At 36.3% G+C, this 72089-nt stretch overlaps 3 protein-coding genes across 5 annotated transcripts; 2 read left to right on the top strand and 1 right to left on the bottom strand.

Moving 5' to 3' along the window:
- The first annotated feature begins 432 nt into the window (after positions 1-432).
- Positions 433-37618, top strand: gramd1a (GRAM domain containing 1A). 3 transcript variants are annotated; one of them, XM_067448140.1, is made up of 21 exons: positions 433-605; positions 888-1021; positions 4398-5398; positions 13423-13621; positions 18107-18127; positions 18230-18314; positions 18428-18531; positions 20038-20133; positions 20254-20334; positions 21087-21205; positions 22338-22608; positions 23283-23445; positions 24657-24800; positions 29101-29222; positions 30724-30866; positions 30953-31056; positions 31134-31358; positions 32493-32574; positions 33545-33652; positions 33872-33992; positions 35797-37618. In XM_067448140.1, the coding sequence occupies exons 3-21, from the start codon at positions 4962-4964 to the stop codon at positions 35890-35892; spliced, it is 2721 nt and encodes a 906-aa protein (XP_067304241.1). In that variant the 5' UTR covers positions 433-605; positions 888-1021; positions 4398-4961; the 3' UTR covers positions 35893-37618. The 3 variants fall into 3 exon arrangements, with proteins under 3 accessions (XP_067304241.1, XP_067304242.1, XP_067304243.1); XM_067448141.1 differs by lacking the exons at positions 433-605; positions 888-1021; positions 4398-5398 and adding an exon at positions 1768-2329 and having other exon boundaries at positions 35797-37617; XM_067448142.1 differs by lacking the exons at positions 433-605; positions 888-1021; positions 4398-5398 and adding an exon at positions 10780-11137 and having other exon boundaries at positions 35797-37616.
- Positions 37619-38914: 1296 nt separating this feature from the next.
- On the bottom strand, positions 38915-58210 carry scn1ba (sodium channel, voltage-gated, type I, beta a). Its single transcript, XM_067448143.1, has 6 exons — positions 56401-58210; positions 48894-49060; positions 45793-46030; positions 44662-44803; positions 43061-43132; positions 38915-42971 (listed from the first exon to the last, which is right to left on the bottom strand). Exons 1-5 carry the CDS (start codon positions 56450-56452, stop codon positions 43066-43068), a joined length of 666 nt encoding a protein of 221 aa, XP_067304244.1. The 5' UTR covers positions 56453-58210; the 3' UTR covers positions 38915-42971; positions 43061-43065.
- A 3930-nt stretch (positions 58211-62140) lies between these two features.
- On the top strand, positions 62141-70890 carry psmc4 (proteasome 26S subunit, ATPase 4). The gene is made up of 11 exons (XM_067448144.1): positions 62141-62240; positions 63141-63239; positions 63374-63560; positions 65843-65989; positions 66088-66197; positions 66281-66374; positions 66744-66911; positions 67785-67861; positions 67991-68159; positions 68692-68747; positions 68877-70890. Exons 1-11 carry the CDS (start codon positions 62205-62207, stop codon positions 68988-68990), a joined length of 1257 nt encoding a protein of 418 aa, XP_067304245.1. The 5' UTR covers positions 62141-62204; the 3' UTR covers positions 68991-70890.
- The last annotated feature ends 1199 nt before the right edge of the window (positions 70891-72089 follow it).

Here is a 72089-nt window from a genome sequence, read left to right on the forward strand (position 1 = left end):
GCACAAGGACATTTCATTGGAGAGCAAGGTTAAAAAAATCTTCCCTAATTGTAAATGATAATTCCAAATATCTCAACAGTTATTATTAGAAACGCTACTTTTTGTTCTGGCATCATATGTTTAATAAATAGGCTACGTCACAAAGATAATGAATTCAGTTTTTTTTTCCTTTCTCAAAGCATTATCCTTCAGATCTGGCACGTGTGTTAAGGTAAAATATTTACACTGACATGTCATGTCATGTCAGATTGCGTCAGAGGTTTACTGAGTAACTGACAAACTACTCTGGAGTGAAGGTTGTGTTGGTCCCCCGAGCGTCAAGCGCACCCTCCCCAAACAAAACAACCACAGCACGCAAAGCGTCCCACTTAATTTCCTTACAGACTCCCACGAGCTGGTGAACTTTTATATTTAGCACCGCTCGAGTTTCCAGATGCCCATTCACTGCCAGCAGACGTACAGCAACACAACCCTATGGAATCTCTCCACTATCCAACACAACTCATAAAACGACTCACAGGCACGAGTCACGATCATAGACTGTAAAAAGGTCACGACACACAGAGTGAGCAAGTGTTGAAACCCTGCCACATTCGAATTAAGAGGTGAGTCAAGGTTATTTCATATTTTATAAACGAGACGTCCCCGCGGAAACCAAACTGACAGGAAAAGTTGTTATTGGACATCTGTAGTATATTTTCTACATACATAAAAAAATCTATACGGAAGCATTTGTAGCCAATATAATGACTTAAATCTGAGGAAGATGGTTTTGCTTTTATACGTTTTTTTTAACTATATAGTCTGTAGCTATAGCCTTTATTCAGATAAGATTGGCTATACTATGGGATGAACGGTCTGTGTAAAGTGCCTGTGTTTTTCTTCAGCCCTTTAAAGAAAGGTGAACTTATTCTTGGCAAGAAACGGACTGAAAGAACAAGAGTCTAGCCTATATCAATTCCAGTCATCTCAGTGATCGAGTCCATTATGATTAATAAAAGCTGTGAAACAAGCATTCATGGTAAGTGGATATATCATTCTTCACTCTTAGAATTCTATATTGTTACCTCTGAATGTTTGAACCATCATTGTTGGACTCCCATATTATTAAGGTATTCCTCCTCTTTTTAAGTTGATGTTAAACGCGCTACACTTAATTTACTGGAGAGGGCGCAGTAAGCACAAAAAAATCAGATCAGCCTTGAAAATATTTAGCTTGAACATAAGTGACAGATACTCATTTTATTAACGAACTACAGTATAGGAATACTTAATATTTGATCTTCATTAGCTTAGGCTATATATCAATTAAAGCCTATACGTTTTATTGGATATTTGATGAATTTGTTATTTTTATTTCTCTTTGGTAATGTGAACCGTATTATTCCATATTAATTTATGTAGACTAAAACATTTTTAAGCTGTTTAAAATGAAATATTTGTGTACAGGCCTGTTAATACACAACGCCAAAACACCCGTTACTTTTTGCCTGCGCACGCTGAAGAGCCTTTTGATGGATTCTCTCTGGACTGTACCATTAACTAAACTGGGAGGGGGTGTTTGTAATTAAGAATCATTTCATTTATTAATTGTCTTCTGCTTTGAGCCATGTTTTAATATTGACGATGTTTATATTTATTGTATTCACCATGTGAGTTCAAACTTTAACTTACTTAAGTCACAAAGCGTCATTGTACTTGTCTTCATGTCTGAATCTACCCCTGTCAACGTTTTGCCCGTCGCATTGGAAACTGTTCTCTATCTTACTATCTCTTCGCGTAGCATTTAAACTTGGGGAAAGTTCGTATACTTAACATGTTATAGATACATAATTTAAAGAGGCATTAGACCAAACTATGAGATCATCACTTAGTCCTGTGAGTAGGATTTTGGAATGGCGGAAAGGCGATTTAACGGATAAGAAAAAGTAAACAGAGGACCGTTTTCTCTCCCACCGGTATCATTAGCATGCTAGCCAGCTAGCAACTAGTATTCTCCCCAACTGTCTGAATAGTACAGCTGACCGGTTCGTTAGCACTGCTAACGCCTATCATGGTTTGTTCACTGCAGTATGATTTGACATTTACGCATTTCAGCGTATGTTATGTTGTCCTGAAATAATTCAGCAGAAATACATAATTAGAAAACAGCGGCTTAATTTAAAAACTGGCGACGAAAGCTATTTTTTGTTAGCTTGCCGGCTAAATTAGGGGTGCTGATGTGTTCTTGCGAAAAAGTGGATTTTAACATCACCCCTCGTACTGTCGCCCGTCTGGTGTATGAGGCCGAACAGGAAAAAAACAATGGGGGTAATTCGTCCAATGGAAGGTAGGAATTATTATTTTTATTAAGTTAGACTTGTTTGCCTTTTATTAGGTTAATAAAGTGTCTGTCATTAATGTCCTTCATTTGACTGTAAAATCACTTTTATTCATTGCACTGTGGTGGTTTTTACACTTCTGTGTAAGTGAAAGTGTTAATGGCTCTAGTTTGATTTGTTCAAACAAAACCTGGACATGATTTAGCTTGTTCAAACAGGAAAGTAAATAAAGTGGTAGATCTTGTCCCTGCCGTTGATAAATGGCTGTCAGTCTTGTTCTGAAGCCTGTGACGAAACTCTTCAGTAAAAGGATTTCCGAGGAATTTGTATTAATCTGCAAACAACCAGTAAGTTTTACACAATTTCTTAACAATCATTATAAAGGTCAAGTTTGATAACTGTTGTCATTTTGTCTATCCCTTGGTGTGATAGAATATGGTGCTACTATTTTATTTTGCTCTTTTATTTTAAAAGTTTTTTCTTTTGCCAATTGCTTGATTCTTGTGGTAATTTCTGTGAGTTCAGGAAGGCATCTTTGCTCTGAAAGAAAGTGAACAATAAAGAGGACACACTGTGTAGCTCTTGTATTGTTGTGGTTGATTTGTCTCAGCATGGCTCACTAGTTTGTGGTACCACTGACAGGAAAAAAAGAAGAAAAAAAACCTAGGCCCATGCTTAAAAAAACAGTCCTTCGTTGTGGGAACCTTTTCTTCTGTACCCACAGTAAACACTATATATGTGCACAAATGTTACAAGGTAAACCGTAAAAAAGCTGATACTAGTCAGGTGAGGAAAGAAAACAGCTCTTCTAGTTACATGTGCCTTGCCATCGCATGAACAAAATGTGTTGTGTTCCGCAACATGATAAAATCAAATAATAATATGTTTATAGGCACTTAGCAGCTGTTCAAAATTCACTAGGTAATTTCATTGTTTTCTATTGGATTAAGCTGCTAACGTTTTACACTAAAGTTTAATAAAAGGCAGTAGCTTAAAAAAGAAAACTAAACCATAAAAAGTTTTGGTTCTACTTTTTTTTTAATTGAGTGTGCAACCTTCATGTTCACAGCCTGGTTAAATAGAGGTGTTTTTCAAAGCATTAAGTTGAAAAATGACAAACAATCACAGAGTGATGATGACTACATTCCTTTTACTGTAAACAGCCAACGGTTACTCCACCCGTACATTGATAACAGCGTACATGTATTAAACACCACTTAGCCGGGTATACAGGTTGCTGTTGTTGTTTTATTTTATAAATAAAATAAAAATCTGCTCCGTCAATCTCATTCTCATTTAGAGGAGTTATACCTTAAGAATATGGGAGAATATAGTCCAACAAAACCATTGACACTGCTAAATAACATGGTATTTATTTATTTATAATAAAAAAAGGTTTTATAATTATGTGGAAATATATTAGGAATGCAATACAATGACAGTTTCAAGGACACTACTGTTAACAGTTTGGGGTCAGTAAGTTTTTTTTTTTTTTTTTTTTTTTTAGTTTAAAAAAAAGTTTATAAACATTAAGCAGCACTTCTGTTTTCAATGTTGAATGATACGAGTTGATTTTTAGCACCAAGTTAGCATATTATAATGCTTTTTAAAGGACATTGTGACACTTAAAACTTATCACAGAAATTAATCAGATTTTAAAATAGAAAACAGTCCTTTTATATTACTGTTTTATTGTATATCTTTTATTAAATAAATGCAGCTTTGATGAGCACCAGAGACTTCTTTCAAAAACATTTTAAATATCTTACAGACGCCAAACTTTTAAAATGGTAGTATACAGACACAATATCATTTAGGATTTCTTATGCATGTAGTTTTGAGTCTTTGAATCTCTTCAACATTTGGCCAAACTGTTAAAATAAAATAATGACTCACAAATGCATTAAAAGTGTTATGATAATACTGTATGTGCATCCCTAATATAGGAAACAGCATATTATACAACTGATCTGTAAAGATAAGTTTTGTGTAAAATATAAAGTAGCTCAAATAAAATTTTGTTTTCAGTTTGTAGCTTGAAGGAGTTAAAGACAAATATAGTTTTCCCCTTTTCAGCAACTTGATCTTATCATACTGATGTGCAAATCGCAATGACGAGGCAGAATGCAAAACTGCACTTTTTGAGAACTGCATGCGGCTGTGGAAGAAAAAGGGCAGAGACCTTTTTTGAAGTCTTTAATAGCAGCAGAGAATCCGGAACAAGATGGATTTGACATCAAGCAGTCACATTCAACTTCTCAGATGCTGAAAAATGACATGCACAAGAGATGGCTGCACTCAGTCTGTGCATATTAGAATTCAGTGATGGCTCCACCCTAATTTTCAGTTCCTGCTGCAGGATTTTATGTCGTATATGCTGTACATCTGTGAAGGAAGCTGAACTGCAGACTACTTTCTTCAGGACAGTGAGTTGAAATGGATGCAGACCTTTCCAACTGTCATCAGATTGTATTTCTGTAATGGAATATTTAGTTTAGGCTTTAGTGGAATTTCCAGACCACATGTAGAAGACGAAGAGGCTAGAGAAATATCTGGCACTTTTCAACAAATAATTGTGCGTGATGAAACTTGTACTCAGTGAAACTGTGCAGACTATCCTGATGCAGAAAGTTCTAGGTGATGTATGAAAGTCTATTGATGATGGCTGTTACACCACCACCTGAAGTCACGATGGCTGAGCCCATTCCCATTCCAACCCTGAACATTCTTCCCCCTTCTTCCGATACGGAGTCGTGGTCCTGCTCTCCAAGCCCACGGCCACACCGGTTCCGAAGCCGAAACCAAAAGAAGAAGAGAGCCAAGGAAGTACAGCAAGCAGGCGCATCAGTGAACCACTGGGATAAGGGAAAAGAGAAGAGGGATAGAAATCAAAACCCATCACATGCATCTCTGTTGCCTCCAATGGTTTCGAATGTAGAAGAGGAAGAGCAGGGCAGCCCTTCTGTGCTTCTTCTACCCCCATCTCGCTCATGGTCACGAAGCTCTTCCCTAAGCAGGCGCTCTCGCTGGTCTATCCGTAGCCTTCTCAGCAAGGATTCGGATTGTGACAGCAGCAGGTCAGTGTTTTCCCCTCCCACTTGCGCAGTCAGCAGCATTCCCTTACACTGCATTAAAAAAGCGTGCAGCCATGCTAGATGCTAAGAGGGATATCCCTGCAGAAGCAATAAGAAGAGTAGAAACTGACAGAAACTGATCTTGTTAGGGAGATGTTTTTAGTTTTATTATCTGTGATTATTAACATGATCTTCCATAGATAGTTTGATTTCTTTCATTTGTGGGTATGTATGATTTTTATAATGTTTTTTTTTTTTTTAAGATATTTTGTTTCTTGATTTAAAGAAATGTTTGTTCGACTTCTGGTCTGTAATCTGTGTTTGTGGCATAATGCCATTTACCACAGGAAATATTTGACTTGTTCCTTGTATTTAGCAAGCAAGCAAGAAATATGGTTACAATAAGACACACATTATGCAAGTAATTGGTTATGCATTTTAGGCATTTAAAAATGTGAAGCTCATTTTTTAAAAGGATAGTTCACTCACAAATTTAAACTATCCCATAATTTACTCACCCTCAATCCATCCTAGGTGTTCTTTTTATACAAACACAGTCAGTTATATTAAAAAATATCTTCTGTATTCAGTTTACAAAGAAAGTTTAATGTCTCTTGTAATTTGAAATGCTTACGTCATCGTCGCACCAGTTACAATATTTTTGCAAGTTGAATACGGAGGGTGGTCCTCCACACTGTAAAACCCAACAAGTTACGGTAACTCAAACCATTTGAGGAAACCGATTGCTTCAAACCAATTACGTTTTAAAACCATTAAGTATGAGTACTGAAAACTCATATACATGGAGTTAAATTAACTTACATTCTAGTGTTAAAATTTATATTTTAGAGTTGTGTTGTTCAATTATTAAGAGTAAACTGAACTTAAAGATTTTAAGTTAATTTTATTAATTCAGTTTGAATTCAGGTAACAAATCTAACTAAGTCTTAACAACTACATGGTTACTTAAATGGTTTTAGGAAACCGATTGCGGCAAATGGTTTAAGTTCATAAAACTCAAAGCGATTAAGTTACATAAGACTAAGCACAACCTAACATTGGTACAAAATGATGACAGAACAGGAGGGTATTCTTAAGTAATTTATTGAAATATAACATTTACATCATGAATACAGTATGCCGTATGTTCAAAAATATAACATTAAAAGGATCTTTTTAGACTTTTTCACCGAATAAAACTGCACAAACATGTTTTAAAAAAAGTCATACATTTAAATAACAAAACATAAAATAAAAATAATGTTTTTATGTAAAAAGGTACGTTTCCTCAAAAAGCAAAAGCACTGTATGATCTTTAATGTACTCTTAAGTGTATTGCAAAATCCCATTGATTTCAATGTTAATTCTAACTTACTTACTCATAGTTTTGTAGCCATGTTGCTGCCATTTCACCTTTGTCTTTGCTCTGAAAAGATTTAAATCTTTTTCATGGCAACAATGTGTTAGTGTGAGTTTCAAACAATACATTTAAAACGGTTGTAATATAAGGAATGCGTGAGTTTGCATTAACGTTACCTTTTGCTTTAACGTAGTTAACGTTACTGTGGTGCGAGAGACGTGGAAAGATGGCCAGCTGTCTCAAAAGCCAGCCTTTATCTGTCCGACTGTGAGAAAGCACAAACATATATTTTTTTAATTCCCCACTGACAAACTGGATATTTGACTCCAAACGTTTACATTACCGTTGATAACTGATGCAATAGCGCGTTTGCTCCTAATGTTAGATTGTTTGCTGGCTAACTTTGCACACAGCATTACTGAGCTGAATAAAGGGATAGTTCACTTTAAAATGAAAATTCTGTCATCCTTTACTCACCCTCAAGTTGTTTTAAACTTGTATGAATTTCTTTCTTCAGATGAACACAAGGGAAGATATTTTGAACAATGTCAGTAACCAAACAGTTAACTGGAATTGACTTCCATAGTAGGAAAAAAAAATACTATGGAAGTCAGTGGCTCCAGCTAGCTGTTAGCTCTAAACCATTAGAGGCAAACAGGTTTGCTTACAATAATACGTTTTTGAGTTAACATCACACATATTTGTTAAGTTGAAATAACTTTTTTGGTAACATTAAGTAAAATGAACTTTTACATACTAAATGAACATTTAGTGAATTTCACTGTTAGGTTTTACAGTGCAGAAGCTAGATATTTTACTATATACTGTGTTAAATATAGATATTTTTCCTACAAAAACCTATATATATCAATGCTTCTATCTGGATATATTTTAAAATATAATTTATTCCTGTGATGCAAAGGTGAATTTTCTCAGTCTGCAGTGTCACATGATTTTTCAGAGATCATTCTAATATGCTGATTTGCTGTTCAAGAAACATTTATTATTATTATTATTAGTCAAAAACAGATTTTGTAGATATTTTATGTGAAAAGTCTGGAAACCTGCTTGATACACTACTACTGTTTGTTTTCTTTTTTACATTTAAAGTAATTTATTATTACAATTTCATTATTTGGATTAATACCTTTATTCAGCAAGGATGCCATAAATTGATCTAAAGGGACAGTAAAGACATTTATAATGTTACAAAATATTTATATTTCAAATAGAATGCTATTCTTTTAAACTTTTGAAACTATAAATTAATAATTGAACAGCGATTAATAATTGTCTGCTGAAAGTTTAGCTTTGCCCACATGAATACATTACATTTTAAAATATACTAATAGAGAACAGTTATTTTAAATTGTGATAATTTCACAATATTACTGTTTATAGTGTGGATATATACTCTAGAATTACAGTTCCATTCATGCATGTGTATTAACACCATACTTGCTTTGCTAGTTATAATTATGGTGAATTTGTCCTGTTAAAACAGTAGTATTTCCAGGGACTAAATTAAAAAGAGTCCCAAAACACTGTCATTAAGGGAGGTTTGAGTCCTTTCCATGAATAACAGGAAGATTATAGAGTGACAGAAAAAGAGAGGAGGAGTGCTTTGGCAGTGGAGAGATGGAGGTGGGGCTGTATCTGAGCCTTCTGACTCTCCTACACATGACATCACTGTTACCCAGTAGGAGTGTTACGCTTTTCTGGTGATGTCACTGCTGCCCAATCAGAAGCCAGTGTTTTGATGCCGCAGTGAAGACTGTCAGCCAGTGAAAAGACGAGCTTAGTGAGCGAAAGGTGTTTTATGCATGCCACATGAACAGCTGTGCCCTTGTCCTTCTCATCTACCAACCGGTTTCACTGACCTAGTTCTTTTTGTTGTGTTGCTCAGCCATTTTGAAGACTCGCTCTGAATTGGAGCCTATTGTGATGTTTTACAAGGATCCGGATATTGTTTAGCAAGTGTTTATTTATTTATTAGCTTAGAACCTTAAACCATACAATTAGCCAGCAACTCTGAACACAACTAGTCTAAAAACAACACAAAATACCTTATTATATGTGTCATGTATAACCCTTGTAATGATTCAGATATACATGAATGAGTATTGCAGTATGAATCATTTACATGTGATGAAACTAAAAAGGGTTTTGGAAAACACACTTCCTTTATTTGTAGACAGATCTGTGCTAATCTGCAGTTCAAGAGGTAAAGCTTGTATATTGCATGAATCGTTTTCGCTGACTGTAGAATTGGATTGTTTAGCAGTTGTAGGTTTTTTCTCTGTCTAAAATCAATGCAGATTCCTGACATGCACGTTTGCTCAACATCAGGCATTAAAGTTCTAGGGTTGCACCAATATCAGCTCCAAATAATTGTAAATAACATTGTTTATGTTTAAAAAAAAATGTGTATTGCTTCCTAATGTGGCATAAAATCTCAGGTTTATAGTTTAAGCCTACACACACTGCATCCATGCATTTTGATTTCTCCTTCCTTGCCTGCAGTTAACTGTTTACATCGGCTGCTTCTTAGGCTGAAGATTTCATTTGTCTAAGCCTATTTGGAGTGCTTTGGCCTTTTTGGCCATGATGTTCTTGTTGTCCTGTGTGCCATATGTTCCTATAAACTTGTTGAGATCCTTTTAGGAGTTGACACTTTATCAGATCACACACATTCAAAGCTCTGTGTCCTATACAGATACATGTGGTTGCAGAAATAGATTAACTTGCTTTGAGCTTCATACTCTCAATCCTAGTGGATTATTGCACAGACAGAGCATTGTCTGCGTTTGATCAATGCCACTAAAGTCTCAGAAGTGACATTGATCACCCTTGTTTCATGAGGTTGACGGAACACTTGTCGTACATTGTTGACTTGCATCTGCAATCTGTCATATTTTTCAAGAAAGTAAGTCTCACCTGCCTGTAAGTCATGCATAGTCAAATTTGCGCCATTAAAAAAAAAACACAGATGAGTCACGTCAGTGCATAAAGGCCCGTTCACATAAAGCTATAGTAAAAAGATTGACAGCCAATCAGAATCTAACCCGCTTTAAAAAGCTTGAGCATCTAAAGTGGCAGGCAAAATTGCTCCGTGCTTACAATAAACAAAACAATATCGTCCGCTGGTGAGGACGGACGCTTAAATATGTTAACAATAATATGTTCTCACTCTTTGTGTAAACAGGCCTTAAGTCACATTTTATTATTGTATTCATACATTTAAAATACTGGTAAATAAAGCGACATGTGTTACAAGCATTAGCTTACTATATGTTTGAGTTTCCCTCACTCCATAACATACAAAATATTAAACTATTTTGTAGGAAATGCACTATGCTAATAAATTAGTTAAATAAATAAGTTTTGCATTCTTGGGGTTAACTGCATATATTTAAGTCACTGTGCAATTTAAGTCACAGTACATTTCAGATATGAAATATGGGATAATGTATTTAGTGAAACCCCACGGTCAAAGTACCCCCCCCCCCCCCACACACACACTTTTAAAATATATTAGTGAAGATGCTTAGATTCAATATTTATTAATTGAGCACATATTTAATCCATACCAAATAGTAATTCAAGTAAAATGCTACTTAATGCTACATGATTTAGGATCATAAGTTGTAGTTTTTGGACATGGAAATCTGTGTTAGTCTATCTATATGTCTTGGCTACCCTTAACCCTTCTTACTGAGATTATGGTAGCCTCTCCCAGGAAGAGAGATTATAGAGATGGCCAGAGCGCTGAGGATTATTATGCAATTTTATAATCATTATTTATCTCTATACAGCACACTATACTGAGTGCAGTTTGGGTTAACCAACTTCCCAGTTTTTGATGATCAGAATAATTCCTTTAATTTCAATGTCTTTGTGTCCTTGCCGACTCCTGGTGTCCAGGCCATCATTTCGTTCCAGTTTTATTTACTCAAGTGCTTCTGCATAAACTCTAAGCATAATCCCCTATGTGTTGGCCCTGGTGTGAGAGAGGGCCACTGCCTCAAACGGCGTTGATTCCCTCCTCCACAGAACATCCTCTTTTCTCCTCCCCCTCCCCCTCTTACTCAGTGTGTAGGTTGCTTTAGGATAACCGGAGCGCTCATGGTGGAGACCGCTGTGGTCGCCGCGTTTTAGATGGGGTCTGGTACCTCGTTTGGGATGGGGATGATGAACGATCGCGTTCTGTTGGACTAGAACGGGCTGCGGATGAACAGAGGACGCGGTGTTTTCAATGCATTCGGCTAGTTAATCGGAATGTACCGTCTGTTATGTCGGCGCAGTGCCATATTGAGAGGCTACTGTAAAATGAACGTGGGCATCACGCATTGATTTGAGAAAACACCCAATGACATGTTCGAGTAAGTAGCAAATGGGTTATTTTATGCAATGCATGCGAATGTTGTATTTCTGCAAACCCGTATGCTAATGCTTATTCAGTTATCAGTCGTTCTTTCATCACAGTGCAGTAGTAGGTTAAGGCGTTAACACGCATGCAACTGCGATTGCATCCCCAAACCGCTCTGATGACATCGACATTCTGTGTCTGATAGTCCCGGGGTGCCCAAATGCACGTTCAGCACAGGATTACAGTGTAGTTTTAGGCTACTTTGTGCACGAAAATTGCGTTTTCTTCTTAAGTTTATGTAAATTGCATCGGTTTACACAGTGTCGATGTCAGTAACTGAAGCTCGATTGATTTAAGCTTCAAAATTACAGCTTCCATTCTTTCTCTTGACATTTGCTGAAGCGTTTCGTTGACAAGTCTTTCATTTGAGACGGTTCTTTTCAACCGGTTCATCAGTTCGACTGAATCGATCCGAGCCGTTCAACAAATTGGTTCATTCAACTGAGGATTGAGCTACAGAAAGACCATTTGGATTTGAACACGATTTAACCAATGTACTAAAGCAGTACTTTAAGACCCATATATCAGAAATATCAACAAATTTAACATACTGCTAATCAACTTTTTATTACTTATTTGTAGGACACTTTGCAGAGAACCGGAACATATAAAATAATAAGCAGCACAATATCAACCACGACAAAAATGAACGAATCAACAGCAAAAAAGATTACATCCCATTACATGAAGAGATCAAAGTCAGTATGACAGTTTTGTCAACACGCGTAGTTTGCGTGTCAGTGACATTTGTAATTGTCATGATGAAATAGAATCTGATTGAATCATTTTTAAATGGTTTGTTAAAATGAATTTCCAGTTCACTCAAATTAGTCTTCCTGTAAGCAATTTGCTTTGAAATGTGCCTTGCTGTTAAAAAAAAATGTTAATGGTGAAAGAGTTTACAAAAGGGTTTTAATTTTTCGGGCTTATTCTGGCTTTTGTTAAAATCTTATTTAACTTGCATACAGTTTTACTTCTCTGTTGTTGTGGAATCTACTAGGTCCCACGTGAGACTGGGATTCAAGCAGACAAAGTATCAATAAGGCCCTATTATATGGTCTTTGGTTTGATAAAGATACTAAAAGAGAAGGCAAATTAAACGGTTATTATTTATTTGCTTATCAACAGGCATATTGTTATATTTTCTGTGACATTGTTCAGATTAGTGGTTGATGAATCTTTTTAAATTTGTGAATATTACATTTGGTCTTTACCAAACTTATTTGGTTACATCCTTGCAAAATGCCACAGTGCTTTTCTTGTAAGGGTCTGTTGTTACGCCATTGTCTTCTGTGACTCGTCATCTTCTCATCTTGCAGCAGGCGTGTCTAATCGATGTCCTGAAGTGCGACTGTTATGGATTTCTATGGTGTTTTCTAAGGTGGTTTCAAAACTTTTCTCGCACTGAACATTCAGCTCGAATTAATAACTGAACACCACTCAAATGCAATGCGTACAGGAAAAGTTGTGGTCAAGGTTGCTAGAATATATATTTCAAATGTCTTTAAATTAGTTTATTTTCATAAGTGCTATCAAGCATCAAAATCAAACAAAATTGTGAATATCACACAGCCACCCACCCACATATATATTTATATATTCAATATTATTATATATGTAATAAAATCTTTTACTTATTTTGCTGCATCATCCAACCTTAGTAAAAACAACTGGTATTAAAGCTTGATTTCACATGCCTTAAAGCCACTATCAGCACTCCTTTGACTAAACAGCTCTCATATGTCTGCCATTTAAATGTCTCATCAGACTGATGAAATGCTGGTGAACAGATTAGGCTTTGTGTTTGTGTACAGAAGCCTCTATCTGTGTTGTTATACCTTTATTTTACTGGAACAGGGATGGAATTTGTTCTATGGAAACTTTGTTATTAATATAAATACATTCTTTATTCCTGGGCTTTAACCTAAACTCATAATATTAGGACCCATCCAGGATGCTTCTGTAGAGTGTGATGGTTCAAATTCTTCGTAATGACAGCTTGATAGTATTTTATGACGTATAGAGAGAGTCGTACCTTAACTTGCATGCTGTATGTTGTAAACCAGAATCAGTTAGTTGAAATCTATACAAGCTGTTTGGTAAATAGTGGATAAACCTCGTCCTATTTGTTTCCTTGTGCATGACCCGGTTGCTCTTAAGAGCGGTTGAAGCTGAGTGCTGAAATGCCAGATGACTGTCTGTATTTCCTTTCTGACCTTACTTTTCCTCCGTCTGCAGTACAGCCAGCAACTCTCCACGCAGCACTCCCGGCAGCTCTCCCTCCTTGCGCCGGCGTGTTCTGGGAGGCAGAGTCAGCGAAGGGGAGACCATTGGGGACAGAAGTGCTGGAGGTTCAGACAGTCCCCTGCCTCCTACTCCCTCCTCATCAACCTCATCCTACCCGATCACGGCCCGACACTTCACTCGCAATGCCAAGGTAAGCCAGCCACATTCTCGGCCAGTGAGATTGTTGGTCGTCTCTCATGTCTGGTATGATGAGGGCTTGCTCTTCCACCCACATGCTGAGTGCTGTATCATGCCCTGTTTGGAGTGAATAAGGCAGGAAGAATGCTATTGTTATTTAGAAATTGTTCTTAAAGATAATGTTTATCAAGGAAATTGATTATAGTGTGAAAAAATGAAATTTATGTCATTAATGACTCACCCTAATGTCGTTCCACACCCGTAAGTAAAAATAACTTTTACACACCCGTAAGTAAAAACATCCTCCCTCACATCTCCCCCTCCCCTCTATTGACAGAAATGAGAGAGGGAGGGGGAGATGTGAGGGAGGATTTTTCAGCCGAGTCGAAGTGCTCTCAGAAGTGCTATTCCGCCATACATTATAGTTCTCCTTTTTAATCCGCTTAGAAAAACGTCACGTTTTATTTTATGTCACCATACTAGGTCGTTCAACTATTCGTGTAACTTTATTTAAATAGGAAAACGTGGAGGTGTTTGGTCGCTTCTAACTTGATTTCTGTTTGGTACCTAATGAATGAACTGAGCTTATTGGGCTAAGCTAAATGCTATCAGATCATCACCGCGCATCAGAGAGATTAAGTGCACGCACTGAGACGAGAGAGGTATGTATCAACTCGTTTTAGTTAAGGGAATAACATAGTTTAATATGAAAAAGCGGTGAAGTATCCCTCTAAACTGTTCCGAAGATGAATGGAGGTCTTACGGGTGTGGAACGACATTAGGGTCATTAATGACTTCAATTTCATTTATGGGTGAACTATTAACCCTTTAACATGCACATAAAACATTCAAAACTCATTTTGCTTCTGTAATACGGCATTTCTGAGTGAAGCACTGGGGAGAGTTCGATATTATCCACTACGAGTCAAAAGTTTGAAAAAAATAATATTTTTGAATGTTTTTGAAAGAAGTCTTTTATGCCTGCCAAGGCTGCATTTATTTGATTAAAAATGCAGTAAAACAGTAATATTGTGAAATATTTTTAGAGGGTACGTAACACACACTCTCTTTGGGAGTGACGAGGATGGATAGGATCAGGAATGAGTAGCCTACATCAGAGGGACAGCACATGTGAGATGTTTTGGAGACAAAGTTAGAGAGGCGAGGTTGAGATTGTTTGGACATGTTCAGAGGAGGGAGAGTGAATATATCGGTAAAAGGATGCGGAGGTTAGAGCTGCCAGGCAGGAGGTCAAGAGGAAGACCAAAGAGGAGGTTTATGGATGTAGTGAAGGAGGACATTAAGGTTGTCGGTCTGAGAGAAGAGGATACAGAGGATAGGACCTGATATAGGTGATGATTCGCTGTGGTGACCCCTGAAGGGAACAGCCGAAGGAAGAGGAAGAAGCTACATAACACATGCACAGTTCCTGCCCATCTCATGTAAATATTGAGTACCTTTAGAATAGTATTGTATCCTTCATATCTCCAAAGATTCTTTAGTTTTATTATATTTATAAAAGGTAGAAGGTGTGCAGTGGGCGAGCTAAAGAGTAATGAACACACACACACACACACACACACACACACACACACACACACACACACACAAACACACACAATACATCATGGCATTATCCTTGGATAACTTTCAAGTTACCATTGTGTTGTTGGTATTATATGCTCTTACTCATATTATATGCTCTTCACTTATCGCCTGCGGTTTCGACTCAGGACCGGGAAGAAACAAACACACTTGCAGAACTCTGTTGCTGCGCCGGAAAAAGAAACTGCATCCACTGTTTCGTTTAAGCTGGGTTATTTGGGAAGCTGAACAAGTTCTCTTTCCCTCACGACCAGAAACACACTTCTTTAGTGACGTTGATTTCGTAGTCTAAAAACAAAAACTTTTGAAACCCAAACGAAGCTCGTTGATGGACTTGCTCTTGCTCTCACTCTGGTTGATGTACGCACACGCTCATCTGGGTAAAGTGCCCATACAACGAGTTCATTGCTTTATGAAGTCATATTCGGCCATACTCTGAAAAACGAGTATTTTTGCACAGAAATACTCTGTTATACATCCAGCTTGTTTTTCTTTATTAATTTAATTTTAATTAATAAAGCCTTAATTTTGGCCATGTTTAGCATGAGAATCCAACACTTAAACAGTAAAAATAAGCCAGAATGCATTAAATGGCATTATTTATATTAAAATAAATAGCGGTTTCAGAAATCATTCTAATATGCTGATTTGGTGCTCAACACTTCTTATTATCAATGTTGGAAAAAGTTTTTGCTGCTCAATATTTGGAGGAAGCTGTGATAAACTAACATTGAAAAGTGTTTTGGAACAAAAAAAAATGCTGCTTTGTTTGATATTTTGGTAACACTTAAAAATAAGGTTTAATTTGGCAACACTAGTTAACTACATTAGTTAATATAATAATAATGAACAATGCTTTTACATCATTTGTTAATCTTAGTTAATTTTAATCTCGTCATTCACTAATGCATCAAGATCAAAAATTGCATCTGTTAACATTTGTTAATGTGCTGTGAACTAACATGAACATTTTTATTAACTAGCATTAAAATAAGGTCAATAAATGCTGTAAAATATATAGCTTAATGTAGTTAGTTTGTTAGTTAATACATTAATTAATGTTAACAAATTAAACCTTATTGTAAAGTGTTACCAAACTTTCTATTATTAAAATAAATATCTCACGGTTCCCACTGTTTTCAACATTGTTAATAAAAAAAAAAACATTATTGATATTTGAGTGCCTATAATAATAAAATTGGTAATAACAGAGTTATGATGCTGAAAATTCAGCTTTGCATCACAGCAACAAATTATATTTTAAAATATATTAAAATAGAAAAGTTATTTTAAATTGCAATATAATTTCAGAATATTGACCAAGTAATTGCAGCCTTGGTGAGCATAAGAGACTTCTTAAAAAAGTTGTATTTTTCCAAACTTTTGACCGGTAGTATCTACTAAAAATATTGACTGAATGTGAAGAATCTGCATTACATATTCACGTTTGCATCAATATCCTGATACACATCACTCACTGAATAAAACATCTGTGAATTTCTTTTAATTGATTTACTTATTTTTGGAATAATGTGCACAATTAGCACCAAAACTAGGGCTGGGACAACGCGTCGATTCATCAGACACAAAATAAAGATGGTGGCGCCGGAGAGTAGTAGCAACCATAGATATACATAATAAAGTATATTATGTAATTAAGTATATTATTTATTATGTATATCTATGGTAGCAACACGAGTGGCTCCTCAGACTTTCAGAAGTGCAAGGCTTGCGGGTTGGCGCGCGGCGCGCACGGAGCAAGCGCTCTTAACACAGGCGCGCATGCACGTGTTTTGTTGTCACGGCTACATAAACATATTTCTGCACACAGGAAGACAGATGTTTTGGTAATATTTTATGTATTTTAATCACAAAAACAAACGTTTGCATCAAGTGAAAGCATTGGCTACCTACATAATAAGCTGTTTTAAATTTAAAATGTTCAATGTCTAATCGCGCTGATGTGACCGAGGGTATCCATCCTCTAAGTGAGCACAGTTTCATCCCAGGACTATTCCGGTCTTAAACGGAATATTGGCGCCCGTAATGCACTCTACATGTAACTGTTTTCACTGTCATGCCGCGGTTGCGCGTGGCGTTTCTGTTGCGTGTCATCCACGGGGCTGTGTGGCGTTTTCTCTGCCTCTGCACACTAGAAGCGTGTCTGACGCGGCACTGCTGCTGCTATTGATGCGGAGGGAAGCCCTATTCTTAATGTTAAACATAAATAGCCTATTGATACAGCAAAGACAACGTCGGCAGTAGCCTATTGACCATATATGTATGATATTGACGGCACAGGCAGTGTGCAAACTCCAACCTGTTTACGTGGGAGCCGAAACAAAAACGGACACGCCACGCAGCCGAGACACTCACGGCACGCTTCAGTGTCCCCGGATTTGATTAACCAACTTGTTGATATTTAATCGATGGGCATAGCCTGTAGGCTGAGTTGCATACATAGAAAAAATCGTATATTGTGTTTCGTTGTTGTTGGTGTGTGTGTGTGTGTGCACTTTATGATTTTATTGAATGCATTGTTCTTGTATAGTCTTTTACTTTGGAATTTTAAAAGCAATAAACATATATTGTAATGTTAAGGAATTAGTTTTTTTTCATTCAGATAATTAAATCAACATGTATAAATTGCTATTTGGCAATTAATGGGGAGATAACCGATAATCTAATTGAATTGTAACCGAATCAGACAGGGAAAATTAATCGTTAGATTAATCGATGCATCGAAAAAATAATCGCTAGATTAATCGTTTAAAAAATAATCGTTTATCCCAGCCCTAACCAAAACATTTATAAAGTAAGTACATTTTGATTGTTTTGTTGAGAAAAAGAATGGAAATCCGGACTCTTATTCATCTGTTCCTCTTTGTTTCAGAAAATGCAGAGCTGGTATAATGTAAGTATCCTGGGGTCTTCGGAAGTTCATGCCTCAGTGTTTTGCACTTTAGCTGACAGTGCTGGTTCCCTCTACTCACATCTCTCTCTCTCTGATGTGTAGGTGCTCAGTCCCACGTACAAACAGAGGAATGAAGACTTCCGTAAACTCTTTAAAAAGCTGCCTGATACAGAGCGTCTCATAGTGGGTGAGTTTCACTTCTTCATGTGTAAAGCCAGCATAATGTAATAATTGGTATTATTGAAGTGCAGCATAGTCCTCACATGGCCTCTGGTTGTGTTCATTTTATTTTATGTCTAGACTACTCATGCGCACTGCAGAGGGACATACTGCTCCAAGGCCGTCTCTACCTGTCTGAGAACTGGCTCTGCTTCTATAGTAATATCTTCCGATGGGAGACCACGGTAACCCTCACATTAAAACATTAGCTAGTGCTGCAACCAATGTTCCCTGTAAGCTGTGCACGTGCGCGTACACTTTAAGAATAAAATGTTGGGCAGATGAGAAATGAGGGGTGAAATCCATTTGATTGTACTTTAAATGAGAAATATTTGCAGTGCAGTTCAACCGCTATAGAGTTAGTATCGCTTTAGTCTTAGAACCAGTGAATGTGGTTTACAGGTTTCTTAGAGAGAATTATGTCACCTGGGAGCGGCAGCGACTCATGTTTGCGGTCCATATAGCTCAATGTGAGAGGCAATGTGAAACGCAAAGACGTGAAATAAAACGTTGTTTTAAAGAAGAGTGGCTTGATTTAAGTGGTTAAAATAACAGATGGTGGGCACAGACAGCATGGTAACAAAACAGACATTTACAGTTCCACCCACCACAAGTTTAGCATTCAATCTAAAAACACCTCAGTAACACGTCAGTTTAAATTGACGTGTGTGTGGTTTGGGTTTCAGAGATTTTAAGATAACTATAAAAGAGTTCACATGTTCCCTTGAACATACTTAGCTATTAGATCTATTTAATTACTAATGTTTTTTTTGGTTTGTTTTACAAATTGAAGCATTTAAACAGATATAATAGCCTATATCGGTTTAAATACTTCAATTCGATTTTATATTATATTAAAGGCTTTATAATCATATCACATGGTAAGCCTAATAAAGAATTGATCTCACAAGGGGATTGTTTAGGGATCATTGCCATTAAAAAGTAATAAAAAAACCCTGAGATAGAAAATATTGGACATTTTTGATAGTTTTTCTTGGTAAATAAGATTTGTACAGTTAAAAGAATTGTCTTTTTTTTTTTTTTAATCTGCCAAATTAAAAAAGTGCTAAATTTTACTTCTGAATTAACATTAGCAAAATGTAATGTATCACTAAGTAACATCAATGGTTACATAAAATAGAAAAGTTACAACTGCATGATGAAACCACTTTTCTAGTGTGTTTACGTATGCTGTCAGGTCTGGTATAAAGAATGTTTTTGCTCAGGTGACCACAATGTCTGCCCAGTAGAGAAACGTTTTTTTCAGAGAGAAAATAAATTAGAGGGAACATTGGCTGCTCAATGAAAATAATCAATAAATAATTTCCTAGAGGAAATAACTTCAAGTACTTCATAGAGACAAATCAGACAAATTAAGTGCAAAAAAAGATGCACATTTATCTGGATCAAAATAATATTTGTTATTGTTAATATTTGTATAACTTCAAATGAAGTGAACTTGAAAACCTATATGCAATGCGGTTAGTCATATTTTATGTGAACATGTTTTAATGGAATTAGAAATAAAGACTACTCTCTTACATAAAATAAATCTGTAAGTAATCAGACCTGGGGCCTGTTCTACATCCATAGATTACCAAATTTTCTAGAGTTTACTGTTGACGATTTGACATGAACCGTGCATTTTTTTGTAAATCTTTAATATTCTTTCTCCTCCTTTTTATCAACAGATTACCATACTGCTAAAAGATGTGACCAGTCTGACCAAGGAGAAGACTGCAAAGCTCATTCCTAACGCCATCCAGATTAGCACTGAACACGAAAAGGTATCGTGCTGCAGATGCTTAACTTGCTGTTAAAAGATTTATTTTGTTAGCTACTTTTTGAAACTCCTAAGCAAATAAATACTCTACCTTTCAATTAAAATCTGATCTTGCATTTGTCAGCACTTCTTCACATCATTTGGGGCAAGGGATCGCAGCTTCATGATGATCTTCAGACTATGGCAGAATGCACTGATGGATAAGGTTAGAATTTCATAAGTGCACATTTTATTTGTGTAAAAGACATCACCATCTGAAATCTCTTGTCAGAATATGCGGAGGAGAACTGTATTTGTCTGAGCGTGGACTATTTCATATGGCCGGCGACCAAAACCAGTTGGACATCTGCCATAATAATTAGCACATGGCAAGATGCAGGTGGTGACTGCAGATGCATAGCAAGCTTGTCTGTTAGATCTGAACAATAATACAAACGCTATTAAGCTTATACTGTTGCAACTAACATTTAAGCAATGCTACATTTTCTGAAATGTTTCCTCTGCTGTAAGTTTTAGTTAAAAATACAGTGTAAAATCTGACACGTGCATAGATGTAAAAATAACTTAAGCGTCTAAAAGTACTTTATTATTTTTTTAAATAAAATCTGTTACAAACTCTAGTAAGCTGCCTACCTAGGCAGCATTTTTAGGCATTACAAATTGCATGCATTTTACATAAGCAAATCAGTACCAGAAGGGATTTCACTTGGCTAAAATGCCAGGTGGAGTGGAAATGTTGATTATAAATATACTTTATTATGAATGAAGTATTTAAATAATATCTGCAATTAAAATAATGTTGTTAAAATATAAATAAGTTGAAAATGTATTATTTCACATCATTTTAATTGGTCATAAACACAGTCTCACAGAAATGGTTTTGTAGCAATTTTTATTCAGAATGTGTCTATACTGAGTTTCTACCTTGGGTACTGATATTATATTTCTCTTCCACAGACTCTGTCTCCTAAGGAGTTATGGCACATCGTTCACCAGTGTTACGGCACTGAGCTGGGGCTCACTAGTGAAGATGATGACTATGTCTCCCCTACTGCTGAACATATGAACGGCCTGCTGTGAGTAATCTGTTTATAAAATTTACCTCATAAACACAAGGACAGACAGAAGGTCACAGTGTATCTGTATCGTTATTTTAGTTTGAGGTTTTCGTTAAAAAAGGCCACATTTTTATACAATATCTATCTGTCTGTCTGTCTGGCTGTCTCTGTCATCAGTCTCACATATGTATACATACACTCAGTTTTTCTATTTAATTTTTTTGTTTAGTGCAAATAGGCCATATTATATACATTACTTGTCTTGAATTATATATATATATATATATATATATATATATATATATATATATATATATATATATATATATATATATATATATATATATATATATATTTTTTTTTTTTTTTTTTTACACATTTCGCACTTGTGGATCATAACCGGGTTGTAAGCGCTGCTTCAAAACGCCAAAAGAAGAAACAGGAGCAAGAGACAAAAAATGGAGAGTAGCCAATTTATTGAAAACTGCATTTAAACTGAAACAGGCTGTTCATCATCATTGCCTACTCTCTATTTTTTGTCTCTTGCTCCTGTTTCTTCTTTTGGCGTTTTGAAGCAGCGCTTACAACCCGGTTATGATCCACAAGTGTGAAATGTGTAAAAGTTGCAATGAATCCCCTTGTCTTAAGATTTAGTTCAGGAAAATATTTATATATATATTTTTATATATATATAAATTTTTACAATCACAAGGACAGACTGATCACAGACAGTGTACCTGTTTTTATTTCATTTTATAAAGTGTTTACTTATCAAATATATCTTAGAACACAAGGAAGATAAAAGTCAGAAGGTCACAGTTTACCAGTATCTATATTTTATTTGAAGTTTTTAGTTAAAAAATTATATACATTTATCAAAAATTTTCCCTTTAAATTTAGTTTTACATGTTTTTGCAACTGTACCTTTCAGTCTTATATGTCTCTCTTATGATTGTCTCTCTCAGTCAAGTCTCAAGTTTGGCCTAGTTGATCGAATAATATCGAATTGTTGATGTGTAGACATATTTGGCTTCAATAAATAACAGCTTGGCTTCAATAAATAACCAGGGTGTTCTGTACACTGAGCAGTACCAAAAAATGTCCTCTTTAACAAGCCTGACCCTTATGTCTGACTGTCTCTGTGCTGTAGGCCAGGTGAGGAGCAGATCTCCGTCACTGACCTGCTGGATCTGGGATCAGTGCCGGTGGTTCCAGTGGTTCCGGTGGGTTCCTCTCCACCATCGTCTGCCTCAATTCTTCCCTGTGCGTCAGGATCTTCACCCCCATCCTCCTCTTCTTCTTCCTGCCAGCCTGTGGAGGTACCGTCTATTCGGGCCATCGTCGAGCCTGAGCCCAGTCCACCCAGCTCCCAGAGCTCACTAACCCCCAGCACAAACACTGGAGCTGCCCTGTCCTCAACCGTAAGTGTCAAGCTACTACCAGCCAAAAAAAGCATTACAAATGGAAGATTTATACACAAAAGTTGCAAAAATTCATTGATGTACTGTGACGCATTAGGTTTTCTGCTATAAAATATTTTAGAAATATACTACTTGTGTGTAGACGTTGGGAGGAGAAATAAATGGACTTTTCTTGACCCAAGAAATATAAAACATGTATTTTCATCTATTGTAGCCAAAGGACAAGTGATGCAGTTGTAGAAATTTCAAATATGAGAGGATAATGACTCCCACTGACCCTTTTAAATAATTTTAATGCCTTATTTAACATAACATCTTGCATATTAAGAATATAGAATAGTCTGAGTGAAATATATGGGTGCTTGCGTCATCACCAGGAAACAACCAGTTTTTTAATAAAGTCTTGTAAATGCAGGTTATTTGCGTTGCCAGGTTGTGGATTTGCATGTAAACCGGTTAATCGGGTTATGTCAATAAATAGATTTTTGGTAGTTATCAGCGTATTGGTGTGCATGTAAACGTGATTAATTGATGCTTTGAATTGATGAAAAGTCATAGACATTTACTGGTAAAAAGTAATTGTGACCAAATTTTGGTAAGTTTGTTCTGGTTTTAGCTTTAACAACACTTGTGTTGAGTGTTTGTTATTCTCTTCCTTTCTGTTCCTTTTGTAGATCCTGGAAGAAGGTGGGGACAGCCAGTCAGAATCAGCCAATCAGTCACTTCAGTCGCCTCCCACTGTCCCACACAGCTTGGGAAACCTCTCCTCATTGGATATGACCAATGATGAGGAGCTCCCAACTGACCCCAGCAATTCCTCTGACACTCAGGAAGAGAGTAAGTGCTTGTTTTCCTTTTTTCTCAGAACAAACTGTGACCTTAAATTCTCAGAAAAACAAAATATTTTAAAGGGGTCATCTAATGCCATTTTTAGTTAATATGATTCTTTAGTGTCTAAATTAAAACTTTGTAATATACTTTAATTAAAAATTCTAATTAGTATTGTAAGAAAACACAAATTTTACCTGGTCTTTTTTCACCAAGCCATTTCAGTGTATACGACTTTAAATGATAAATGAGCCCGCCCCTCTGTTCTGTGGGCTGGCACATGGAGTTGTTGCCCTTGACAACAGTAGAGGCAAAAAATTTGACAGTAACAGACACTGTTATAAACCATCTACATAATTAAGTTTAGTGTTACCACCCCCACGTTAAATTTAAAACCAGCGTACACAGTTTGTAATAACACAATAAACATAACGCGTTGTTCATTATAAACGTGGGATTATGAATTATATTGAGAACGCCATACATAGAGAGAATGCCGTAATGTATCTTAACCTGTAAACTTTAGCTGCATTCATTGTGAAGCATGCAAGCGTTTCAAACTACACTCACTTCTTCTGGAGATGCAGCAGGAACACGAATAGTTGGTACAGATCTTTATTCAGGAGCAGTTTCTTAGCAAAACCTGCTTTATACTGATCCTCGGTTATAAAGCAGTCTGGTGAGAAATGCTTCACGGTTTGTGCAGACATAAAAGCATCGACGAAAACAAAACTCAGCCATTGTGTCTTTAGCGGTTCAGATTTAGGAACATCAGAATGACTGCTATGTTCATTATTTCACCCAAGAACAGAAGCCCGCAGTCGCTTAGACAGCATTCTGCTCCAGCGTCTCTACTTATAAAATGGCGGACTGTGCTGACGACGACAGCTTGAGCTCGCTCAGGGCGGGTCTGAGATGAAACACTGCTGTCAATCAACAGTCGTGGGAGGGGCGTCCGACCGCGTGGCGTCACACGGTCGAACGACTCTGTTTGAGACGGGAAAACATATAAGGAGATAAAAAAAAACACTCAATGGATTTTTATCATTATAGGATGGTTGTTTCCATACAATCAGCTTGTAAAAGTGCATGTACCATTATGTGACCCCTTTAAAGATTTGATACCATTCTCTTTACAGAGTAGATAAATATGTGTTAAGTAGCTATGTCCTTGATTAAAAAGTGAGACTGGTTCACTTGAACACTTTTACTCTCCATAGGTGAGGTGGAGTCTTTCTGTCCGGACCTCAACGGTCGACTGCATATCAACACGGTTGTTCGCTTAAGCGTGGACAAGCTTTACGACCTTCTGTTCTCGGACACTCACTTCATACAGCATCTCTTCTCACAACGTCACTTCACTGGTCAGTTTAGAATTTTTGAAGCTGAGTTTTCCATTCTTACTGCTACCACTACATACTTTCATTTTCCGAATTGAATAACTACAGTGCAATATTTAATTAAATAAATAAAAATGGAATGAAAAAGACAGGGCATAAAATCAACTATTCATCTAAATTATAAAGTATCTTAAATAAATATATAAAATGTAAATATGAATGATATTATATAAAAATATTGTGAATTATATAGTCTTTTTAATGTGTTTTCTGATCATCTCTTCTAAATGTAATGCTTTTACATGCCATATTATTGTAACATTAAAAGGGTAGCTAGCTGGATTAGCTACTTTCTATTTACAGAGGTTCATGTTACTATTGTTATTGCTCTGATTGGTAGGTCTCTCTTCAGACATTCAGCAATTAAAGGTAGAGTAGGTAATTTTCGAGACGCTAACAATAGCAAGCTAGCTTTGAAAGCATAATATCCCACCCTCTTTAGAGCATCTCCAAAGCCATGCCTCCTTTAAAACATATGAACGCGCACCGCATGAAGCAAACAAGCGTCACGAGAAGGCATTAAACCTGTAATATGTCTCAAAGCACATAACGTTACAATATTAATGTACATAAACAACTAAAAGAGAACTGACATGTACCACCTGACTGCTGCAGACTCATTTTGGTGTTGATAGTGTTGCCATCGGAATGCATATATTCACAAACTGATCCGAGTATAACATCACAGGTTTCAATCTCTTCCAAAATAGAGTAGTTATGACGTGAACGCAGCATAAGCTTGCAAAAACTTTGTTTTGGTTCAGGAGGAACTGTAAAAGGCGGCTACTGCCCAATCAGTGCGTTAGGACTGAATACCATGATTGGGGGGAAATTGTATGGTTCTATGACTTTCACAGATGATGTATATAAATACATTTAGACCACATAACTTGGTGATTGCTAGCCTGACGTCATTATACTCAATTCTAGTCAGAATTTGAGTCTGATACTGCTCCATTGGGCTGTAATTATGGGGGGTTTCAACCAAAGCAGGAAAGATATCAATTGGATAGAGCTACAACCAATCAGAGCAACAGAGCGACACATAATATTGGGTGTCAAATGTCAACTGAACTCAACTCCACTGTGTTGCCAAGTCTGTGGTTTTCTTGCGGTTGTTTTCCATGTCCGCGGGTTGAAGCGAGCTCAATTATGTGATTTTATATATAGACCCAGGAATCCAAATTTTAGCAGGCAACCTTGTCAAAATAACACATTTTACCCCCCAAATGCCATTTTTTCCTTTCCTGTTCAGGCATAATTACTCATCTATGGATAATTCAACCAGCATAACAAAAAAAAATCTGGAACAAATCATCTACCCTGCATTGTTCCCTGTAATTTCTTTTCTCGCTGAGCAAAACTTCTCTCTATTGGGGGGGGCATATTGGTCACCTGAGCAAAAACATTCTTTATACCAGACCTGACAGCATACACACACGCACACACATACACACACACACACACACACACACACACACACACACACACACACACACACACACACACACACACACACACACACACACACACACACACACACAAAGTGGTTTCATCATGCAGTTTTCACTTTTAACTTCAATGTACCATTTCTATTTTATTTAACCCTTGATGTAACTTGAAGATGTGTGTGTGTGTCTGTGTGTGTGTATATATATATATGTATATTATATTATATTATTATTATTATAATTATATAAACCATCAAACTTACATTTTTGTTTATTGCTTATGAATTTAAAATATTTTCTATATCAGGGTTTAAAAAAACACATTTTAATGGCAAGGATCCCTAAACAATCCCCTTGTGAGATAAAATTTTAATTAGCCTTACAGTATAATATAATTAAAACAGCCTATAATATAATATAAAAACGAATTGAAGTATTTAAACTGATATAGGCTTTTATATCTGTTTAAATGCTTCAATTTGTATTAAAAAAACATTAGTAATTAAATAGATCTAATAGCTAAGTATGTTCAAGGGAACATGTGAACTCTTTTATAGTTATCTTAACATCTCTGAAACCCAAACCACACACACGTCTATTTAAACTGACGTGTTACTGAGATGTTTTGAGTTTGCACACTACACTTGTGGTGGGTGGAACTGTAAATGTCTGTTTTGTTACCATGCTGTGTTCATAGTTTATTACCGCTACCCTGCCTTTAAAGCTGCTGTCCTTAACTTTTTTTGTGTTCAAGATGTACAAAAATTATATAATGAGACTGTACAGCATGAATCCATTTTCCAAATTTAACATTTTTGTTTTTGTCTTACCCTGAATAATTATGGTGCACTTATAAAAAGTCTTTATTTTGGGATTATTTCAGACCAGACAGTCCCTGTGTGAATCGCCATAGACATAAACAGAGAGAAGTAGCTCCGGCAGTCCGGCTGTAATGTTCTTCCACAAGACCCACGCAGTTCTGTTTATTAACCACTAGAGCGCAAAAAGTTATGGATTGCAGCTTTAAGAAAATAAAAAGTAAAATTCACAGTCAATAAATGTGGATTATACATAAGCATATGTTATTGTTAAACAACCTTGTCTTCAAATGTCTTTAAAAGTGTAAAAAATGTAAAGCATATCATGTAATTAATTAGATTTAAATATGTAATAGAGAGGTGCAGGTATGACGTCAGATCCTGAAAGTCTAATTCAATGCTGCTGGTTTCTTTAAGATTTTCCTATAAGATTTCATAATGTTTTTTCTTCTTCGTAATTTGATGTGTAAAATAAAGCCTTTGGTAAGCATAACTTGATGATATTTTGACGTTTTGTTTTACAATATACACCACAAACTCTCACACCCCAAGCTGTATTATCTAGTTACTTATACAAATTTATTAAAAAAGTTTTTTGCTATGGGTGTGTGTATTTTGCATTGTAGAAGAAAATGTCAAAGTATAGACAAGTTATGTTTACTACAGGCTTTATTTTACACATGAATCGAAAACCCCCACTATAAAGCCCTATAGGAAAATGGCGAAGGACCCAGCGGTGAATTAGTCTTCCGGGTCCTAATTGATATCACACTTGCACCACTCTATATAGAGGTTAGAATCGCACTGGTTCCCTCACAATATGATTTTCCCATAAGCTTTTGGTTTATTGCAAAAAGCAAGCTCTGTGATCAAAATGTATGAAACTTAAGCGTTTTGTTCCTCAAAATAATTATCACAGATGAACACAACTTGTATTAATTTTGAACCCTAAATGCAGTTGCCAGAAGTAAAAAGCTAAAGGTAGGCGATACAATGTCACCATCACTAAACTTCCAACAACCCTTTCAGTTTTTATCTCAAAACATTTTCCCAGAATGTTTGAGTTAGAATAGGTTATAAGAGCACAATTATGAGCATGTTAAGGCTGTAAAACCGGTTTACCTTTTCAGCGCATGTAACCGCTTAAAAAAAAATCATAGTAATACTGGTGTATTTTATGTCATAGAATAAAACGTGAAAGTCTCTTGAGCTTGTATTAACCACAGACCTTATTTCAGTCCTTTGATTAAAACCCCATTCAAAAAAAACTATTGGCTTTGGGACGAGGGAAATGGAAGTGCTGAAATGCTAACTCGCTTGTGCGTTTTGGCTTACAAAGGGTGTCAAACCTGCACCACTCTGTTGGTTGCCCTGTGAAGATTGTGGATGCCAGTTTTTTCTTCTTCTTCCAGAACCCTCGCACTCTCTTGACCTTTAGCATACTTTGCTTATTGAAATACAGCCCCTAGTGGGCAGGAGTTCCTGCTTGCATTTTATCTTTCACTGTTGCTAACTATTCTATGCATGGCTGATTTCTGCTGTGTTGTTACTGCCTTTTCCTGCAGTTTTCAGATCCCACATGTCCTCTTTCCCCCCTTCCCTTTCTCTCTTTTCATGCTGTTTGTCCTATAGGAGGCCTTTGGAGCGGATAATGAGAACTCAACTATTTGGTTTCACTGGGTTCTATAGCATAAAGACAAAGTACCATGGTCGCATTCTTTTTTCTCTCTTATTCATTTTATTTACTTTGTACAGCAAATAATGTCAAAAAATCTTTATGATAGATGAAAAGATGATAGCCATAGTGTGAGAATAGTTTTTTTCTTATGCTGAGTTCTTTGTCTATGTTGTCAGCATGGATAATTGCCCCCTTCTCTGTGCCCCTGCAAGTGTTCTGACTGTAATCACACACCCTCTTTTCTCCCTCTTCTCTAACTGTTCTTTTTCTGCTTCTGCTCTCTCTCTCTCTCTCTCTCTTTCATGCGATTGGTTCAGATCTCTCTGTGCACGAGTGGCAGCAGGACAGCAGCAATGGGAACAGCAGTAGAGTTCTGAGTTACACCATCGCCATCAACAACCCACTGGGCCCAAAAACCGCTCCTGTGGTGGAAACACAGGTGGGTGCACACAGCTCTTTTTCTTTGTTTTTCATCTCGGCTGTTCATCAGTCTGTCTTATTTTTTTTAAAGGGACAGTTCACCCAAAATGCCTGTTAGCATTTAATCACCCAAAGAAAAAAGAAGCTATTTAGACAACTTTTTGCCTGTACAATGAAAGTCAGCAGGGTCCGATGTTGTTTTGGACCCCATTGTACGGACAAAAACATTTCTTTTGTGTTTCACTGTAGAATTTCATGCAGGTTTGAAACTATATGAGGGTGAGTAAATGATGACAGAATTTTCATTTTTAGGTGAACACGTCCTTTAAGTGTAATAATAATAATAGCTTTACATTTGAAAGAAAATAGCCACAAAAATGCATACAATTAGTCAAATTTTAATTCTGAACTTTGATGTTATTTATTATTATTATTTTATATCCTATACTATAATCAATGCAATTTTGCAGGTTAAATGAAAGTTAAGCTCAATATTGACAGCATTTTTTTTTTTTTTTTGTTATATAGAGATGCAGGTACAATGAAAAAAATGTAATCGTGATGTTTCTGGAAAAAATTGATTTATAAAATGCTTTTTTTATTTTTTAAATCCAGGTTTGCTGTGGGTTTTTTGGTGGTTGTGCACAGTTATCCAAAAAAAATATTTTAAAATTGTATTATAATTATATCACAATTACTATAAAATAATGATTGTAATAATAATATAAATAATAACAATATTACTATTGTAATGAATGAAGATGAATATTAAAGTTATAAAGAGGTTATAAAGAAGTTATATTAAAAATGTCCCGGCTCTTACAAGCTTTCAATGGGTTTGTGCAAGAACACTTTCTATATTTAACTATTTAACATGTTATAAAGTTAAATATTTAGACCGCCTTCCTTATTCAACTGATGCAGAAAGTGTAATGCCTCACGCAGTTCAAAACGCTTGTGCTACGTCCGACTCCCACAACATCACACCAGTTATACTTAAGTTAAATACGGAAGGCAGTCTGGCTAGAGCTAGATATTTTACTTTATAATGTGTTAAATATGTATATTTTCTTACACAGACCCATTGATTTGCTTTAGAAGGCCTTTATTAAACCCCCTGAGCTGTATGGATTACTTTTATAATGGATGGATGCACTTTTTTGGGCTTTAAATTTTGGGCTGTCATTTACTGCCATTATAAAGCTTGAATTAGCCAGAATATGTTTAGCCCTAGTTAATATAGATAATGTTAAGCCTTATTTATATGGTTCACTTATAACTAGAAGTTCATCCACTTAGAGCAGTAAACCCCCATTTAAAAGATTTATCCACTTTTACAATAACAAGAAAAAAACATGCTTCCTATTTCTGCTTTTTAATATTTCTAAATGCTAAAGACTTCCTTTGTAAGTGCATTAATGTAAACTCATTTTTTGTTTTTACACATTGAGGGAAAACAGAACCCAAACATGTCCTTTAATAATAGGTTAAAGCAGGTGGTATTTTGTTATGTTGCGCAGACTCTCCACAAGAGCAGCACCCGGGGGGAGTGTTACGTGGTGGACTCGGAGGTCATAACCTCAGGCATCCCCTACCAGGACTACTTTTACACTGTACACAGATACTGCCTCACCTCTGTCAACAAGCACAAGAGCCGCCTCAGGTAGAACTTCCTGGCCATTGTATGCACCTATTGTTATGCTTCAAAAGCAAACACTGCTAAGAGACCCATTGTGTGTGTGTCTGCAGGGTCTCGTCTAATATCTGCTACAGGAAGCAACCGTGGAGTCTTGTGAAAGCTCTGATAGAGAAGAACACTTGGAGCGGCATTGAAGAGTATTACAGACACATGGGTAAGCAGGTTCTCATCTCATTGTAAACCTTTATGGCGGCATTAGTGCTAAAAACTGATTTCTGCTTTCCTCATCAGAGATGGAGGTGTGTAAGTTGGAGACGCTGTTACAGTCGGAGGTTTCCGTAGTGAGCTCTGGGGAATTGCCTTCCGCGGACTCCGCCAAGACGCCCCCCGGCCTGCGCAGACGCAAGCGCAACTGTCCGAGACGAGCAGGAGACCGGGACAGAGAAAGGGAGGGAGGTGGAGGCGGGGAGCGGGGCGACCGAGGAATGGGAGATGAGCGCGAAAGGAGAGAAGCTGGTAAGTCAGTCAACACGGGCGCATGAGAATTGGATTTTGTTAAGTCTGGTCTGTGAGTCCATGTGAAACACATTGACATCTCCTGGTTGAATATGGAATTGCTTTTACAAGATTTATTGTGATTTTTCTGTATTTATACAGATTTCCATAGTTTCCAACCTCAGAAGTATGCCTGAAAAAAATATATAATCCTAATAATATAAATATATGTTTTTCCATCAAAATAATACATCTCAGGTTTAGTATTTGAACGTAAGAAAGAAATTAAGATGTTGTTCTGTATAAATTATTATTATGCAGATAATAAATAATAAATTATTATTATTAGTAATTAAATATATTTTTTACAGTACAATACTAGCTTTATTGTTTTTTTAAATGATTATATAATTGTAAAATGTAATAAAATAAATAATAATTCAAGTTTTAATATTTTTTTAATGTATATAGTCATAATCATTCACTTTACTGTTGCTCTTTTATACTGTTTATTATTATTATTATTATTATTAACTACAGTACATCACTATTAATATTACTAGAAATACTAATATGCCTTTATTGATTTGTTTAATAATTATGTAATTATAAATAAAAAAAACAATTATTATAGAGTGGAATAAGAATAATATCTCGGTTTATGCTTTTACTAAAATAAAAAAAGATATGATTTTTCAAGTATGATCCACATGAATTTCGTGAATCCGGAAAAAATCTTAATATTATAAATAAATATTTTTCCGCTAAAATAACCGCTCTGATTATATAATTAAATAAAATATAAATGATATTTACAATTAATAATATTTTTTTTTAAGCTGATCACAGTCCTGTGGCTTGAGTTATTCTTTACAGCACAATACAATCTTTGTTTAAAATATATATATATATATATATATATATATATATATATATATATATATATATATATATATATATATATATATATATATATATATATATATTATATATATTATATAATCTTAAATGAAGACAATTAGGATATTAATATATTTATTTTACTATTATTATTTCTAGCAAAGGTGATTTGTTCAATAATTGTGTAATTGTAATTTAATGATATAAAACGTTAATATAATAATAATGAATAATAATATTCAAAATGTTCTCCAGCTGCACAGTATGTGAAATTGGGAGAGAGGTGGCGTGGCAACAACAATAGCATCTCCACCATCCTGCTCATTGTGAGCTTCATGTGAGTGTTTTCACCTTTGGTATTCTGTAAATATCACTCTGTGTTCACTAATGTCAGCGTTAATGTGAGCCGCTGATTTAAACTCCCCTTTAGATGAACAGCATTGAATCTGAGCTCATTGACACTGTCAGGCTGTCATCACTACTGGGGCAGCGTCTTTTCTGTTCATGAGCACTTTAAACTCGGCTCTGATTTCTGAAGATTTGAATGTACCATATTAACACTCATGGTGGACAACACATTATGATATATATGTATATTTTTATTATCCATGTAAAACCTGTCCTTTTATCACCCCAAAATGAAAGATCTGCTATATTTTACTCATCCTCGTGTCATTTGAAATTTTAGCTGCATTTCTCCATACAATGAAAGTGGATGGGGACTGGGGCTTTAAAGTTCATTATACAGTAAATATTAACTTAAATTAGTAGATTTTTCACAGAAAGCTATTATATGGCTTTGGAAAACATTAAACATAGCACACAAGTCATATAGACAACTTCAGTGGTACTTTTTAGTCATTTTTTTAGAGCTTAACAGCTCTATTCCCTTACCACTGTCATTATATAAAAAGAGCAGCCTGGACATACTGCTAAATATCTCATTTGGCATTCCACTAAAGACAACAATCAATGCCACATAAGGGTGATTATATGATAATATTTAAGTAAACTATTCCTTTTAACACCTTTCTGTGTATAGTATTATGACACCCAGTTTATAATAACACCGATATCACCTGAGGCGTGTCTGCCTCTCTTTTTCTGTTCCTCCCTTTTTTTGCGTACTAATATCTCTCCTTGCTGTTCTTCCCTTTCTCGTCTTGCTTTCCTCTCTTCTTCCTGCGTATAGGATCTGTGTCAGGTAGAGCCTTTGTCTTTGTGCTTCAAGGAAAACAAATATTTTTCATGACCCAAAAACGAATACAGACGACCATATTTATATCACTTCTGTCTTCCTCCTCCAGTCTGGTGGTTTTGGTGGCTCTGAACATGATGTTGTTCTACAAACTCTGGGCACTGGAGCGGGCCGCACATACGCTCGAGACCTGGCACTCGTACTCTTTAACTGACAGGTAAATTCAAATTAAGTGAGTGGGTATACACACATGCTGCTGCTTAACATGATGATTATGAAATAATCAATATTATGAAATAATCAACTCTCTCTCTCCCTCTCCCTCTCCCTCTCCCTCTCCCTCTCCCTCTCCCTCTCCCTCTCCCTCTCCCTCTCCCTCTCCCTCTCCCTCTCCCTCTCCCTCTCCCTCTCCCTCTCCCTCTCCCTCTCCCCGCAGCCCTCTGCCCCAGTCAGCGGGAGAGTGGGCGCAGGTACTGCAGCTCCAGAGGCAGTTCCACCAGGCCCAGATGAACAAATGGCAGCAGATTTTACAGTCTTCTGTCTCACTTCTGGATCAGGTGTGTTCCTGTTCGGGTTAAGATGTTCGGGTCTTTAGCATGCAGCTGAAATGTTGTAATTTCTGAAAAGAAAATAGGATTATTAAAATGAGTTGGTGCCCTATTATTCTATTAAAGGGTTCCTAATTTCATTTTGGTGGTCTCAACAGGTTTACATGCATCAGAGGTCAAAAAACACTTTAATGTTCTTAAAATATACATGGGATATTACCACATCTTTCAATGATTGTCAAACAACTAAATTCCTCCTTAAATGTCTTACTCTGCTCTGATTGGCCAGACAGCCCATTCTTTTACGATTGGTCTACCACTTACAATGAGTGTCGGAAGCTAAACTCCTTTGCTATAACTACATTTCTATTTCTACAATCTGCATTAAAAGACACAGTTTTAGGTAATAGTGGCCCACAGCTGATGGGCAGAAATATTTCAGTAAAACTGTAATAACGTGGGTTATCCACTTAGCTGGAAACGTGTAAACAATGTATTTTGAACACCCAAATAAAATGGGTACTGACCCATCTTTCCAAAGCTTTTCAAGTGTTTTGCTTTGAAGGGCAGGTCAAGTAGTTGGCGGGCAGACAATATGCAAATGTGTTAGCTAGTGATAGCTTGGAATTCCTGACTCGTTTAGGCAGCTTAGAGTCAATTCTACTTTATTTAACATGCACTTAGTTTCGACTTTACAACTTTGCAGAGAGTTTACATTCACAAATAGCTATATTACACTTCATGAAAGGTAATATTAGAAAACCCATAATACTGGCACTTTAAATTGATGTAAAATTAAACAATTTAATTTATAACAATTAAATATGCTGTAAAATGCTTAATGCTAAAACAACAACAAAAATCCACATGTAAGCTGACATCATATTTCTTATTTTTATATATGGACTCCTTCAAATGTTAAGGAGAAATATTGAGGGTACAAATTATGAGCAGAAAAAAACTTAAATCACAAATAATAATAATAATAATACATTTTATTTATAAAGCATTTTCTTTACATTTTAAAGAAAATGACTTGAAAAGGTATGTAAATGTGAATATATAAAATGTGAACTCATTGGTAATTTAAAGCTCAGAACATTGTTATTGAAAGTTATGGAATTATTTTAAATAATTACTTGAATACTTTTATTTATGTATGTAACTTCAATAAATCTTTGGGACAATTTTGGATTCAGCCCTATTGTCTGTTAATGAAACCGTTTTGAAAAGGAGCAGTTTTGTCATTACAGCATAAGTACCAGAAATCGAGCCCTTCGAAAATTATCTTTGACAAAATGGATGGAAACGCCATGATGCGCATAACTTCTAAAAATGCTCTTAAAAACATGCATTCAACTGAGGTGGATACATTTTTTTTATTCAATATGAAGACACACAAACTACAATAGAAACCCATATGCCACATAAATGAAAAAGTTTATTTCAGAGTCTCCTGTATAACCGTCTTAGAATATTTAGCTTTTGGTCTCTATGCTTGTAAATGTTATGTTCTTTATTGCAAAAAAAGTAGAGAAGGATACTACATATTAATGAAAGATTATAAAAGCCAAAAAAAATCATGTAAACCTGTCTAAGCTGAATCTTGTTTATAAAATGGTTGCCTTGCCATGTCTCTCTGAAGTGCCAATTCTTGAAAAGGCCCGCATGACCAGGCTGGGACAACAAACCAGTTTAGGCTTAGGATATAGTTTTTTATAATGATAATACAAGTGACTTTTTCTGTGAAAGTAAAAATGGTTGATTTTGATTCAGTATTGTTTTTAAAACCTGTTTCCCCTCTCTAATGTAGATGAAACAGTCTCTGGAGAAGCTCCACAGAGGAATGATCACACCAGAGGTGCAGCAGGAGTCGGATCCAGACCCAGACAAACTGACGGATCAGTGAAAGGCATACGGTAACCGTTTACTCACTCTGGTCCCTGTGACGGGCGACCACACAGGGGGGGCGAATCATGGACGGTGCTCAACTCTGTGACATTAACGTTGGGATCGATATGGGTAGCTTTTATGTTACCCAAGTGTCCCATCAGCAGCTACAGGACTACAAACAAACTCTTCTATCAATATGAACACATTATGAACTGTGGGTCTGAAGCAATAACACACACGTACGGGAGCGTCTGTGACTTTCAGCTGTGCTGCATCTTGAGCCGTTTTGGTCCGTACGGAGTGTCTGAGGAAGCTCAGCGTGAGCTTATAGATTTCAATTCATCGTGGACCTTTTTTTAAAAAACTGAAAGAGCTTTGGAGAGATGCGTTAAAGATTTCCAAGAGGGAAGTGTCTTTCTCTTCTGTCGGAGGTCTGAAATCAAACTCCAATCTGCTCCGAGGGACCTCTCAACCTGTCATTTCACAACAAACTGTTTTCGTGGATGAAAAATTACTTTTTGTCTTCTGTTTTGTTTTGATGATTTCAGAGCTGTTACTGAAACTTGTTGAAAGTGTGTCAGACCATTACAGTATTTATTTAATAGACATGGATTACAGTCTAACGTCATTGTGTGTTTCTGCTCAAACGAGGACCAATGTAGAAATATGTGGGACGAATGGTATGCATATGAATTCCCATTTTAGCAATAATCACTTGGAAAAATCATAATGACAATTAATCTAAAAGTAAATTGTCCAGCTGTTACTTAAGGTAGAGTATCAGAGTGACCATTGTTTTTACACACTGTTACAATTTTAACCATTGCTTCTTTCTCCCTAATGGTTCAGCTATTATTTTTGGTTTTAAATCCCTGTGTATTTATGACTTAGGGGTGAGAGGAGCTGTTTCATGTAGTCGAGGTGTCGGGAAACTCGTAGAGTTTCACTAGAATCAAACTTGAACTGTTCAGAGTTACTGTTAGCTCGAGCAGCTGAACATACACACAGATTGGAGAACTTCAGTCGTTCCTGGGACTGGGCATTTAGGACCAAGCAGAACTCAAGATCAGGAGGAGTATTGTGACGTACATTTCACTCAGCGCTGTAGGCGAATCTCACATAGAACATGTCCAGGTGTTTCACCTCATAATCAAAGGAAAAAATAAGCAGTTAAATGTATTTTCCTGACAATTAAGCACCCCTCATTTACTGTAATGCTGTAAATTAAAATAATCCTATCCATCAAAATAATAAAAATAAGCATCATTTAAAAACAGTAAAACATATTCAAGAGGTATAAATGTATTAATAATCTTAAGTAATTGGAAATTATAAATAAAAACTATGGTCACAATGCAAAGAAATGCTAAATAATAATCTTTTCTATTGACTTTACTTTGAAATTCTTGACAGGCTTGGTGAGATTCACCTAGAGACTTTGAGCTGATTTTCTCTCTCTCTGTTTTATGTTTGATTATTTCATTTGGATGGTCTGTTACTGATGTCCTCTGTCCGGTCATTTCATTTTTGTCCTGCCCTTCAGCCTCAGTGATCTCTCCCTCCTCTGAGTGTGTTATCAGAGTGTCTGTCTGTATGTCTGTCTGCGGGCGCTGCTGTGCAAAGCCCTTGTTGAGTGATGAAAGCATGTTCTATTTATTCGGGTCCGGGAGGGAGAGAATGAAGGTGGGATATATTGTATAGACATGATTGTAAAGATGACTTGTGACAGTCAAAAATGTATAATAAAAATGTAAAAAAATATATATAAAAAAACTTTTGTGTGCATTACTAATTGGTGAAGTGAATAACTATATCACGGCACCTGTTAGTGGGTGGATATATATATTAGGCAGCAAGTGAACATTTTATCCTCAAAGTTGATGTGTTAGGAGCAGGAAAAATGGGCAAGCTTAAGGATTTAAGCAAGTTTGACAAGGGCCAAATTGTGATGCCTATAGATGGCTGGGTCAGAGCATCTCCAAAACTGCAGCTCTTGTGGGATGTTCCCAGTCTGCAGTGGTCAGAATCTATCAAAAGAGGTCCAAGGAAGGAACAGTAGTGAACTGGCGACAGGGTCATGGGCGGCCAAGGCTCACTGATGCACGTGAGGAGCGAAGGCTGGCGATCTAACAGATGAGCTACTGTAGCTCAAATTGCTCAAGATGTTCTGATAGAAAGGTGTCAGAACACACAGTGCATCATAGTTTGTTGTGTATGGTAATGGGGCTGCATAGCTGCAGACCAGTCAGGGAGCTCATCGTTTACCTGGGGAACACATGGCACCAGGATGCACTATGGGAAGTAGGCGAGCTGGCAGGGGCAGTGTTCTGAAACCTTGGGTCCTGCCATCCATGTGGAAGTTACTTTGACACATACCACCTACCTAAGCATTGTTGCAGAAAATGTACACCTTTTCATGGAAACGGTATTCTCTGGTGGCTGTGGCCTCTTTTAGCAGGATGATGCCCCCTGCCACAAAACAAAAATGGTTCAGGAATGGTTTGAGGTGTTGACTTGACCTCCAAATTCCTCAGATCTCAATTCAATCGAGCATCTGTGGGATGTGCTGAACAAACAAGTCCAATCCATGGAGGCCCCACCTCGCAACTTACAGGACTTAAAGGATCTGCTGCTAACATCTTGGTGGCACATACCAAAGCACACCTTTAGGGGGTCTAGTGGAGTCCATGCCTCGACGGGTCAGGGCTGTTTTGGCTGCAAAAGGGAGACCAACAATAGGCCGGAATTATTTAGATAATATGTATATAAAAAATCGAATTTATTTTTTATGAATTTTTTATTTATTTATTTTCACACAAGATCCTTCAGAAATCATTCTAATATGCTGATTTGCTGCTCAAGAAACATTATCAATGTTCAAAACACTGGAAACTAATAGTTTTTTTTTCTTCAGGTTTCTTTGGCATTTCAAAATTGTCAAAAGAACAGTATGTATTTGAAACAAAAATCTTGACCCCCAAATGGTCAAGACGGCAAACGTTCTTAAAAAGAGATAAAAAACAAACAAACATCAGATGTATTTTTCAATGTGTTTTATTTTATACTATCTTGTCATTTATTTGGCAAGCAACACTTCAACATGAAATGCTTCCTGGAATTGTTGAGGCCTTGAAGTTGTTGTGTGCATATACTGTACAGACTCCCACAGAGGTGCAGACATTGTCAGATAGTGACGATATTCTGTGACATCTAAGTGTTAGTATGATAGCATCTATGTTTAAGTAATCACGGCACTAACAACAGCTGTGGTGGTCTTAAAGTTTTAGCTCATTCAGGAATGAAGCGTTTTTCAACTTTGCACGTTAATGACAGTGTTCATAAAAGTGTATTTAAAATCATGCAGTAGAAATCTACCCATTAACAACCACCGAATGAAGATATAAAAGTAAGAAAACCAGAGCTAGGAAGTCTCAAGAATATTCATTCATGCATAAAAGGCAGTGAGACTTTGGCAGTGTAGTGCTGCCCTCTGTAGTCACTACCAAACATTGGCTACAAAGAGGGAGAGGAAAGACTGAAAGGTTTTTTTGTGAATGAACACAATTGATTCCTGTTTTTTCATTCAGTTTTCTTTCGAAACGGTCATGCATTAAGAGCCAGAGACTTGCGCATCGGTCCTTTAATCTTTCAATCATTCTCAATTGATTTCATGCAGCCCTTGATTATCTTGTCAGCTTGGATGATCAGCTCAACATTAGAAATGATTAATAGCACATCCTCTACGGCACATTATATTTATCACGTTAGTTTCGGTAGCTAATGAGACACTAATGAGCTTTCTTCACGTCTATGATTATAACACGTGACCTTCATTTGCCTTGCTTTTATTTCTTTTAAGAGAATGATTTGAATAGCTTTATATGCTAGGCTACAATGGTTATTTTGTACTTTATAGTGGTAAATATATTTACTGTTTCATACCAATTGTAAAGACTAAATACAGACAGACTATATAACTTGGTACTGTGGTAAGCCTATTATACGTGCTTGTAATTCAGTTTTCACGGGAAATTGTGGCTCTTGTCTCGCCATATCCTTAGGGTATGCACATGTCGTGACCGTTGTCTGGAGTGATTGCGGTTATGCCCATTGAGTGGCAGAAAGACTGAGCGGCAGCATTGATTTTCACCATTGAATGACTCGAAAAACACACAAAACACATCTAAAATAGGAGCGAGCTTTGAGACTGACTGTATAAAAAGATTTGACAAGAAATCTGAGGTATGTTTTTTTATATTGTATCCACAACTAATCAATTAAATATTTATCATTTTATATTCTGCATAATTTAATGTTTTTAAATAAGCATTAGCACTTAGAAAAAACAATATAAGTTGTCAGTAAATGTCAGGAAGATAGGATTCCTGGGTGCATGTCAAAATCCATGGATCAATGGGCACTTTATAGTTTATAGTTTAAACTGAATGTTTGTTTTATTTGTGGTTTCTCCTATTAAAGCCAGTCATGAAACTGCTGTAAAACTTTTTTACTTTTAAAAGTACAAAGTACCTTTTAAGTGAGCTATTGCATTTCAGGAAGAAAGTGTTAAAACGAATGGTTAGCTTACATGTGATTAGTTAAATTACTTCTGGTTTAAACCCCCTTGTTTGTGAGAGGGATTATATTCAGATAGGAAGCTCTTGTTTTAAATGTGCATTATTATTATTTGGCATTAGCTATCTAATGCTAATCACAGTCCCCAGCTGCCAAGTATGTTTTTTTCTGTCTGATTTCTCCTATATATATATATTGTCTGGCTATCACCAGATCAAGCTCAATTTAAGATTGAACATTGGTCTGGGGAGTCTGCTCTGTATTTGCTACTGCACAAGAGGAGTGATCAACTGGCATTATTTGAATGACTCTGGGTGCGTTCACACTTGTAGTTTGGTCCGTTTGGTCCGAACCAAAAAACAAAACATATAGTCCTGGTCTGCTTAGCGTTCACACTGGCATTTTTAACAGTGAACCTAAAGTTACCGAACCAAAGGCATAGGGAGACGGTCACAACCTGATTGGTCGGCTTATATGACATAGGAGCTTGCTTACCGAACATTCAAAACACTGCTGTGTGCTGGATGAAACGCGATCATTGTATGCGTCTACATATAGCATTATTTTTACCCGCTGAGAACTCATGAAGAGCTCATAAAATGTTCAAAACATTCAAAATAGCACCAGGATTTCCTCCGTTGTATGCAGAAAAGAGACGGCAGGTCTGTCGTCTGTACCGACAAATGGGCAACATGTCCTTTGATGAGAAGAACCTTATGCTTTTTGTATGTTTTTTCTAGCATTTTCGAAACATGCTCGTCGGACCAAATATTGTTGAGGCACCTGCTCATTGCTGTACGTTTGCCCTCTAATGTTAACGTTATTCATTTTGGATACACAATGGCGCGTCGTAAAATCAGCTGACTATGCATCGCATCTTGTGACATTATGTCCGTTATTTTGGTTCGTTTACATGTCTTTGGTCCGTGTTGCATTCAAATATCAATCGTACCGCACCAGAGTTCGTTTGGAAGCGGACCGAGACCCATCTTTTTTAGCGGTCTTGGTCCGCTTGTTTGATGTGCACCAGGGCATCCAAAGATGGCAGCGTTCACATTATGTTGAAATGAACCGCACTAAACAAGCAATCGCACCAGGGTTCGTTTTAATCGAAGTAAACATTACAAGTGTGAACGCACCCTCTCAACGCAGTCCTTCAACCAATGCAGTCCACAAGAGGCGTGATTAATGGGCAACGACCCATCTATCCGTCATCGTGTGAAACCCGCCAATAGCGTTCCAGGTGGATAAGCCAGTCTGTGATTGGTTCCCGCAAAAGTGTAACAGAAGCTATAGAACTGAATGTACAGGATTCCAGACTGAGTTGCCGGGCGAAATGAAATCGCTGGGTTTACCTAATCTAGAGAATTGGTGCTTTACTGAAAATGTATTTCTGTCTTTAAACTTTAAAGTCTGTCAATACTGCTGCAAACGGCTGCAAAGCACTCTTCTTGCTGCAATTTAGTGTTTTGTCTGGAAAAGATTTGAAGTGTTTCCAATTTTGGATGCATAATGTATATTTTAGAATCCTTGCGGTTTCATTCTCATACGCGCAGGTGTTGTGCCTAATTTCGACTGCCAAATTATTATCCATTATAATCCTAATACCACCTAAACCTACCTATATTGGGGATTTAGGGAGGTATCTGGTGGGAGTCAGAAGCAGACTGCACTGGTGTTGTGCTAAATTCTGACCCCCAGTATTGGTCAATTTAGGGGTGGGATAAGGATTAGGCAAGCAAATAGTGGCCTCAACAAGGGGGTTTCATTCAGCGTTCATTCATTCTGTGCTCATTCAGCAAAGCCTGTGGAGATGATGGGTGACTGGTATGAAATACTGGCATGGATTCAACATGAGTAAAGGATACAACTGTAAGTTTCCCAGCCAAAATGCGAAACTCAAATTACATTCTGCATACAGAAAAATTCTGCATGTGCAATGCTGCATTGGTTCACTACACGTGCGAACCGAAAGAATACGTTAAGTGTTAAATATTATAATATAGCATAATATATTATGTTAGTTTTTTTAGTTTCCTATGTTTATATTACTTAATATGTATTTGTGATCTTATAAATGATGATATAGATAGCTATGCTTTCACATATATAATTCAACTTGTTTTTTTGTTTGTTTTGTTTTTTGCTCTGGCTCAGTAAATATACTAGTGACTCATTTTTATCACATTTAAAGCTGAGTTCTCATGTGGGAAAAAGCGAAAAAGGTGTTAAAAGCCGAAATGCGTATGTACAAGTCATGTACAATTTGTTATGTTCAGTGTTACAGATTCATCCTTGAACCAATTAATGTATTATTCATTTGTCAACCTTAAATGTGTTGTCTAGGGCCTTAAAACAAAACACTTTCTTTGTACGTGATGTGTGACTTCATTGTTTGGAATGGCAGTTCTGTCACGGCCGTTGTGAAAAGCAGCAGCCCAGAGCGCCGGTGAGGGTGACGGAGAAGGCCGTTGGTAATGGACGGAGCTTCAAGCTTTTGGCTTGAGACTTTTTTTGGACCTGAAATGAAACAAAAGGCAGGTGGTTAAACAGACGTGAAATAGAGGAAGTCCAGATGTGACCATGAGAGTTACATTGAACAATCCCACCTGTGTTATTCTGCCACCGCTACACCTGCACAATTATCTTTGCTCTCCGAGGTTATAGCTAAATATTCCGCCCTAAGAGAACGAGAAGGAGGGAGAGAAGGCAGAAAGGACAGAAAAGGTAATGAAGAAAAGAACAGCAACAAGAGCTTGAAAAGATCTGAGAACAGCAGTTTGTAGAAAAATATAGATCCTTTTGGGATCAGGAAATATAGATTTGAAAGAAGAAAAGCAGTTGAAACTAATAAAAGACAGGCGGATTTCATGCTGGACTATTTTACACCGACTGTCAAAAGTTTGGAATAATTCATTTTTTTAATGTTTATTTTTAAAAATAGTTTTAAATGTTTATTTGATCAAATATACGGTAATACAGTGAAAAATTAAATAACCTAACATTAAAATATTTTTTAAATAACCTATTCTGGGATGCAAAGCTTTTTATCAGCAAAGATTTTTTATCATCATGTCTTCAGTCTCGTGAAATCATCAGAAATCATAGTATTATTTAGAGAAAGGGTAGGCTCAAAGAGAGGCTTTGAAATAGAAATATTTGTAACATTATAATTTATAAATGTCTTTACTGTTACTTGAACTGTTACTTGAATCTGTTGATTTGTTGAATAAAAGTAGTATTAATTTAATATTAATTTAATATTTTTGATTATACTGTTATTGATAATATTTTGCAATATTAACATTTTTTACTGATTTTTTAAAAAAATTAAATAAGCCTTGGTGAGCAGAAGAGACTTTTTTAAAAAACATAAAAAAGTAACCTTCTATGGGACCCATTATGTTCTAACCATTAAATATTTTTTATTACATGAAATAGCTTCAATCATAATTTTTTTTTTTTTTTTTTTGGGGGGGGGGGGGGGGGGGGTTCCTTAGGGAAACGTCATATGTCAACTTTTATAAATTGATGGATGTATACTTGGGACTCATGGAAACTCATTTAATCCCTGTTATTCCCAATAATTTGGCTTAATCATCCTCACTCTCATCACATGGAAGAGCTTACTCTGCACTCTTCCTATTGCCCTTTCTATAAAATATTGCTGTATTCATTTTCTGAAAAGAAGAAATTATTTTTGGTACTTAAACATAAACAGAATTGATATTTTGAAATTGTAATTTTTTCAATTGACATTTTAAGTCAAATGTAATTTCTACATCATTGGCTAACTTAAGACCTGCTCTTTTAATTCCCATAGTGCAATTTATTTTATGAATAACAAGGAAATTTGTATACATGAATTGTTGCCATATGGCAATGCTGTACCACAAAGGGTTAATTATTCCAAACTTTTGACACAAATGCATATTTTTAAAATTAAAGATCCCATAAAGTTTAAGATAGTTTGCTTTGAATCCACCTATATGCTAATGCACTTCAGACAGATAAAGAGAAGCAGCTCTCAGCTAATCTTCCACTCAAGGCCGTATACAAATATGCCCTTCAGGAGGTTTTGTCTCAAATGTCCTGTATTAATAGGGCATTTTTAATGTTGCCTAATGAGGTAGACAGGTGTTTGTCATTGAGGAAGAGCAAACAGGGAGGAAGTGTTTGGAAAATGGGAACGTGGAGAAATGTGACTCACTCGCTCTCTCTCAGAGCTTCCTCTCCCGCTGCTGCGATCTTCCTGTAACAGTAGACCATCTCCACCAACAGCCAGAGCTGCAGCCCGATGATAGACACGTACATCATGATCTCGGATAAGATGGACGCCATGCCTCGTGTAGCTAGGGGTAAGTGAGATCAAATTCAGTTCAGAAATCTATATTTGGTTCTTTCATAACATTCACATTTCCATATAATCCTTAACACATGATTTAATCAGGCTTATTCTTAAAATGATGATCAAACACTGAAAGAAGGAAGTTTAAAGTTTGATCTGAACATATTTGTGCAGGTTTCAGCACTCTGTAAGATAGACACATCAGTAGAGACATCAGTGCTGATGTAGGCCTGACTCAGACTCTGACAGGAAGTAAGACCGAATTATCACCGTCAGCATATGTGACAAGACGGCTTCTGTCCCAGTGGACAGACGTTCTCAGCAGAAGGATCAAATGTGGCCCCTCAGAAGTTGATTTTGAGTGTAGCTTCCAATAAAAAAAGGACAGTTTCATAATTTGGCCATTAATTTTGCATTATATTGAAGGGGGAAAGTGTTTGTCAAAAATACTCTACACTTTTCCCCTCATAAATTTAATACAGGGCCGGCAAAAATAAGAAACAATTTTCCTCACATAACACAAGGCTTTATGGAGCAGTTAAATTATTGATTTGAGAAAAGCTGAAAGAAAAATGTATAATGGTGCTATGTCAACCCACCAAATAAATACAAATAAGTCCAAATAACTCTTTAAAAAAATCATGCATTAGATTCTTAAACATCCTTGCTGTCATAACACTAAGCATTTGTTGAGTCAAGGACACAGATGTTGCTATGAAAACACTTTGCTTTCAGGGCCATGGAAAGGCAATGACAGTGTCCTTGCTTTTGACATTTTAAAGGCATTTCTATTCAGTGTTGACTCATCTGTCTTCATGAGCACACCATTATGTTCCTCAGTTGTATTGCAGAGGATTGTGTGTGTGTGTTCTGTCAAGCCAATGATGTTATCTTCACCCTCTTACTATGATATGTGCCTGCACAATTCGTTTCAAAACCTGTTTGCATTTGTTTGCTCTCATGTAAATTTAAATCTTTTTTTAATGGACATACCATTTCCGACTACGTTGATGGTGATAAACTTGGTGGCGTTGGTGCGGAACTCGTAATTGGGGAAGACGAGGACGCGGTCGAAGAAGCATCGATAGGTGCCGGTGTCATTGAAGGTGACGTTGAGGATGTAAATTGAGCCGTCTTGCACATCATCAGTTTTTTTACTGCCGTTCCAGGCCAGGCGGTCAACGAAGCGGTCATCTATTGTGTAGCTTGTCATTTCTGCATAACTGTATATCTAATTGTAAGAAAAAAACAGAGATATTGCTATGGCAAATAACCAGTGTGGAGGACACATTATTTGATGTAGGACCCAAAACAACCTTTTTGTAATTCTCCAATATTTTGTGTTTATAAATAGCTGTTAAAGGGTTAGTTCACCCAAAAATGAAAATTCTGACATTAATTACTCACCTTCATGTCATTCCATACCTGTAAGTCCTTCGTTAATCTTTGAAACACAATTTAAGGTATTATTGATGAATTCTGAGAGCTCTTTTATTCCTCCATAGACAGCAATTTAAAGCTACACTGTGTAACTGTTCTAGATTTTTCTTAGCTAAAAACACTTAGTTCTTTCAAAAATATATGTGCTCATTAATGTATATTTACTTCTTTCAAGTAATAAAGTATTCTCGTAAATTTATAATATGCCATTGAAAATACATACGGGTGAAGGGTTCAAATGCTGGTCGCCATGTTGCTCCTCCATCTTGAAAGTACATTAGCCAAAGAGGGACATACCCATAAATTCAAGCTTTGCCTTTCGCATTTTAACACTCGATGGCACCGTGTCGAATGTGAAGAGGGGGATTGCCATGTTAATCTTGGACTAAATCGGCCACCGTAGGAGTTAAACGAAATCAGAATTGAGAGGAACAGAAACTAATATTCACTAGATGGTCATATACCTTTTCACCGCTAGATGGGGGAAAATATCAAACAGTGTAGCTTTAATTAACACTTTCAAGGTCCAGAAAGGTAGTAAAGACATTGTTAAAAAAGTCCATGTGACTCCAGTGTTTCAACCTTAATTTTATGAAGCAACGAGAATACTTTTTGTGCACAAAACCAAAATAACTTTATTCAACAATTTCTTCTGGGTAGGAAGTGCTGCACTGTTTACACTGTCAACAGTGTACCAGTCTCACACAGTTATTTTGTCTTTTACGCACAAAAAGTATTATTGTCAAGGGGTCAGAGCTTTGACTTCATAAAAAATATGTTAATTTGAGTTACAAAGATGAGCAAAGGTCTTATGGGTTTGGAACGACATGAGGGTGAGTAATTAATGATGATAAGAAAATTATTCATTTTTGGGTGAACTATCCCTTTAAATATCCATAAAATGATTTTATACATCCTTATCCTGTATGAATATTTGGAGAGGTCATTGAATTGAAAAATCTGAAAGTGTGGGAACCCTAAAAAAGGAGGGCATATTGTTTGCTGTGCATTACTTTTAATATGCCATTCATTTCATAAAATATTTACAAACCCCATTCCAAAAAAGTTGGGACACTGTACAAATTGTGAATAAAAACAGAATGCAATGATGTGGAAGTTTCAAATTTCAATATTTTATTCAGAATACAACATAGATGACATACCAACTGTTTAAACTGAGAAAATGCATAATTTTAAGGGGAAAATAAGTTGATTTAAATTTCATGGCATGAACACATTTTAAAAAAGTTGGGACAAGGCCATGTTTCCACTGTGTGGCATCCCCTCTTCTTTTTATAACAGTCTGCAAACGTCTGGGGACTGAGGACAGGTTGCTCAAGTTTAGGAATAGGAATGTTGTCCCATTCTTGTCTAACAGGCTTCTAGTTGCTCAACTGTCTTGGGTCATCTTTGTCGCATCTTTTTTGCTTCTTTTTTTACCTATATAGTTTTTAGCTTGAAACGGCAAATGGCACGGTGGATTGTGTTCACCGACAGTGTTTTCAGGAAGTATTCCTGAACCCATGTTGTGATTTCAATTACAGTAGCTTTCCTGTATGTGATGCAGTGCCGTCTACGGGCCCGAAGATCATCCAATATGGTTTTCCGGCCTTGACCCTTACGCACAGAGATTGTTCCAGATTCTCAGAATCTTTTGATGATATTATGCACTGTAGATGATGATAACTTCAAATTCTTTGCAATTTTTCTCTGAGAAACTCCTTTATGATATTGCTCCATTATTTTTCGCCGCAGCATTGGGGGAATTGGTGATCCTCTGCCCATCTTGACTTCTGAGAGACACTGAGACTCTCAGAGGCTCTTTTTATACTCAATTATGTCTGTTGATTTAATAAGTTGCAAATTGGTCCTCCAACTGTTCCTTATATATAAATGTAACTTTTCCAGCCTCTTATTGCTACCTGTCCCAACGCTTTTGGAATGTGTAGCTCTTATGAAATCCAAAATGAGCCAATTTTGACAAGACATTTCAAAATGTCTCACTTTCAACATTTTATATGTTATCTATATTCTATTTTGAATAAAATATAATTTTATGAGATTTGTAAATTATTGGATTCACAATTTGGATAGTGTCCCAACTTTTTTGGAATCGGGTTTGTTTAAAAAATATTTATATTAATAAATTAGTAACTATTAAACAGTCAAAATTATCTCTCATTCATTAGTACATAAATATAATTCATGTGCTATTCTATGCCAAACTGTCTCTCACAAAAGACATAACACTGAAAGACACTGCAGTTTTTAGGTAGTTGGGTAGTAAACTCGTTTTCTAGTGACAGAGGACTTCTTCTGCATCCTCCTTGTAATCATACTCGAAAGTAAAATGTCTGCTGATACCGCTCAGGAATGTTCCTTCATGGAAATAATGGCGGTCATAAATAATGCATGAACTTGGCCTGGCGTGAAAAATGCAGCAGTCTCGAATCGGCTTTGGGGTTTAGATGTTTTATTGAACCAAGGAATAATTAAGTTGCTTTGAATACTGTGGGCATGTCAGTAGGCACGCAGCTGTACTAGAGCTTTTGTACATGTAAAAAGGCATCTGCTGCACTTTCATTTAGGTAATGCATTGTACGTGGGGATCAGCATCTGTGTCTCAGTCATGTGGTCTTTGGTCTCATACTCACGTGTGCAAATTCACTCTCGCCTTTGGCCATGAACCACCAGTCCACTGTGGCAGAGGCCGGCACTTCCCCTCTCATCTTGCAAGAGATACAGCCCAATTTGAAGCCTTGACCCAGCACTGCCTCCGTGTCGGAGTCCACCTCCACACACGCCCCATGGCAGAGCAAAGCTACAGGAAGAACAAGACATTAGAAACACTGCTTTGGTTCATAAAATTCTCTATTAAGTCTTACTGATGCCCACTTTTTTTGTTTTGAACTGACAGGCATCTAAATCTTCTCGTTTTATCTATTTTTTTAAAATCTTTTTTTGTTTGGTTTCTTGCATGCGTTCCCATTTTTTTGGGAATTATGCATGCTGGCTTTTTTAGTTCAAGGCAGAGCATTTTCTTGCAAGCTTTATTTCCACTCATAAAAACAGATTGTGCAGTTAAAATAGTCATAATTAACTGTGCATCTCAGAGCGCAGTATTTGCTTAAACATTTTTTTTTTTATCTTTAAAAAGCTTTGAGGGGAAATAAATTGTTAGCGGTGAGCTGTGATCCTTTTTGAGACATTAATCTACTTTCATATATAGATCAAAGTCTCTATATATGGCTAGAAGTCGCAAACACTTGCAGAAAGGGACACACCTGATATTCCAAGTATCTTTCTCTCACACTTCACCCTGCGGTTTCCACAGAGACATCTGCATCGCTTTCAACCAATGATCTTTTTGCAATTCTGACCTCTGGAGAAGTATTTATATATGTGCAATGAGATGAGGGACAAGAAACATTGCACACACATCAATCACAGCTACAGCGTTACATTATTAACTACAGTCATCCTTCTGTTGAGATATTTTACGGGGATCTCTTTACAGTAATATTCAGGAAAACAACATTTATAATTGACTTTTAAATGCTAAGAGAAAAGGAGGACGGATGAAAAAAGTAAAAATTGGTGTGACCCCCCCCAACTGGAAGACAAGAGAAGAAAACGAGAGAGAGAAAGAAAGAAGGAGACAGAGAGTTAAATGTTTTCAGTGTTACATCATCACATCACTGATTATTATTGATTTATTGGCTTCTGATTGGCTGCAGAGGAAGAAAGAAGGGTAGATTGGGGAGGAAAAAAACAATCATCAATACAGAAATACCAGAGATTCATAGGAAAGTGGAGGAAGGGTATAATCACATCATGCTGACACATTCCTAAAACAAGCTAATTATTAAGAGAGCCAGTACATGGCTGCTATACTAATCATATTAATAATAAGGCATCACAACTTTGTAATGTACAGTATGACAATGATTTCAATTTTGAGATTACATTGTATGATGTTATTATTGTTTTTAACTGTTAACTTTAAAGTTGTGATGAAATGTAAGCGACATATCTTTTTTTTCTTTTGATGTACATCCTCAGAGTGCAACGGATTATTAAAAAAGAAAAAATGTAGGGCAGGGACTGGGTTCTATGATTGGCATGCTTCACAGTAAGATTAATAGCATGCATTAACATTTGAATTTTGATTTCATGCCAACTTTTAGTGAGCATACAGCAAAGAAGATCTGGGGATTTTTTCTTAATTAAAATTGCAGATACGGCAAAGGACGCTCTAAAGGGTGGGAGGAACTTTAAAAAGCCGGGGAGGGACGGTATACACACACAATAAGCTGACCTCAGACCTGCCAAAAAATGCTGTCTAAACTTCTGTCAATGTCGCTGCGGGGGCAGGGTCATTGCATAACCCCTTTTGCAACAGATTACATTATGCAATTTATTCCAGATTAGACTGCATAATGCCCACATAATCCCAGGATGGAATTAATGCACTAAAGTGTTGAATTAAACACTTTTTACAATTGCTTCGGGATGCTTTTTTGGATGGGAAAGACCTATGATTTTGCATTCAAGCCAATGTTAACATTTGACCAATTCTACATTTCTTGGGAATTGAACAACTGATGTTGTCTGCACCATGTTCTACTGTTTGGCTACCAGGAACACTGTGGTGCAATGAGAGATTCAAAGAAAGAGAAGAAAAAGCCTTTTGAGAGCTCATTCATGAAAACAAGCTGCCGAGGACAACGCTCCCATGCCAGCCGGCAGTCTCAGACTGTTTAGCAGCGACATACACTCTGGCCTCTCGGGAATTTGCAAATATCTGTGACAAACACTGAGCTCCAGGGTGGAGACTTTCCATAGAAACAAAAGCTCTTTGATACATCGCCCCATCATGTGGCATGATGTTGGCCAGTATGTTTCTTGTGGTCTAACAATCGTCCTGTTGAACTCCCATTCTCATCTCTGTCCACTCCAGCCTTTAATCTAATCTCTAAAATCAATCTACAATGAACTGTGCTATTTGTGACCCACTAGTCGAGGGTAAATGGCAAACGGCAGTGATATTTCCTCAGGTGACCAGATCTAAAGACAAAGCCTCTTCTTCTTTAGCTCTAAGACACTGGGTTTCTCACAATCATTTCTTGATGCTGGGATAAGGAGTGTGCAGAAATTGGCATACATATTAAACCAGCAAGAAATTCATACAGTATGTCCTTTGTTCATCCTTGCTCAGATTTAGCATTCGCGCTCTCACCATCCCCGCCCATCCTCTCGTCCTCTTTTCGACACACGAACACACACACTCAGACACACCTTTCCTCACACACACGTCGGTTTTCCACAGTGCCAGACCTGTACGTGCATGACGACACTGCTTTCTGAAGGAGCATGACAGTGCTGGATTCTGATGAAAATCTGCTTAGAATGCAAAGATCTTGCTCCTCATTGGTTTGCCTGTTTCTAGACCTCTGTTTTCAGCCTCTGTTAAAAAATTAATAGCCATCTTCGATCTCCCCCAGCCTTTTAGACGGCACAAATAAGTCTAATCAGCAAAATCGCCTTCCTGTCTACTTATACTTAGTGGTGCTGGCTTGACAGTTGGCCAGCAGATCCATTATATGTATATATTATATATATATATATGTACTTAGGCTTCAGGTTTGTTCATCGGGATACACCGAAATTACAATTAAAAGTTAGTAGTTTTTATTTATCCCCGTAGGGAAAGTACACTTGCAGCATACTCACACAGACAATTAAAAATTCACAATTGGCATATGCAAACATAATTTAAAACAAATCAATCTAGATTTAGGATAAAGACAGTCAGACCAGCTGGCCAACAGTCAGCACAAGAATATGCATTTAAAAAGCTGATTGCTTGGGGAATAATTTGGACCTGTTTTTCATGCATAACACAACACCATCGTCCAGATGGTAGAAGTTCAAAAGCGTAATGTAAGAGATGCCTCTTATTATCCACAATAATATTGGCTTTATTCAACACCCTCTCTTATTATATGCTCTCTATACTTGTCATTTTGATTCCCAACAGTTCTTCCCAACTTGACATTGTCACTACCTTCCATTTATGATTTCCATTGGAGCCTCTGAAGCATTAACGTACCAGAAGCTCACACACAATGTCATAATGCTTTCAATAAAAGCCCCATAAAACAACAAAAGCAGTCTGCTATGGACATTAAAAGACAATCATTTCTTATACAACCTCTGTTGTAACTCCTTACCTATACATAATCAGACCACTCATTCCATTTAAGCTTAGAGTCCAAAACTATGCCAAGGTATTTGTATTGTGTTACTAATTGTATTTGTTCGCCATTTATTAATGTAGAATGGGTTATATCCTGTTCTCTCCCTCTAAAATCAATAACCATCTCCTTAGTTTTGAAGGCATTTAAGTGGAGACTTGATTTTTCACAGCAGCTTAAAAAGAAATCCAAGACAGGTCCATGCTCTTCCTCCCCATCGTTTAAAAGGCTCACTAAAGCAGTATCATCTGCGTACTTGATAATAAATCTGTTTTAAAAGAACTAGAACAAGAATTTGTATATAAGATAAATAATTACATCCATAACACATCCCTGAGGAGATCCAACCAAAGTAAAAAAAAAATTTTCCGAAATAGACCCTCCTAACTTAACCTGCTGGATTCTACAACTAAGAAAGTAAATCTCCCATGTTAGCAACCTACTATCAAAATGAGAATTCGTTTTCCATGGTGTCTGCTAATGTACTGTGGGAAATAAAAAAGCTGATGAGAAATCCACAGTCTTTGGGTTCTCTAAATATGTATAGCAGATTCAGTACAGTTAAAATGGCAACTTCTACACCCTGAAGGGCGTGATAGGCTAACTGCAGAGGATCTATGAGATGCTCCATTTCAGATACAATATACATTTTTACTAAAAGCTTGAAATATTTTATCACTAGAGATTTAAGAGCTATTGGTCAAAAATCACTGAATTCTGAAGGTCTAGAGACCTGATGGTTGATAAAATTATTTCTATAAATAATACATTTATAATTAATAAATGACCAAATGTTACAGTTCGTTAATATTTTTTTTTAAATCTAAAATAAATGTGTGTGTGTGTGTGTGTGTGTGTGTGTGTGTATGTATATATATATATATATATATATATATATATATATATATATATATATATATATATATATATATATATAATTTTCATATATTATATCTATTATTTGCAAATATTAAACTTTTCGCATATAAGTATAAGGGGTTTATTCATCATACATTAAAATAAAAAAAATAAAAAAATAACAATTTCAAATACACTACCACACACACACACACGCACACACACACAAAATATTAACTTCATTCAATTTTCAATTTCTTCTCTTCAATGTCATTCTCTTACGTTGCTGATGTAGTAAACAAAGTGCAGCACTTTCGAGTTCTACGTCAGAACACCGGCTTACCATTGGCCAACGCTGTTCATCACATGTGTGTGATGCTGACACAGGACCTAGCCAATGGCAGTAAGTGCTACACTGTGTTGTTATTTTTGGCGCACAAAAATAATTCTTGTCACTTCATAACATTAAGTTTGAACCACTAGAGTCAAATAGACTATTGTATGTCTTTACTACCTTTCTGGACCTATAAAGGGATAAGAGAGCTCTCGGATTTAATCAATAATATGTTAATTTGTGTTCTGAAGATGGACGAAGGTCTTACGGGTTTGGAATGACATGAGGGTGAGTAATTAATGACAGCATTTTCATTTTTGGGTGAACTTACCCTTTAGGTAATTGTTAGTTACAAATGATGACAAAAGTAATCTAAATATCCAACATAGCAGATTAATAATTTAATTAATTAATAAAAATTCTAAAACAGGCAGATATGGGATTAATATAGTTTGCATCCTTATTAGAAACTACATAAGCATTGCAGATCTCACTTGCTCTGTGTACATATTTCAATCAAGACTATTTTCTGCCCATGTTTCTTAGCAGCATCCACCTCCCACTGCTTTACTCCACATGTCCTTTAGAACTACAGAACACTCGCTGCCAGCGAATCATCAGTGTTCACTAACATGCACACATCTAAAAAACATACATTAACAACCACAGCATTGTCCAGCACTAAGCCAGTCGGGCTAAACGTACACTAATGGCACTCCTGGAGTTTTGTGTTTAGAGCAGGATATGATACAGCTGTTAAACAGCCTGTGAAAATGTTATCACAGTAGGTGTCTACTGAGATCGGAGGAGACTCACACAGTGTGAGCAACACCCAGAGACTGTGATAATGTCAGGTCCTGATTTATATTAAAACAATCCGGATGCTTTAAGACATTACAAAACAAAATAATGTAATCCACAGCACCATAAAATATCCACTGTGAGACTTGCCATTCAATTCTAGAAATAATTGACACCACCCCTGATCGTGTGGCAATTCCATTTAATCAGATACTGTAGTTTGGACATTCTGAGAGTGTATAATACAAGGAAATAGACGGACACAGTGGACTCTCTTTCTGTCTCACCTCACGCTTTCATTCTCAAACATGGTTTATCTTTCTGTCCATCTACCCATGCTCACTGCCATTTTATCTCTTCTGAATAAAAACGGTTCCTTAAAGCCCCTTTTCTGTGAGATGACTTACTGTACCAAAATGGTGTTACACAAGTATAGTTGTGTAACCGTTCTCCTTTTAAGCTTTCTCCATTTCTAATTTTAACCTTTTGCTCCAACAATTTTACAAAGTAAAGTAGGCTAATATGAAGTAATATTGTAATATTGAAGTGATATTGAAGTAATATTACACATTTGACAGACAGACAGACAGACAGACAGATAGACAGATAGACAGATAGATAGATAGATAGATAGATAGATAGATAGATAGATAGATAGATAGATAGATAGATAGATAGATGGATGAGGCTATTAGTGAGGTCAAAAGTAATCAAAAAGTTATAAAAAAGTAGAAATAATGTAATAATGATGTTACTAACTACAATTTATTATCATTATTAATATTAAATATGCTAAAGCACCTTTGGGAGTTGCTCTGGGTAAGTGTTGTTAAATATTAATCTAGATGAGATGGGCAGTTCATCATGCAAAAAGATGATATTTACGGGGTTTTTTTAAGCGGGCACAATCATACCAAAGTGACTTAAAAAATGTGTATAAATTAGTTCAAATACTTCATCAGAATTAGCATATGAAATAATAAAGATTTGCATTAGTTTGACATAGGAAAACAAGTTTAACATTTAAGCATGATAACCGGTCACTTTACATATCCTGTTAGTACAGAAAATACACATATCCTCATAATGGGCGCCCCGAACCAAGACACGAAGAGAGACACAAATCCCCACTGCGTAACTAGGACATCTATCACTGAGGCATAACTGACAACACCTGTTCCCCAGAGAGCGATTTATTTCCATCTCTGCCCTTCTTACAGTCACAGACGAAAGATATTCAGGCTTTGAACAAGCGCTGACAGCCACATATTTTGAGCACCCACCACAAAACCAAGTATTCACGAATCACAACACAAAACAAAGAATTCACAACCATTGCATTAGAAGATAATAACAGCTCATGGCATAAGCAACCGAGCTCGGGAAAGAGCTATATTTCTGTCAGGACCACCCCAATCAACAAAGGCTCTATTTTAGCATCAACACATGCTCTACAAACAGTGTCAGCTGGTTTGGGTTTTTACTCAGCAATCCGGGAACCCCAAAACCCATAAACACACTCACTTCGAGCTAAGACTGACCGAACAAAAAGAAAAGATATACTTTACTGGGCATGTGCTAAATTCCCCCATTATATATATATATATATATATATATATATATATATATATATATATATATATATATATATATATATATATATATATATATATTATGGCATTATCTATATCTAAAATTTTAACTACTATAAAAAACTGCAAGACAGCTGCAGATACAATTTAGTTTGAAAGCGGATTCCTGCAATACAGGTACCTGCAGATTTATCATGGCCTGATTGACACAGACAGACAGAAAGAGATAAAGGTTGTGAGACAGACAGACAGAAAGAGATAAAGGTTGTGAGGCTTGAAATGTGTCTTAAATGTTTCTAAATGCACTTGAAACACTCACCGTGTGTTAAACACACCAGCATAGGGACCCACAGAAGTCGCACTGCAGACATCTTCACAGGTGATAGCCACAGAGTCGTGTCTCTGTCTTTCACACACACACACACACACACTCACACACAAACACAGACACAAAACACAGGCTCAAGCTGAAAAGCAGGAGGTCTTGACAAGTAGTCCACAGTGAGACAGGAGCTCTGAGAAGAAAATATCCCGTGGATCTGTGAAGAGATGAGCTTGATAGTGTGGAAAACAGTTCAGGCAAGATGATGATACTGGGCTTCCTCTTAATTCAGACCCTGATGATGTTTTCCTCCTGTCCTTCCTGACGGGTGGGAGATGAGTGTTTTGGTGGAGGAGCAAGAGAGTCCAGTGAGGGAGTATCAGAGCTGTGATGCCCTCTGTGCAGGCAATCGACCTAACAAGTCCAGAGATTCGGTTACTCCATGAAAGAAAAAAGAGCTGAGATGCCGGATTCAAGTTTCAGTCAGTAACTGTTCTCCTTGACAGCCAGTACTTACTTAATAATGATATTAATACACTTTTTCTAGTGATAAAATACTCTGATCAATATCTAATCTGATTTCTAAAATATATAGTGAGATTCACTAAACAACAACGTTTTCTTGACAGTGGAAGACTTGGAGCTGAGGTCTGTGATCTAGTTTTGAATTAAAAATGTATGCAGATAATGGAAGACGAGACGTTAACTAAGGATTTTGTGTTGTGCATTTATGTTAAAACATCAGTTGACTGATTTAACCTGAGAATTTTTATTTTATTTTAAGTGATCCAATCTTTGCCATAGTGAGTTTAAAATGGACAATGGATCTCCTTAATGATTATGTCTTTGGCTTCATGCAAACATACATTCAGACAATCCCTTCTACACTATTGCTTGTGTATTTTGTGAATTATTGCTTATGTTAATATGTGAACATGAGGATATATATCGTAGGATCAATTTCAACTTGAAGTTATAGGCAGCTAATTATGAAGAGGAATGACCCGCTAAATGTATGAAATGAGGAAATTTACATCGGATTGTACATAAAATATCAACAGCAGATTTAGCAGGCTGCCTATTATTAATACTTTTCACTTAATGTTTGTGTCTTTCTCTCATTTAAATGCAGCATATGTTGATGCTAACACATGCAGTAAATGTTTACTATGACCGATTGTAGTTATGCTCATGCCATCTGATATGTTTGCCAAAGCGTCTGTATTTCCAACTGTCAAACATCAAGGCATATGTTTAATAATATGCTAATTACATCATTCATGCGTCTACATTACATATGAATGAATTAAAGTTAATTTCAAATACATTCCCTATAGTTTTTTTTAAACAATATTCAATGGGTACGACGTTGTCTGATGCAAAAACCAACGTCGACGGCAAGTTATGTCCCCTGTCAACAAACGTGACCTGCGGTTTGAATATCTCTCAGCCTACCGTGTCCGATTACAACACGTATTTAGTCAAACAGCATTCCTTCCCCACGTTTGGTCTTCATTCATTTGGTTACGATTCCAAAAAAAAGGCTTTTCAGTGGATGAAGTCGGATAAATCAGTCCGTTGGTCACCTCACTCGGGGTGTTTATTTCAGGGTCGCGTAAATTTACCAATGTGTGCTGCCGTTCCCGCATAAACGTTCGATATTGAAATTATGATATGAACAAAAGAATCAAAAGGGAGCAGCACCACACGTTAAGCCAAAACGTGGTACGTTCATTGACGACATCTCACCCTGCTGTAAGGGAAGGATGCTGCGTTTGGGATAGGCGAGGATGGACTGGGAGGGAGCAGATGATGGGGGAGGGATACAAACTGATGCATTGCAGTAGTAGGATGGATGGAAAGCGTAATGTCTGATGTTTAAAATCGTATATTTGTTATGTCAACGTAAAACTAGATTTGTTGTCCTTTAGAGGTTGGATTGCCATTCACGTTCATTCATTCGGACGCGCAGTGGTGTAGAAAAACCCGACGATCTCTGCATGTATGACCCGGATTATTCGAGAACAGATTATTCTGGAGTCTAGAAATTTGGGCGCAATCGCATCACGTTAAGCAGCACGCCCACATTTAACATTGTTATAAAAAATTTAAATAGCTATCAGAAGGTGAAAATGTGTCCATGTAGATACTGTAAACAACATGGGACTGAAGTACAGACTATGAAGCTGCTAGGAAGCCACTTTTCTTCACAATTAAGAGCGGAGTTTACGTGACTGAAATCTTCAGCTGTTCCTCACAAACATATCATATTCTATTCGTTCCGCCAGAAGAAATTACAGGTTTGGAAGTTTGATCACGCTAATTTAATTTGGGACTGAATTAAAGCATGACTTTAAGACAGTTGTAATATCTTTGTTTTACCTCTAGGGGGAGATACAATTTCATTTTTGAGGTGAGGCTACTTTAATGAATGGGAACAAGGCTACTCGTAGGGCCTTCATTCAATAGATTTTTTTTTTTAGAATTTCGTAAAGTATATCTACACAAGGCCTACCGTTCAAAAGTTTTTGATCGCAAAGATTTGTAATGTTTTTAGTTATGCTCTCCAAGGCAGCATTTATTTTATTAAAACAACAGCAACAACAGAAAAACAGCAATATTGTGCAATAATATGAACATTTAAAATAGCTGTTTTCTATTCAAATATATTTAAAATGCAATTCATTTTTGTGACTGCTCAATTTCCAGCGTCGTGTCACATAATCCTTCAGAAATCATTCTAATATGCTGATTTGCTGCTCAAGAAACATACACGATTATTATCGATGTTAAAAATAGCTGTGCTTTTTTTTTTTTAGGATTATTTGATTTAAAAAAAGCTCAATAATTTGAATAGTATTTATCTGAAATAGAAAGCATTTGCAACATAGCGTTCAAAGCGGTTCACAGGTTTGGGTCTGTAGGCCTATTTATTTATTTATATCTTTGTTGTTGGGGTGGGGGCTTAAAATTTTTTTTACAGGCCTACATTTCTTTACAGAAGAAAATCTACATTCTAAAATATATTCAAATAAAAACAGCTAGGCCTATAGTATATATGTAGTCTATAGGCCTAATAGTAGGCTAGGCTATATTGTCTTATGAAGGCTAGTTGTAACCGAGGCCAAAGGGGTGGCCAAGCTTAGGCCACGTTTTAATGTATTTTTTATATAAAATAAATGCAGCCTTGTTGAGCATAAGATTCTAAAAACATTAATACATCTTACCGATCTTTTGAACGGCAGTGTAGCCCACACTGAATTGCTCTTCAGGCAAGGCTACTTTAAGTCTGACTGAGTAGGCCTATACAATTTTTTGACGAAACTAATGTCTGCAAAACGATAGCGAAGTTGTTCCGCTTTATTTGTATTTATTTACAAAACATGGCTGATACAGCATTAAAAATAAATTAATGTGGATTTAAACACTGTTGTAGTAGGCTACAGGGATTAAAGCTTATTCAAAAAATAAATATAGAATGTCACGTGTTTGAAGAACGCGAACTCAATGTTCAAGACCTACATTCTATTTTGTATTTTGACATCATAATGGACATTATTACAGAGACTCCTGATGAAAATACCTTCATTTGGCGTCTGACTGTTATTGCTTGCTTCTTGCTCATTCAAGCTAGTTTTGTTTTTGTTGTTGATTAAGAAATCTTCACTCCAGCATTTAAACATGTGGTACAGAGCAAGAAATACTCCCCAGAATCCACCTATGCTATGCATCGTAGGCAGAAAGATGTTCAGCAGATCTTCTGGACCAGAGACTGGACAAAAGAAGTCAGCTTCAGGTGAAAGGCTTCCAGGACGTCAAGGTCCCAGAGCTCATACCTATTTAATGGATGAAGAGAGAAATGGCACTGACCCTTCATGTGAGTCTGATCTGAAAGTCAGTGCTCACCCTTCTTTTCACCCCCTACACAGTCTTGCAAGTCGACCAGTGAGGATGGACAAACAAGCGTCTCTGTGTGAAAGCCCTGTTGCTGAGTTCACAAAAATAATGTCTGTTCTAGAAGCAACCCATGTTCCCGTCAAGCCTGTGTATGGGCAGAACAAGTCAGCTGGACATTGCTCTATGCCAAAGGCTGAAGAGAAAAAGACATCAGTTCCAGGTGTAAGCCCTCCAGGGCATCGAGGAGTCAGGTCTCCTAAGCATTTCATGGAAATGTCTGTAAAAAACATCACGTTCCCTTCATGTGAGTCTGACCTGAATGTCACTGCTACCTTATATCTTCTGTCAAATTTTGTGAGTCACCCAGTGAGAGTGGACAAACTTACGTCTCTGCGCCAACATCCTGTTGCTGTGTCCACAAACATGCCTGTTCCTGTGAAGGTTTTTGCTGAACAAAGATCCATTTCAGGTGAAAGACCTCCAGGACATCGAGGGCCCAGAATTTCTACAAATTTAATTGATATGGTGGGCAGAAACTTTGCAGGACCATCATGTTCCGATCTGCAAGCCATTGCTCCTCTTTCCATACCTCGACTGCCCAGTCTCGCAAGTCGACCAGTGAGGGGGGACAAACACACATCTCCGTGTGAACGTCCTGTTGCTGTGCCTGTGTCCATGAACATGAACATGTCTATTCTGAAAATAACCCGTATTCCTGTGAAGCCTGTTGCTGAGCCACAGAAAAGAGGCAGTGTTGTCCTCACGTCTTTTTGATAATGAAGATGTCTAGATGAAGAGGGCTCAGCCTAAAGCATCCAACCGCTAAGGAAACAAGATGATGAAAAAGACAAAAAGATAATAAAATTTGTGCATCAGAAAGCTTTTTGTGCATTTAAAACGGTTTCTTTGTTGATAAACAGGTGTGATGTAATGAGATGTATACATTAAAAATGCCTGATCCTTATTTAAGCAAAATTTGCCAATTTATTTTAGCAATCATATTTGCAGACAAACAAGCAATAGTTTAAAGTCTTGGTCAATAGAAATCCAAAGGCATGCTATAAATATCACTCCCACACAACTGGACATGGCAAGTGTTAATAAACATTTAAATAAAACCATTTGTAGCCTAGATGAAAAGGCTTCATCTTTTTTCAGACGTTATAAACTTGTTTGTATAAATGACTACAAGTTCTGATGAAATCAAATGTCTGGTAACCGTATTGTTGAACTGTGTAAATTTTTTCAGGATTAACTGATTAATAAATAGCATTCGATTGAAATAAAAATTTTTTAAAAGATTCTAAATGTTTTACTGTTACTTATCAACTTTATGCCTATTAACAGCTATAAAAACAATTATTAACAAACTTTATATAACGCTAAACAGAACTGCAGTGCAAAGGATATGTAGACTGTTTAAACCATTTATCAGTTTCTTGATACTCATTATAACAGTTTGAATATGCTTTAATGCATGATCTGTTGTGCAGAAGGTATGTCAGTTATGTGTTCATGTATTCGGAATTATATTATTTGTAAATTATTGGTAGGCTATTAATAAAATGAAGTTAAAAAGTCAGGGGCTTAATAATAATTTATACAATTGCAGTAGATTAAAAAGGCTTCATCTTCATTGTTCAAATGTTGTAAACTTGCTTGTATAAATGTCTACAACTTCTGATGTCTAACAAACCGTTTTTGTGACAAAAAAACCGGGAAAAAACAGCATTCGATTGAAATAGAAATCTTTTGAAATCCGTTTTAATCAACCTAATGCCTCGTTGCTGAATAAAAATAATAGAGGCGATATAATAAAGCGATGGGATGGCTTTAGGACCCGGTGGTTATTTACGGATCTTCACATATATTCTGCGACGTGACGTCAGTTGCTGCAAGCAAACATGGAGGACGGCGGAGTGTTGGTTGAGAAACCTCAGGTGAGATGTTATGTTGTGTTTTTAGGCGGTTTACCAAGACAGGGGTGGCATATACATCATTATTATCTTTTTAAAAAGTTCTAGTGTATATAAACAAAACATATATAGCAAGAACACAGCGTTAAAGCTTAAAATAAACAGTGAAAGATGTCGATTCATTCAGCTCGCCGCAAATGCTCAGTCATGCCACTCTCTGACAGAGGCTAACGTTAGCATGTGTTCTCACGTCCATTTACTGAAGATTAGTGCTCAGTGCCAACCTCTCTAATTAAAATATTTGCTTTTGATCATACTTGAGCTGTATATAATTATCTTGAAAAGATGTATTCTCTAGTTCACTGTCACATAACATTATCCATCGGTTAACCAATAGGTTAGCTATGTAGCATAGCAGGTTATCAGTTGTATTTGTCATTTTACAAACTGTATATTCCGCTTAACGGAACTGTAATGCATGTACTTTAAAATCTAAATATGTAACATTATGAATATATATATATATATATATATATATATATATATATATATATATATATAAAATGTATCAGTTTCTTGTTGATTCTCATACAAGTTTTGATATGCGTAATGTATGATATGTTATACATGTTATGATAATTCTGTGTGATTATTTATTATTTGAAATTATATTATTTGTTAATTAATAAAATTAATCCAAAAGGTCGGGGTCATAATTAAGTTAACTAAACGCTATGGCTCCTTAATAAAAGGCAAGGAGCTGTTCGATATGTCCTGTCTTCCCGTTTCAATGAAAATTGTCAACACATTGAATTATGCTCCATGTTTCAAGGCATTTCAGTGGGCCTAAATTTTAGTTGTGCATTCATGAAATATAGCCTTGCATCTACATATTTGTGACATATTTTTTTTGTCTCTCTATAGGATGATGTGCCGGCCCTGCTGAATTCAAGGCCCCAGACTGTCTTGTCTTTCTTGGCTCCTGAACCAGAAGATCTGGAGGACCTTTACAGCAGATATAAGGTTTGTGAGTTTGTTTTGTGTGTGTTATTGATATGCTACTTGTCTTTCACAATATTGTCCACTGAATATAGACACTACCCCACTTGTTGACACACAATCACCAATGTTAACTGGCCCTCATTTCCAAACTGCAGAAGTTACAGCAGGAGCTTGAGTTTCTGGAGGTACAGGAGGAATACATTAAAGATGAACAGAAGAATCTGAAAAAGGAGTTCCTTCATGCCCAAGAGGAGGTGAAGAGGATACAGAGCATCCCTCTGGTCATTGGACAGTTCCTGGAAGCTGTCGACCAGAATACTGCCATTGTGGGCTCAACCACAGGTAAGAGGACTGATCTTTATGTAATAGTATAGATTACAGCATCATAGTGTTGTCACGATACCAAATTTTTGACTTCGATACGATACCAGACTAAAATACCTCGATACCGATACTAAATCGATACCACAGTAAAAAAAAAAAACAGATAATACGACAACAGAACTTATTATTCATTGTTTTATTTTTTTACTAAAAATTCACTTGGCCAGCATGTTCCTGCCCTGGTTTTTGCCCATTCTCTCATTTTACTGCTATAATAACTATACATGCCAGTGTGAAGATCCTTAAAGAGATCATTATTATCAATCATTTCACTAACCTTTCACTTCTCAACAGGCTGGGATGACCAAAATCTTATTTTATGATACAAGTAATTTGATATTTTTTAAATGTAATCTTATAATTATAATATAGATTTTTAATTGTATCTGTTTTTAAAAATAAGCAAACAATATGAGAAAAACAGTGCTTTATTTTTCAGCTTCATTAGGTCTATTTAACAGTAGCCAAGAAAGAAATTAAATAATCAAATATAAAACTGCTTACTTAGTCTCCACTCTATACTTTAACTATACACTGATTCTTAATAAATATATATTTAGTTATTTAGCCAAGAATGTGGTGGTTTTCTATTTTTCATTGTTTGCTTAACATTAATCACAGAATATTGGGTCTGTATTAAGACCTGCACTGATCTAATTACCTCAGCTGTACACGTTCACTAAAGACATATCTGACTGTGTTTACCTGAATACTCGCCAGACCGTGCATTTTACATATGTTTGACCATTCAAACCCAAATAATACACTCATCCTGACACCTGCTGTCACACATCCACGCACATTAAGAAATACAGCTCATATTAGCGCTGTCCTCCTTAAAGTACCGGTACTAATAAAAGTCCATATTGTACCGCTTGTAATAGCAGGGTATCGCAATACTTTTCTAGTACCGGTATATCGTGCAACACTACAGCATCATCAGTAGACTTTAATATACTCTTAGGTTTCAAATTGGTTTTATTTTAAAATGTATACCTTTAAATTGAATGCACTGTAAAGGTCTGTTCCAAGGACAATAACTGTAATGATAAAGATATAGTTCTAAAAAATCTTCCAAATGTAAAACGAAAGGAGTGTTCATTCATACGATGTTATTGGTATCACTTTCAGAATTCTTTTTCTTCCAACTGATGAATGATTGACAAAAACATTGACAGCCAATCAGAGTGCATTTAAAAGTGCTAAAGGTCCTGATATACTGTACTTCAAGCGAAACTGAAGAACAAACTTGTGACGTCATTTCGAACAAAATCGGGCCAAAACGTATTTAGTTTTGAGAGTTTGAAAGGGAACCGTTAGCCAAAGTGAACTTTCTGGAAAGTTTCGCTCCGGCCTGGGGATTTAAGAATCGATCTTTGTTCTTCCAAATGCAAATCAATTAAAAATCAAGAAATATATATATATTTTTATCCAGCCCTAGTCTAAAATGGTATATAAATTAAACGGAATACCAGATCAGATAATATTACTATGATCAGATGCTTTCTTAGCCACTGTTTTCTCACCGCTGTCTTTGAGAGAAAAGCGTGCAGCACATATTTACATATTCATCTAAACGCTGCTCTCAACAATGTGGGCAGCATCAGGATGTCTGAAAAGCGTATATGTATTTTCAATTTCTTTTTAGGAACGACGAATAAACAGAATGGTATAATCTGCTGCTGTGGACACTAATATAATTATTATTATTATAGTTATCATTTTTGGTGTGAACAGGCCTTAAGTTGCTTTGGATAAAATAAACTGCCAAATCCCTAAAGGTGCACTGTGTGAATTTTAGAGGCATTTATCGGTGAGGTTGTGAATATAACCCGCTCACCCTTCCCCTTTGAAGCACATAGAAAAGTAATCGTCTGAGACAGCAGAGAGTAGCTAGTGCTCTGTAAAGAAGTTTGTCCATTTAGGGCTACTGTAGGAATATGATGGTGCAAAATGGCGATTTCACTGTAACAGAACCCACAGTGTATTTAGATAAAAATGGCTCATTCTAAGGTAATAAAAGCATAACGGTACATTATTATGCAAGGTCTTTATAGAAAACTGAAAACAGTTATGTATTTTATAATGCATTTCTGTTAATAGATCTTTAAAATACTACATGCTGCACCTTTAAGTGTACATTAGAAATGTTATGCTTTTTAATTAAAGTTACATGTTTTGTGAGTAATGCATACTTTGTCAGTAATGAGGTAACTTTTTTTTATTTATTATTCCTTCAGGGTCCAATTATTATGTTCGTATTCTGAGCACAATTGACAGAGAGCTGCTGAAGCCCAATGCCTCAGTTGCACTGCACAAGCACAGCAATGCTCTGGTGGATGTTCTGCCTCCAGAGGCTGACAGCAGCATCATGATGCTCACCTCAGGTATTCTTAAACCATTCCTTGTTAATCCTGTATTATGATATACACTTCTGCCTTAGTTGCACCTCCGTTTTAATGTTTTACTCTGTACCTGATCCTAGATCAGAAGCCAGATGTGATGTACGCAGACATCGGAGGAATGGACATCCAGAAACAGGAAGTGAGGGAGGCCGTGGAGCTCCCTCTCACACATTTTGAACTCTATAAACAGGTATGCGCATTCAAGTGCTTGTGGAAAACAAGTGGGTGTGTGGCAGTTTTGTTTGTCCCCTCACTTTCTGCTTTTGTTCTCAGATTGGTATTGACCCACCTAGAGGGGTGCTCATGTATGGCCCACCTGGCTGTGGAAAGACTATGTTGGCAAAAGCTGTGGCTCACCACACTACAGGTAGACACAGTGGTGGTTATAGGCTATTAATAGCCGCTTTTCCACCGTCGGGTTAGCTACAGAAACTGGTGAGTCGGTGACCAATGCTGAGTGGTGGCACCACTACACACATTCTAGCAGCATGGAAAATCTAAGGCAAGAACAGTTTGTAATCGTGCCAAGCCAAACCAAGCTCAAGTGGAAATATAACTGAAACCATTCCCTATAGGTCATAGAACTGTTCTGCCCGATGGTGGAAAACTGGCTAATGCTTTTACATTTCTTAAGCTTTCTTTCATTGATGGAACAATAAATTTGTAATGATAAATTTGATCTGAAGCGCATGGTTATATTTTACAACTTTTATAATTGTGTTTTTATATTCTATAGCGGCCTTTATTCGTGTGGTGGGATCTGAGTTTGTGCAGAAGTATCTCGGAGAGGGTCCACGCATGGTTCGAGATGTCTTTCGGCTGGCCAAAGAGAATGCCCCAGCTATCATCTTTATTGATGAGATTGATGCCATTGCTACCAAGCGTTTTGATGCACAGACTGGAGGTATGCGTCTCTCACAGGTTTTCCAAATTCTGTTACCTTTTAAAGCTAGGGTTTATTAGATGTGTGTTATGTGATGTCTTAACTTTTTCTTTGTTGTGAATAATAAAAACTATTATTCATAATATTATACACTACCATTCAAAAGTGTGGGGTCAGAAAGTTGTTTTTTTTTTAAAGCGATTAATACTTTATTAATGCTAATACTATTTGGCAATGACACATTAAAAAGATAGTTCACCCAAAGATTAAAGTCAGAAGAAGATATTTTGAAGAACGTCTGTAACCAAACAATTTATGGGCCCCTTTGACGTCACATTTAAATATTTTTACAATGCAAGTCAATGGGGTTCATCAACTGTTTGGTCACAGACATTCTTCAAAACATCATCTTTTGTGTTCAGCAGAAGAAAGAAATTCATACAGGTTTGTAACAGCCTAAGGGTGATTAAACTATGACAGAATTACATTTTTTTTGGTGAACTAATCATTTCAATTAATCAAGTGAAATTTGTAATTTTACAAATAAATTATATTTCAAATAAATGCTTTTCTTTTGAACTTTATTCATGAAAGAATCCACAACAATATTAAGCAGTACAACAATGAAAATTCAGCTTTGCCATTACAGAAATTGTGTATATTTAAAATTAAAATATTGCTGGTTTATTTACTGTATTTTTGATCGAATGTGACTGGCCCCAAACTTTTGAACAGAAATCTACATATTGCTCAAACATATGAATTGTCATAATTCACTCAAGTCATGCTTCATCTCCTGATATCTTGATGATATTTAGGGAAAACCTAAACTGTTCACTGAGAATCTGTCCTTTGTCTTATTACTTCATTTAATATTATTTTCTCTGTTTGTAGCTGATAGAGAAGTGCAGAGAATCTTGCTTGAGCTCCTTAATCAAATGGATGGCTTTGACCAGAATGTGAATGTGAAGGTTAGCAAAAATTGTTGGTCATCTTGATTTTTTTATGACTCTGTGATATGCTGTTACTCTCTTCATTCTGTTCTGACCTAATATGGTCTCAGCCTTTGTTGACATTCTGATTTATTCTTGCATTGACAGGTTATCATGGCCACCAACAGGGCTGACACACTGGACCCAGCCCTTTTGCGCCCTGGTAGACTGGACCGTAAGATTGAGTTCCCTCTGCCTGACCGTCGACAGAAACGGCTGGTGTTCACCACCATTACCAGCAAGATGAACCTTTCCGAGGAGGTTGATCTAGAGGACTGTATCCTTCTGACTCTAAATGTTTTTCTCATTATGAATACAATTACATTTAATCATTTAGAAGAAGAAATGAGGAAAACACGATGCATGAGAGTAGAATAAAATATTGATAGAGAGCCAGTAAAAATATATTTTATTCAGCGATGATGTGATAATTTAATCAAAAGTAACAGTAAAGACAGAATTTTATATATAACAATTGTTTTTCCACAACTTTCTTGTTTTTCACATATTAAAATGATTTCTGAAGGATTATGTGTCACTGAAGACTGCTGGAGTAATGATGCTGAAAATTCAGCTTTGCCATCACAGAAGTAAATGTCCAAGTTATTTGTTATAATATTTCACGTTATTGCTATTGTTGTATTTGGATGAAATAAAGGCAGCCTTGGTGAGCATAGGAGAGTATCAAAAACATAATTTTACTGACCCCAAACTTTTGAATGCCATCATATATCTTGTATTCGAAGATTGTTATACGTGACTGTCAAGACCAAATAAATGTTTAATAATCCTCCTTAACCGAAATGCAGACGTTGCAAGGCCTGACAAGATCTCTGGTGCAGATATCAACTCCATTTGTCAGGAGGTGAGTTAGAAGAGACAATTATGTTCATAAAAAAGGTGTAATTATTTATATTTTAGTTGTGAGCTACGTGTCTTCACCAATCATATGATTTAATGTTTTGATCCATCTTGTTTTTTTGTGTGTCTAAAGGCTGGTATGCTGGCTGTGCGTGAAAACCGTTACATTGTGCTGGCCAAGGACTTTGAGAAGGCATACAAGACTGTTATCAAGAAAGACGAGCAGGAGCACGAGTTCTACAAGTAGAATACCGTACTAGATATCGGCTTTAGCTTTTTCCCGGTTTGTTTCAGCCTTTGTTTGTACGTACAGCGTTGAGGACCTAACACTTGATCCTTTATTTAAACCTTCAGGGTTTACACTGCTTGTACTGGGTTTTTGATTTCACAGGATTGTTTCAGATTTACATTATATAAAATATGGATGGAAAAACAAACATGTACATCTTGTAAGCATTTTATGTATTCTGTTTAATGAAGAAAAAAGACCTGCTCAAAGACAACCATTAAAATTTTTCCCGTAATGACTCTAAATAAACATGTTTTTGATAACAACCCTAATGAATGCTGGCAGATAATAGTTTTGGTGTTTCCAGCACAGAAATCAAACGAAGTTTAGAACATTCATATCTGACAGCTAGACAGTTGTCATCCTGCTAGTACTAACACTTGTTGGATTGGATATATACTGGCTTTTTAGTATCTACACTCTTGGGCAAAAAAAGGTTAAACACTAAGCTTTTAGTTGTCAAGGAACTTAAAAAGCCATTGCTCTCCCAGAAAAACATCAAAGACTGAATTAAGTATTTGGCAGAATATGTGAAATTTGATTCAGAGTAGTTCTTGTGTGGAGTGATGAATCACAATAAAGTGAGTTGCGTGGTGATGCACCATAGCGGCGCCTTTGAAGATCTGGTGAGAAATATTATAATCAATGTATCATTACCACAGTAAAGTTTGGAGGAAGATGTTATGATGTGGGGAGCCTTTTCAGCTGCTGCTACTGATCAGTGGCTTCACTGTGAAAAGTCATTTAATGCTGTTGAGGTACATTCGAAAAGTTGTTATATAAAGCGGAATTACCAGATGTTATTTAAAAAATAAGAACATGCTCCTTCACAAACTCCAAATGCAACCAAGAAGTGGCTTGAGAACAAGTTCGTCAGGCTCATGTTATGGCCAGGTCAGAGTCCAGATTGGAACCCTTTAGTGAATATTTGGTCTCATATTAAACTCAAATGAACTGGGAGACATTTCTTCCTGTAAAAAGCTTTACCCATATGGCTTAAACATTTGAAGAGAAAAGGGAGGCTTTTCTGTGAAACTTACGGTTTTTGTGCTTCCAGTCCAATACAACATTTTTTAATTTGTCTAACAATTTAATCTATTAAGACATTTTAGGTATTATAATATGACATGATTTTTAATTCAGGATTCATTTACTGGCATTTTGAGTTACTGGCAAGTGTAGTCTTGTAGTATGAGTATTTTAACACAATATAATCTAATTATTATTTTTTATTTTTAGAAATTTTATATAATCAGGATTAATCAGTTAATTATGAATAATTTACTGTCATTTTGTCAATATTAACTAATCTTGTAAACAACAAAAACATAACTAGTCTTGAGTATTTCATTGCATAATATTAGAAAATAATTGCAAATTTTATTATGTAGTCCAGATATAATCAGTTACTATCCAGCACTGCATATAAGCCAGTGTTATTTTTGGTATCATGCAGATACTATTATAGTTTTTATTAATATTTTGAATTAGTTATTATTTTAATATTTTTTAGTTTAAAAATAAATAAAACATTTTTTTTATGTATATACCATAGTTTTAATTTTTATTTAGTTTCAGTTATTTTAGTACATTAAGTTAAACTAAATAAAGCTGAAATATATTTTATTTCAGCAAAAGTTTTTAAAATAGTTTCAGTGAACTATAATAACCATTATGGACCCATAAAACGTTGGATGTTTCTGAAAAATAAACATGTACTGAAATTGCAACCAAACCTGCATTTCAAAACAAACCTCAAAATTTCATTATTTTAAAATATTTGAGTCTCCATTTGTATTGCTGTCTTTCACCACAAGATGGAGTTTGGTAATAATTAAAATATGCATTGACCCTCTGAGTATTGTGTATTGCTTTTCTTTGTTGTGTGTCAGCCACTAGTGGGCTAAATCAACACTGCATTGTTTTGTATATTCATGGATAACAACAGGTTCATCAGGCCTGCACTGTTTTAGAACAGAGATACTAAAGATTATATCCTGTGTCGCCGCCTACGCCAATATCAAATGTCTGCTTATCCAAATATCTAAAATTTGCATTTGAAGTGACTACTCTCCTTTAGGTTTAGTGCTGTTGCGCTTCATTTATAATTACTTTGTTTGCTGCTCTTATCATTTTATCATTTGGCTAAAGAACTTTATTATATGCCACTGATTACAGACATGTTGGATTATGATCTTACCTGTACTTTATGTCCAGCCAATATGTGTGTTATGGCCTTTTACTGTGACAGTGATTTTGTGCCGCACCTTAATTTTATTTAATTCATGTGAATTTACCAATGTATGATTATCTAGTTCAGCAGATTGATCTTAAAAATGTCTTATCTTAATTGCAAAGAGGGAACAATGTAATCATTTATGAACTATGGGTGCCTGGTGTAAGACTGGATAGTGTTGCAACATAGGTTAAAGTTTAGCCGATTATAAATGAGCTACAGGAATGAAATCACAACAGTACAGGATCATCATGAGGTGACATCAGAAGATTCTGTTGATAATGATCTCATTAAAGAATTCATGAAGCTTATCAGAGAAATTGTCAGGAAAAGAGCCTAACAATACATTTCATCCTTCACTAAGGGTGTATAACTAGCTTACCAACAAAGCATAGGTTTGTTAACGATGTTTTGACATGCTCTTTCAAATACAAAAGTTAAAAAAAAGAAACGTTAATAAAAGTTTTTATGCTAAAACGTGCCACAATTTCAGCTATAATGTGCTGCATATACACACTATTACACAGAAGTTGCACAGAAATCGTTTTTTTAGGCTTAGATCCATACAAAATCTTCAGTCTTTTAAAAGAAAATTGCAGGAGGGCAAGCAAAGAAAGCAAACAAGAAGAGAGAAGAAAAACGGAAAGAAAGGGTGTAGATACATTTTGTGGGGGTTTTTCCTAATCTGTAACAAAATATTTGACACATACACCCAACACCCAACCATGTTAGCAAAACACAGTGAACTATGTTGTAGGCTAGAAATACTGATTTAGGCTACATTCATATTAGGGATGAATAGATTGCAGCTGTTTGAAGCA

This window comes from Pseudorasbora parva, chromosome 7, assembly GCF_024679245.1.
Source record: "Pseudorasbora parva isolate DD20220531a chromosome 7, ASM2467924v1, whole genome shotgun sequence".
Classification (NCBI taxonomy): Eukaryota; Metazoa; Chordata; class Actinopteri; order Cypriniformes; family Gobionidae; genus Pseudorasbora; species Pseudorasbora parva.

Excerpts from the sequence above, each read along its gene's own strand:
- gramd1a (XM_067448140.1), top strand. The coding sequence starts at position 4,962 with ATGTATGAAAGTCTATTGATGATGGCTGTTACACCACCACCTGAAGTC. Across the intron at positions 22,609-23,282 it reads GAGCTGCCCTGTCCTCAACC|ATCCTGGAAGAAGGTGGGGA; the intron begins GTAAGTGTCAAG and ends TTCCTTTTGTAG. Across the intron at positions 29,223-30,723 it reads CTCCTGTGGTGGAAACACAG|ACTCTCCACAAGAGCAGCAC; the intron begins GTGGGTGCACAC and ends TATGTTGCGCAG.
- scn1ba (XM_067448143.1), bottom strand. The coding sequence starts at position 56,452 with ATGTCTGCAGTGCGACTTCTGTGGGTCCCTATGCTGGTGTGTTTAACA. Across the intron at positions 49,061-56,400 it reads GCTGGTGTGTTTAACACACG|CTTTGCTCTGCCATGGGGCG; the intron begins GTGAGTGTTTCA and ends TTCTTCCTGTAG. Across the intron at positions 44,804-45,792 it reads CATCAACGTAGTCGGAAATG|CTACACGAGGCATGGCGTCC; the intron begins GTATGTCCATTA and ends ACTTACCCCTAG.
- psmc4 (XM_067448144.1), top strand. The coding sequence starts at position 62,205 with ATGGAGGACGGCGGAGTGTTGGTTGAGAAACCTCAG. Across the intron at positions 62,241-63,140 it reads TGTTGGTTGAGAAACCTCAG|GATGATGTGCCGGCCCTGCT; the intron begins GTGAGATGTTAT and ends GTCTCTCTATAG. Across the intron at positions 65,990-66,087 it reads CATCATGATGCTCACCTCAG|ATCAGAAGCCAGATGTGATG; the intron begins GTATTCTTAAAC and ends ACCTGATCCTAG.